The 72,089-nt window shown below is 40.9% G+C and overlaps 2 protein-coding genes across 2 annotated transcripts; one reads left to right on the top strand and one right to left on the bottom strand.

Moving 5' to 3' along the window:
- Positions 1–13,655: 13,655 nt before the first annotated feature.
- On the top strand, positions 13,656–36,404 carry ikzf5 (IKAROS family zinc finger 5). Its single transcript, XM_061928601.2, has 4 exons — positions 13,656–13,942; positions 17,765–17,923; positions 24,016–24,189; positions 34,955–36,404. Exons 2-4 carry the CDS (start codon positions 17,791–17,793, stop codon positions 35,887–35,889), a joined length of 1,242 nt encoding a protein of 413 aa, XP_061784585.2. The 5' UTR covers positions 13,656–13,942; positions 17,765–17,790; the 3' UTR covers positions 35,890–36,404.
- A 7,914-nt stretch (positions 36,405–44,318) lies between these two features.
- LOC133575464 (scavenger receptor cysteine-rich domain-containing protein DMBT1-like) lies at positions 44,319–67,347 on the bottom strand. The gene is made up of 13 exons (XM_072915016.1): positions 67,293–67,347; positions 67,188–67,217; positions 64,777–64,875; positions 63,030–63,068; positions 62,871–62,969; positions 62,756–62,791; positions 62,530–62,674; positions 62,235–62,440; positions 53,713–53,888; positions 53,410–53,640; positions 53,164–53,324; positions 44,525–44,772; positions 44,319–44,460 (listed from the first exon to the last, which is right to left on the bottom strand). The coding sequence occupies exons 1-13, from the start codon at positions 67,345–67,347 to the stop codon at positions 44,414–44,416; spliced, it is 1,572 nt and encodes a 523-aa protein (XP_072771117.1). The 3' UTR covers positions 44,319–44,413.
- Positions 67,348–72,089: the final 4,742 nt, after the last annotated feature.

The following is a 72,089-nucleotide window of genomic DNA, read 5'->3' as shown; positions in this document are numbered from 1 at the left end:
TGCGCGCTTTTCGTTTGTACTTTTTTTTGATATATTAAATAAATCATGTACCTTCATTCCCGTCTCGCCCGAGCCAACTTTCCGTTGCATCCCGGAAAAGCTAACACCCAGGACCAAGTCTTGACAGAAACAAGTTTTGGCAACAAATAAATACAAATAATGAAAAAATTTCATCATTTTGGTGGATTTTTTATGCTAAATTTTCATATTTTTGTACTCTTTTATTGATTTTTTTTTTATGTTCGCTTCTCTTTTTTTATGATTTTTTTTTTTCCTTCCGCTTTCGCTTCTTTTTTTGTTACAGTTATCAAAATAATGGCAGTGTTTTAGCATGAAGGGCGAGTGCCTGTGGGCGGGGCTTACAACAAGTTTACCCGGAAGCAGTTTTACTGAAAAAGTTGTATTGGTATTGAAACAGGTTTCGGCAACAATCATTGGCGTTGTTAGGCATATTTTAGGGGGGCTCAAGCCCCCCTAAAATATTCTTAAGCCCCCCTAAATAATTTGGTGTTTTTTGTTTTTTTTACAAATACATGCCGACATAGTCATTATAAAGTGGCCCGAATATGAGTTTAAATAAATAATCATATAACCTGTTATTATTCACTCAGTTTCCCCTCACTTCGTAGCGTAAGGTAGAGAGCCCCTTTAGTGCGTCGGTATCCAATCCATTCCACTTGTTCATATAGAAAATGCCCACATCACTCAAATTCCAGCCCGCATTTTCTCTGCGACCTTGCTTGCGGTCCTGCAGGTGTACGAAGCACATTATCTTCCTTTACAATGAGTGAAGCTGCACGAAACCTTGTGTGTGCAATTGTAAATAATTTAGTTTTTAAGTTTTGTGTTTCTTGTAGAATTTATATAAAGTAATATACATTAGTCCATTGTTAAAATAATGAAAAAAACATCATTAAATATATTTGTTTTATTGTATTGTTACATTAATAGCTGTTGTATTATTATAGGATGGCTTGTTAAACATTTCATAGGATTTTCAGAGGGAGGAAAAACCAAGACATTTAATATAAAATGTAAAATGAATAAATACATAAAAAGAAAAAGAAAAAAAATGGTTAAAAGCCATCGTCCCGGGGAGCATTTCATTTCGTCCTGTGCATTTTTTTTTAAATAATAATAATAACAATGAATAATTTCTAAGTTTTTGTTAGCCGTTTGTGAAGTTTTGTGCTTGCGCGTAACGTTCGCTCGCATCCTGTGCATCTCCTCGGGGCTAAGCCCCCCTGTCCTTAAAAGCTAGTGACGCCCCTGGCAACAATTAAATACAAATAATGAAAAAATATGATCATTTTGGTGGATTTTTTTTATGCCAAATTTTCATATTTTTGCACTCTTTCATTGATTTTTTTTTTATGTTCGCTTCTCTTTTTTTATGATTTTTTTTTTCCTTCCGCTTTTGCTTCATTTTTTGTTACAGTATCAACATAATGGCAGTGTTTTAGCATGAAGGGCGGGTGCCTGTGGGCGGGGCTTATAACAAGTTTACCCGGAAGCAGTTTCACTGGAATGTAAAAACATATTCTGCACAGAACTTCATGACGTCACGACTATTGTCGGCAAATATAATCGACGGCGAAAAAAAATCGACTAATCGTTGCAGCTCTATTTGAAACCGAAATACCGTGGCATCTACAAAACCGTTGCACCCCTACTGAACACTGGTCATATTTCCTGATTCTAGTCGGGACTCGAGCAGCAGCATTTTGGATGGGGACCGACTTTAAGTGTGTTCCGCTGAATATGAAAAACAAATCCTGTCCTCTGCCGCATGACTCAAGTGGTTCCTATCCCCCGCCTTAAGGAAGAGCCAGCTGCGGTCAAACTAAGGTCGATAAAATGTTCGTTTGTCCATTCAGACGTTTTTTCTTTTACTTGCCAGGGTTTGTTTGTCTGTGTGTTAGCTATGGAGCCAGAACACTGCCAGTAAGATTTGCTATCCAAAAAAAAAATTGACATTATAGAAAAAGTTGTATTGGTATTGAAACAGGTTTTGGCAACAAATAAATACAAATAATGAAAAAATTTCATCATTTTGGTGGATTTTTTCATGCTAAATTTTCATATTTTTGTACTCTTTTATTGATTTTTTTTTTATGTTCGCTTCTCTTTTTTACGATTTTTTTTTATCCTTCCGCTTTCGCTTCTTTTTTTACAGTTATCAAAATAATGGCAGTGTTTTAGCATGAAGGGTGGGTGCCTGTGGGCGGGGCTTATAACAAGTTTACCCGGAAGCAGTTTTACTGGACTGTACAAACATGACGTCACGACTATTGTCGGCAAATATAATCGACGGCGAAAAAAAATCGACTAATCGTTGCAGCCCTATTTGAAACCGAAATACCGTGGCATCTGCAAAACCGTTGCACCCCTACTGAACACTGGTCATATTTCCTGATTCTAGTCAGGACTCGAGCAGCAGCATTTTGGATGGGGACCGACTTTAAGTGTGTTCCGCTGAATATGAAAAACAAATCCTGTCCTCTGCCGCATGACTCAAGTGGTTCCTATCCCCCGCCTTAAGGAAGAGCCAGCTGCGGTCAAACTAAGGTCGATAAAATGTCCGTTTGTCCATTGAGACGTTTTTTTTTCTTGCCAGAGTTTGTTTGTCTGTGTGTTAGCTATGGAGCCATTAGATTTGGTATCGGAAAAAAAAATTGACATTGTAGAAAAAGTTGTATTGGTATTGAAACAGGTTTTGGCAACAAATAAATACAAATAATGAAAAAATTTCATCATTTTGGTGGATTTTTTCATGCTAAATTTTCATATTTTTGTACTCTTTTATTGATTTTTTTTATGTTCGCTTCTCTTTTTTACGATTTTTTTTTTATCCTTCCGCTTTCGCTTCCTTTTTTACAGTTATCAAAATAATGGCAGTTTTTTTGCATGAGGGTGGGTGCCTGTGGGCGGGGCTTATAACAAGTTTACCCGGAAGCAGTTTTACTGGACTGTACAAACATGACGTCACGACTATTGTCGGCAAATATAATCGACGGCGAAAAAATGTCGACTAATCGTTTCATCCCTATTTGAAACCGAAATACCGTGGCATCTACAAAACCGTTGCACCCCTACTGAGCACTGGTCATATTTCCTGATTCTAGTCGGGACTCGAGCAGCAGCATTTTGGATGGGGACCGACTTTAAGTGTGTTCCGCTGAAAATGAAAAAGAAATCTTGTCCTCTGCCGCATGACTCAAGTGGTTCCTATCCCCTGCCTTAAGGAAGAGCCAGTTGCGGTCAAACTAAGGTCGATAAAATGTCTGTTTGTCCATTCAGACGGGTTTTTTTTTTCCTGCCAGGGTTTGTTTGTCTGTGTGTTAGCTATGGAGCCAGAACACTGCCAGTAAGATTTGGTATGGAAAAAAAATTGACATTGTAGAAAAAGTTGTATTGGTATTGAAACAGGGTTTGGCAACAAATAAATACAAATAATGAAAACATTTCATCATTTTGGTGGATTTTTTTATGCTAAATTTTCATATTTTTGTACTCTTTTATTGATTTTTTTTTATGTTCGCTTCTCTTTTTTACGATTTTTTTTTTTATCCTTCCGCTTTCGCTTCTTTTTTTACAGTTATCAAAATAATGGCAGTGTTTTAGCATGAAGGGTGGGTGCCTGTGGGCGGGGCTTATAACAAGTTTACCCGGAAGCAGCTTTACTGGACTGTAAAGACATGACGTCATGACTATTGTCGGCAAATATAATCGACGGCGAAAAAATGTCGACTAATCTTAGCAGCCCTATTTGAAACCGAAATACCGTGGTATCTACAAAACCTACTGAGCACTGGTCATATTTTCTGGTTCTAGTCGGGACTCGAGCAGCAGAATTTTGGATGAGACCGACTTTAAGTGTGTTCCGCTGAATATGAAAAACAAATCCTGTCCTCTGCCGCATGACTCAAGTGGTTCCTATCCCCCGCCTTAAGAAAGAGCCAGCTCGAGTCCCGACTAGAATCAGGAAATATGACCAGTGTTCAGTAGGGGTGCAACGGTTTTGTAGATGCCACGGTATTTCGGTTTCAAATAGGGCTGCAACGATTAGTCGACATTTTTTCGCCGTCGATTATATTTGCCGACAATAGTCGTGACGTCATGAAGTTCTGTGCAGAATATGTTTTTACAGTCCAGTAAAACTGCTTCCGGGTAAACTTGTTATAAGCTCCGCCCACAAGCACCCGCCCTTCATGATAAAACACTGCCATTATTTTGATAACTGTAACAAAAAGAAGCGAACGCGGAAGGAAAAAAAAATGTGTAAAAAAGAGAAGTGAACATAAAAAAAATCAATGAAAGTGTACAGAAATATGAAAATATGGCATAAAAAAAATCCACCAAAATTATCAAATTTGATAATTTTGGTGGATTTTTTTTATGCCATATTTTCATATTTTTGTACTCTTTCATTGATTTTTTTTTTTATGTTCGCTTCTCTTTTTTATTAAAAAATGTGATTATTTTGGGGGATTTTTTTTATGCCATATTTTCATATTTTTGTACTCTTTCATTGATTTTTTTTTTTATGTTCGCTTCTCTTTTTTACAATTTTTTTTTTCCTTCCGCGTTCGCTTCTTTTTTGTTACAGTTATCAAAATAATGGCAGTGTTTTAGCATGAAGGGCAGGTGCTTGTGGGCGGGGCTTATAACAAGTTTACCCGGAAGCAGTTTTACTGGACTGTAAAAACATATTCTGCACAGAACTTCATGACGTCGCTACTATTGTCGGCAAATATAATTGATGGGGACAAATGTTGGCTAATCGTTGCAGCCCTGTTTGAAACCGAAATACCGTGGCATCTACAAAACCGTCGCACCCCTACTGAACACTGGACTAATATGGTCATATTTACTGATTCTAGTCGGGACTCGAGCAGCAGCATTTTGGATGGGGACCGACTTTAAGTGTGTTCCGCCGAATATGAAAAACAAACCCTGTCCTCTGCCGCATGACTCAAGTGGTTCCTATCCCCCGCCTTAAGGAAGAGCCAGCTGCGGTCAAACTAAGGTCGATAAAATGTCCGTCTGTCCATTGAGACGCCACAGCCATCAAATGATAAAAGTATGTCTTTGGTGGGACGGGAGATACAATTCAGCTGCGAGACATTCAGGAAATTAATCAAGGAAATTGGGTTTTTGGTGCGCCTGTATCGCATCTAATCTATCCCTTTTGTCCGGGCGGCGCAGGCTGCGAGCCTCGCCAATCAAGAGGGACACGCCGGCTCCATGAAAAGCCACTTGTGCCCTGCATAATTGTGGCGGGCGCGGGAGGGGCGGGGCCCGAGTTAAATGGGAGGTGGAGGTGGACGCAGAGGGGGCAGCGTTGTTTGCCCATGTAAAGTGTGATCCAGATAATAGCCTTCTCATCAAAGGCGGCAATTACATTGATGACAAAGCGGCGAGGCGCGCCTGCGAGGAAATTAAGTGGTGAGAGGAAAGAAAAGCTTAATATATACCTCCTTTATGCTAACGCTCTCCACCTCAGCTCTTTTCCAGAACGCTCCACGTGGAGTCCCAGGGAGAAACAATCTTGGCCCCTCCAAGAGGCCGCCGTCTGTGGTTACTATGGCTGCACTCCCCTGGGAGTAGAAAGATTCTTCTTTTTTTGAACACAATCGTCCCCAAACAAACGACGCCACGTCTTCTACTCGGAATTAAATTCCAATTTTGATTGAGGCCACTCCCGCGGCGAGACAGGTGTCGCCGGGCCAGCACGCGCCGGCTTTCATTTGGCGTGGCGCCTGGTGGAAAATGTCAAGTTGGAGAGTCATCGGGACGACTTCAAGTTGTGGAATAGCTAGTTTGATTTAGTCGAGTGGAAGTCATTCCCTGTCACAACATTGCCGTGGTCTCTGTGCAAGTGTCAGGATTCATTTTCATTACTACAATACCGTATTTTCCCGACCATAGGGCGCATTTTTCATCGTTTCTCATACACTATATTGCCAAAAGTATTTGGCCACCTGCCTCCACTCACAAGTGCCATCCCATTCCTAACCCATAGGGTAGCATTTAAGTCCCATTTTAAAACTCATTTGTATACTCTAGCCTTTAAATAGACCCCCCTTTTAGACCAGTTGATCTGCCGTTTCTTTTCTGCTCTGGGAACAGACCTGTGTCCGCTCAAGATGATATCCTGCTGGTCCCACTATGGCCTGAACTCTCACTAATTATGTTAGATCCACTATGGACTGGACTCTCACTATTATGTTAGATCCACTATGGACTGGACTCTCACTATTATGTTAGATCCACTATGGACTGGACTCTCACTATTATGTTAGATCCACTATGGACTGGACTCTCACACTATTATGTTAGATCCACTATGGACTGGACTCTCACTATTATGTTAGATCCACTATGGACTGGACTCTCACACTATTATGTTAGATCCACTATGGACTGGACTCTCACTATTATGTTAGATCCACTATGGACTGGACTCTCTCAATATTATGTTAGATCCACTATGGACGGACTCGCACACTATTTCAAACATGCACTGTAATAGTAGTGTTTATTATTATTATTATTGTATTGCTCCTACCCCTAAAAGGTATACTATTATTAATAATGTAAATACATAAATAGCTAAAAAAAATATGGTTAAGAAACATTTTTACAGTGGTAGTAGTCTTTATTATTATTGTATCGCTCTTAGCCATGAAAGGTATACTATTATTAATAATGTAAATATAATAAATTAATTAATAGCTACAAAAAATATGATTAAGAAACATTGTATTAAATCAGCCTTACTGGAAGGAAAATTATAAGTAAGAAATATCTAACTTTTTACTGTAGTAGTAGTGTTTATTATCATTGTATCGCTCCTACCCCTGAAAGGCATACTATTATTAATAATGTAAATATAATAAATAAATAGCTACCAAAAAATATGTTCAGGAAACACTGTATTAAATCACACTTACGAAGAGGAAAATTATAAATAAGAAAGATTAACATTTTTACAGTGGTAGAAGTGTTTATTATTATTCTATTTCCCCACCCTTAAAAGGCATACTATTAATATTAATAATGTAAATATAAGATATATAATGTCCTACAAAAAATGGAATAGTTAAATATCAAAATGATCAGATATAGCTAAAAGATAGAAATACTTTATGATAATCAATTATTAGACATTCAAATCATTAATAATAGAAATTGACATTTTAATTATTTCAATGAAAAATATTTAAATACAAATAATACAGGTAAAAGCCAGTAAATTAGAATATTTTGAAAAACTTGATTTATTTCAGTAATTGCATTCAAAAGGTGTAACTTGTACATTATATTTATTCATTGCACACAGACTGATGCATTCAAATGTTTATTTCATTTAATTTTGATGATTTGAAGTGGCAACAAATGAAAATCCAAAATTCCGTGTGTCACAAAATTAGAATATTACTTAAGGCTAATACAAAAAAGGGATTTTTAGAAATGTTGGCCAACTGAAAAGTATGAAAATGAAAAATATGAGCATGTACAATACTCAATACTTGGTTGGAGCTCCTTTTGCCTCAATTACTGCGTTAATGCGGCGTGGCATGGAGTCGATGAGTTTCTGGCACTGCTCAGGTGTTATGAGAGCCCAGGTTGCTCTGATAGTGGCCTTCAACTCTTCTGCGTTTTTGGGTCTGGCATTCTGCATCTTCCTTTTCACAATACCCCACAGATTTTCTATGGGGCTAAGGTCAGGGGAGTTGGCGGGCCAATTTAGAACAGAAATACCATGGTCCGTAAACCAGGCATGGGTAGATTTTGCGCTGTGTGCAGGCGCCAAGTCCTGTTGGAACTTGAAATCTCCATCTCCATAGAGCAGGTCAGCAGCAGGAAGCATGAAGTGCTCTAAAACTTGCTGGTAGACGGCTGCGTTGACCCTGGATCTCAGGAAACAGAGTGGACCGACACCAGCAGATGACATGGCACCCCAAACCATCACTGATGGTGGAAACTTTACACTAGACTTCAGGCAACGTGGATCCTGTGCCTCTCCTGTCTTCCTCCAGACTCTGGGACCTCGATTTCCAAAGGAAATGCAAAATTTGCATGGTTGGGTGATGGTTTGGGGTGCCATGTCATCTGCTGGTGTCGGTCCACTCTGTTTCCTGAGATGCAGGGTCAACGCAGCCGTCTACCAGCAAGTTTTAGAGCACTTCATGCTTCCTGCTGCTGACCTGCTCTATGGAGATGGAGATTTCAAGTTCCAACAGGACTTGGCGCCTGCACACAGCGCAAAATCTACCCGTGCCTGGTTTACGGACCATGGTATTTCTGTTCTAAATTGGCCCGCCAACTCCCCTGACCTTAGCCCCATAGAAAATCTGTGGGGTATTGTGAAAAGGAAGATGCAGAATGCCAGACCCAAAAAGGCAGAAGAGTTGAAGGCCACTATCAGAGCAACCTGGGCTCTCATAACACCTGAGCAGTGCCAGAAACTCATCGACTCCATGCCACGCCGCATTAACGCAGTAATTGAGGCAAAAGGAGCTCCAACCAAGTATTGAGTATTGTACATGCTCATATTTTTCATTTTCATACTTTTCAGTTGGCCAACATTTCTAAAAATCCCTTTTTTGTATTAGCCTTAAGTAATATTCTAATTTTGTGACACACGGAATTTTGGATTTTCATTTGTTGCCACTTCAAATCATAAAAATTAAATGAAATAAACATTTGAATGCATCAGTCTGTGTGCAATGAATAAATATAATGTACAAGTTACACCTTTTGAATGCAATTACTGAAATAAATCAAGTTTTTCAAAATATTCTAATTTACTGGCTTTTACCTGTATATAGTGGGTATAAATTACAGTAGTAGTTTTCTGTAGTTGTAATCTGTCACTAAAAAATATAAAGAAAAAAAAGAAAGAAAAAAACATTCACACTCAAATATAATATTATTTCAAATGTATGTGTTCTTTTTTTACAATTTTATAAAATGTGCAAATAAAAATATACTCCAGGTGTGTCCAAAGTGTGGCCCGAAGCTATTTAACGGCAAAAAAAACGTTTGAATGGAGTAAAAGAGAAAACAGGTATTGAGAAAAAAAATGGAATGTTGTCGCTTATAACACAAAGCTTACATGCAGGCTGGTTTTTGTTTTCTTTTAAAAAAAAAAGATGTACAAATATTGTACTGCTCTTGCAAAATGCTCCCAGCACTCTTTGATTTTTCAGTGTGGGGCCCTCAGGTTTGGACACCTCACTCCCAATAAACGTGCACACCGCTAAGACTGCTGGTGAGTAAATAAACATTTGAATTACAAATACCACGATGTGTACGTTATGCCCGTCTGCACACATATTCTCTATGTTGAGCCAAATTAGCGCAGGAAGAAGCGCCCGCTCTGTGCCTCGCTGCTGACAAATCATTTTGTCTGCGAGTAAATTATTCAACAGGATCCGGGCCCAGTAGAAACCTGTGCATAATTAAAGTGCGATAAAATAAAATAAGTGTGGACAGGCTGTTAGAAGGAGGTGGAATTGGATGTCTTCTGCTCTAGTAAATGTCCTATGCTTGGGGACTGGGATCACTAGCTAACATAAATATGCATAGTAATGATCTCTGGCCTATTATTGATCATAATTGATCAAGCTTTTTGGGGGGGGTCATGTGGAATTTAAAAGTGGGCCTATCATTGAGGCATGTACACCACCTTGTGTACGCATGTGGTAACTGCATGTAGAGGCACCTACCCTTTCAAAATGTTCAACTAAGAGCCAGATCACTGTTTGATTATTTGTCCCTACACTATTATGTTAGATCCACTATGGACTGGACTCTGTTAGATCCACTATGGACTGGACTCTCACTATTATGTTAGATCCACTATGGACTGGACTCACACTATTATGTTAGATCCACTATGGACTGGACTCTCACACTATTATGTTAGATCCACTATGGACTGGACTCTCACACTATTATGTTAGATCCACTATGGACTGGACTCTCACACTATTATGTTAGATCCACTATGGACTGGACTCTCACTATTATGTTAGATCCACTATGGACTGGACTCTCACACTATTATGTTAGATCCACTATGGACTGGACTCTCACACTATTATGTTAGACCCACTATGGACTGGACTCTCTCACTATTATGTTAGATCCACTATGGACTGGACTCTCACACTATTATGTTAGACCCACTATGGACTGGACTCTCACTATTATGTTAGATCCACTATGGACTGAACTCTCACTATTATGTTAGATCCACTATGGACTGGACTCTCACTATTATGTTAGATCCACTATGGACTGGACTCTCACTATTATATTAGACCCACTATGGACTGGACTCACACTATTATGTTAGATCCACTATGGACTGGACTCTCACTATTATGTTAGACCCACTATGGACTGGACTCTCACTATTATGTTAGATCCACTATGGACTGGACTCTCACTATTATGTTAGATCCACTATGGACTGGACTCTCACTATTATGTTAGATCCACTATGGACTGGACTCTCACACTATTATGTTAGATCCACTATGGACTGGACTCTCACACTATTATGTTAGACCCACTATGGACTGGACTCTCACACTATTATGTTACATCCACTATGGACTGGACTCTCACACTATTATGTTACATCCACTATGGACTGGACTCTCACACTATTATGTTAGATCCACTATGGACTGGACTCACACTATTATGTTAGATCAACTATGGACTGGACTCTCACACTATTATGTTAGATCCACTATGGACTGGACTCTCACTATTATGTTAGATCCACTATGGACTGGACTCTCACACTATTATGTTAGATCCACTATGGACTAGACTCTCTCTATTATGTTAGATCCACTATGGACTGGACTCTCTCACTATTATGTTAGATCCACTATGGACTGGACTGTCCTGAAGAAGAATGGTGTAGTATGTAAGATATTGTGGAGGTGATGCATGATCAAGCGCCTCATGTTACTCTGACAGGTTGACATTACTGATGTGGTTGTAAATGCAGTAAAGGGATACAGTGAGCCTCGCTCAACTTGGCCATTTATTATCTTCTCCTCTGGTGGTTTTCCTTCAACTTTGACATTAATAGAGCAACGTGATCTTTGCCGAGCACTAAATTATTGACCGCGATAAAACATGAATGAGTCGGCGTACTTCATTTTTGCTTAAAAAGTGTCGCGCCTCATTTGCCACTTGCACGTAATTGCACGCCGTGCAACTTGAAGTGTCTAATGTTGTCAGGGAAGTGCATGGATCCGTTTGCTAATTAGTGGTTATAACATAATGTCTGATTGCTGTGTTTAAAGAATATCATTTGAATGGCCACTACACCACGAAGCACGAGGAAAAATACCGCAATCTGTCTGATGAAGCGCGCCCAAGGAAGGCTGATGCGTTGGTGGTAAAACTGCAAACCCAACAAGGACTTTTTGCCAAATTTCACACCCTCAGAGATGCAGCTGTGAGGACAAGTTTCGTCATTTCTCACAAAATCGCCAGAAAAAGTAAGGCGTTTTCTGAACGGAGAGTTTATTAAGGAGTGCTTATTGGACTCTGTTGCGTTGATATGCCTCGGAAAAGAGGGGCGCATTTGAGAACGTGTCACTCTCCCGACGCACTGTAACGAAGCAGGTTGAGACCATCGCTGGAAACTTGGAGCTTCAGCTGAAGAACAGAACGGCCGACTTTGACTGTTTTTCGCTGGCTTTGGATGAGAGCTGCGATGTACGTGACGCCGCCCAGCTGCTCATCTTCTTACGTGGGATAACTGCAGACTTTCAAATCACGCAGGAGCTGGCAGCCATGCAGTCAATTAAAAGGGACAACCACAGGTAGTGACTTGTTCACAGAGGTAAATGCGTGTTTGGACATGTTAGGACTGAAATGGGACAAGCTGGCAGGTGTGAGAACAGATGTTGTCCAAATCTGACGGGGAAAAATGTTTGAGAAATTGTCATTTTTTTTGCATTGTATTATACATCAGGAAGTGTTGTGTAAGACAGTGTTAAAAATAAAACCATCAAAAGCAATCTGCAACACTTGCCAACCCTCCCGGATTTTCCGGGAGACTCCCGAAATTCAGCACCTCTCCCGAAAACCTCCCGGGACAAATTTTCTCCCGAAAATCTCCCGAAATTCAAGCGGACAGTCCGCTTTCCTACAAAATAAACAGCGTACCTGCCCAATCACGTTATAACTGTAGAATGATAGAGGGCGAGTTCTTGGTTTCTTATGTGGGTTTATTGTTAGGCAGTTTCATTAACCTCCTCCGCGGCAACAGCACACAACAACAGCAGTCACGTCTACCGTAAAGCAGTCCGTCTGCCGTAAACAGCAATGTTGTGACACTCTTAAACAGGACAATACTGCCATCTAGTGCATTTGATGAAAGCACTTTTGTGCGTGCCACACATCAATGCATCATCAGCATGGTTAGAAAAATAGTTACAGAGAATAGAACAAGGATGGACAATTCAACAATGAGTAGATGAGTGTTATCTGTGTGTATATGTGTAAATAAATGAACACTGAAATTCAAGTATTTATTTTATATATATATATATGTATATATATATATATATATATATATATATATATATATATATATATATATATATATATATATATATATATATATATATGTATGTATGTTTGTATATATATATATATATATATATATATATATATATATATATATATATATATATATAATAAAATAAATATATATTTATAGCTAGAATTCACTGAAAGTCAAGTATTACTTGTATATATATATATATATATATATATATAATAAAATAAATATATATTTATAGCTAGAATTCACTGAAAGTCAAGTATTACTTGTATATATATATATATATATATATACATATATACATATATATATATATATATATATATATATATATATATATATATATATATATATATATATATATAATAAAATAAATATATATTTATAGCTAGAATTCACTGAAAGTCAAGTATTACTTGTATATATATATATATACATATATACATATATATATATATATATATATATATATATATATATATATATATATATATATATATATATATATATAATATGAAATACTTGACTTAGTGAATTATAGCAGTAAATATACTCCTCCCCTCTTAACCACGCCCCCAACCACGCCCCCCCCTCCCGAAATCGGAGGTCTCAAGGTTGGCAAGTATGCAATCTGCTTTTGTATAAATTTAAGTTAGGTTAAATGAAATTATTATTATTATTATTATTATTATTATTTATGTTATGGTATATCAAAAATATTTTGAGCAAAATGTGATTGAATTCACAATTAATTCACCCCTGACTTTAAACCAGGGGTGAATTAATTGCCCACCCCTGGTTTAAAGTCATAATTAACAATTGCGACAACGACTTTTTACTATAAACTGAGTTTCATTGTTTAATGATTTCTGCTGGTGGTGTGCCTCCGGATTTTTTCAACGCAAAAAATGTGCCTTGGCTCAAAAAAGGTTAAAAAAAAACACTGATTTAAATGACCGATTTGGTAGTAGGAACCTATTTTTGCTGACCCTTGTTTGACGGTTGGACATCTCCTGTCGATGCACACGCCGTGAACTTCCACCCCACCAGCCTGACGAGTTGTTTTGATTTAGCAGCCTGTCTCATCTCGTCTTTTTCCTTGGGAACAACCACCAACGTACACTTGGACATTAAAGGACAAAAAAGAAGAAAGACAATAATGGCGTTGTCGAGTAGAAACCGGACGGAATATGCTTTTATCCCCCAGCTAAGGTTAGCCGTGAAGCTAACGTAGCGATGACAATGGACTTTTTAGCTCTGACTGGCTTCTTTTAAAAGGTTGTTTGCAGCGTGTCTGGACAACAACACGTACAGAGTTTCCTTTTTGAAGATGTAAGTGAAGAATATGCTTCTACCGGCACTGCTTGACGTCTTTCTAGCAACTCTGTTTGCCAATTGTGACTTTGTTTACTTCCAAGTGTTACTTGCTTCAGTGCACTCATCTATCCCTTCAGTATACTCATCTATCCCTTCAGTATACTCATCCATCCCTTCAGTATACTCATCTATCCCTTCAGTATACTCATCCACCCCTTCAGTATACTCATCCATCCCTTCAGTGCACTCATCATAATGTATTTGCAGCAGGATACATCCATCCCTTCGGTATACTCATCCATCCCTTCAGTATACTCATTCATCTCTTCAGTGCACTCATCCATCTCTTCAGTGTACTCATCATAATGTATTTGCAGCTGGATACATCCATCCCTTCAGTGTACTCATCATAATGTATTTACAGCTGGATACATCCATCCCTTCAGTGTACTCATCATAATGTATTTGCAGCAGGATACATCCATCCCTTCAGTATACTCATCCATCCCTTCAGTGTACTCATCATAATGTATTTGCAGCAGGATACATCATCCCTTCGGTATACTCATCCATCCCTTCAGTATACTCATCCATCTCTTCAGTGCACTCATCCATCTCTTCAGTGTACTCATCATAATGTATTTGCAGCTGGATACATCCATCCCTTCAGTGTACTCATCATAATGTATTTACAGCTGGATACATCCATCCCTTCAGTGTACTCATCATAATGTATTTGCAGCAGGATACATCCATCCCTTCAGTATACTCATCCATCCCTTCAGTGTACTCATCATAATGTATTTGCAGCAGGATACATCCATCCCTTCAGTGCACTCATCATAATGTATTTGCAGCAGGATACATCCATCCCTTCAGTATACTCATCCATCCCTTCAGTGTACTCATCATAATGTATTTGCAGCAGGATACATCCATCCCTTCAGTGCACTCATCATAATGTATTTGCAGCAGGATACATCCATCCCTTCGGAATACTCATCCATCCCTTCAGTATACTCATCCATCTCTTCAGTGCACTCATCCATCCCTTCAGTGTACTCATCATAATGTATTTGCAGCTGGATACATCCATCCCTTCAGTGTACTCATCCTAGTGTATTTGCAGCTGGATACATCCATCCCTTCAGTGTACTCATCATAATGTATTTGCAGCTGGATACATCCATCCCTTCAGTGTACTCATCATAATGTATTTGCAGCTGGATACATCCATCCCTTCAGTATACTCATCCATATCTTCAGTGCACTCATCCATCCCTTCAGTGTACTCATCATAATGTATTTGCAGCTGGATACATCCATCCCTTCAGTGTACTCATCATAATGTATTTGCAGCAGGATACATCCATCCCTTCAGTATACTCATCCATCCCTTCAGTGTACTCATCATAATGTATTTGCAGCAGGATACATCCATCCCTTCGGTATGCTCATCCATCCCTTCAGTATACTCATCCATCCCTTCAGTGTACTCATCATAATGTATTTGCAGCAGGATACAACCATCCCTTCAGTGTACTCATCATAATGTATTTGCAGCTGGATACAACCATCCCTTCAGTGTACTCATCATAATGTATTTGCAGCTGGATACATCCATCCCTTCAGTGTACTCATCATAATGTATTTGCAGCTGGATACATCCATCCCTTCAGTGTACTCATCATAATGTATTTGCAGCTGGATACAACCATCCCTTCAGTGTACTCATCATAATGTATTTGCAGCAGGATACATCCATCCCTTCAGTATACTCATCCATCCCTTCAGTATACTCATCCATCCCTTCAGTATACTCATCCATCCCTTCAGAATACTCATCCATCCCTTCAGTGTACTCATCCATCCCTTCAGTGTACTCATCAATCCCTTCAGTGTACTTATCCATCCCTTCAGTGTACTCATCATAATGTATTTGCAGCAGGATGCATCCATTCCTTCAGTGTACTCATCCATCCCTTCAGTGTACTCATCCATCCCTTCAGCATACCTGCCAACTACTCCGGTTTTCCCGTGATTAGTACGGTTTTCATCAACCTATTCCGGGTTACGGTTGCAGTGCTAAAAAATACGGTTTTTCATTAATTAAAAAAAAAATTTTTTTTTAAGTTTTATTCACGAAATCGCGTAACAACAATGACAATCGACACTGCTTCCCGTAACTTCCTATCGAGCCATTCCGAATGCCATGCGCGAGGCTATTTATAGCACCGCTGCCAAGCACGAGGCACCAGTTGCCATTGTTTCCAAACGAGCGAACGAGCGTGGAATCAGCCGGAAGAAAAATCGCATACGAGTCTTAAACCGAAAAGAAAACTGCAGTCATTCCGTGAAGAATATTCAAAAGCCTATCCGGGAATAATTATCCGTTCCAAAAAGGGTGAAAACTACGCGAATTGCACCTTGTGCAGACAAGATTTTTCGATCGGACACGGAGGAATTAGCGATGTAAAAGACCACGTTGGGACAAAAAAACACAAGTCTAATGCCGTTGCTAGCGATACAAGTGGAAAACTTTCAACGTTTTTTCGTCGCCCAAACAGATTCTTTGGATGTGATAAATGCCGAAGTTTTATTTACGGAGGCAATAATTGAGCAAACAAAAAGGTAATGACACCAATGTTATCTATTGGAATTGTTTAGTACTGTTATACTGTTAAAAGTGTTTATACTATTTATGCTTTCAAGTCCAAGTTGAAGAAATCTTGTTAAATGTTGACAGCATAACTACCAAAATACAGAAGTATGTCCTTAATATTTTTGCAGTGCTATTTCTGTTGAAAAGTTCAAATGATTACATTAGAGATGTGATGTGCCACTTTTCAAGTGTCTGATGGCTTCAATTCATTTTCATTAATTTTTCATATTTTGAATTCTTTTGAAAGGCTTACAAAAAAACTACATTTGAATTGTAATTCCATGCTATTGACAGGACTATTAATTTTAATGAAGTTAGCTTACCATGTTTACAGTATGATAGTTATGATAGAAATGTGAATTTTAGGCACAGAATATTTTTTACAATTGAACAAGGCAGTAGATTATACAAGCTTGGACAGAAAGTTAACAATGACACCAATTTTTTTTTAATGGAATTGTTTAGTACTGTTTTACCATTTGTTTACTGTAAAAAGTGTTTATACTTTCAATTAACAAATTGAAGTCTTGTGAAAGGTTGACAGGATAACTGGCATTAACTGTCAAAATAATTTCAAACTATTGAAGTTTAGCTTACAGAATAAACATGTCAATCAATCCATATGATTTTTGCTGTAATATTTTTGTTTTGAAAAGTCACTGTGACTGATAGAAAAGTGATGGTTTTAGCAACATTTTAACCTGTCTGAATGCAATCAATCATTTTGCGTCGGGGGGGCGAAGGAACCCCCCACCAGGACTTTGTCCTGGACCTACCGGGGCCTGCGGCCCTTGGACCCTGGCTACTAGGTTTTTCTGATTTCAAAAGTTGGCAGGTATGCTTCAGTATACTCATCCATCCCTTCAGTATACTCATCCATCCCTTCAGTGTACTCATCCATCCCTTCAGTATACTCATCCATCCCTTTAGTGTACTCATCATAATGTATTTGCAGCAGGATGCATCCATCCCTTCAGTGTACTCATCACAATGTATTTGCAGCAGGATACATCCATCCCTTCAGTATACTCATCCATCCCTTCAGTACACTCATCCATCCCTTCAGTATACTCATCCATCCCTTCAGTATACTCATCCATCCCTTCAGTATACTCATCCATCCCTTCAGTGCACTCATCCATCCCTTCAGTGTACTCATCACAATGTATTTGCAGCAGGATACATCCATCCCTTTCTTCCAATGGGCGAGGAAAAGCCAGACACATTGGACTTCGTGAAGGATTTCCAGGAATATCTAAGCCAGCAGACCCAGCATGTCAACATGATATCAGGCTCGGTCAGCGGGGTCAAAGAGGTGGACGAAGTACCTGCTGGTAATGTTCACATTTCCATCTACTCTCCATGCTATGTACTCCTGGATATACAGCGGTGGTCAAAAGTCTACATACACTTGTAAAGAACATCATGTCATGGCTGTCTTGAGGTTCTAATCATTTCGACAATTTTTATTTTTTTTAACCTTCCTCTTGTGTTAGCTTTCTGTTACCATCTCTTATGTTAACGGGTCGGTTTTGACCCATGTCTTAAATCAGCTATAAAATACACTTAAAAACAATTATCTATCATCCAATTTGTTTCTCATCTCTTGGTTACCTTGTTAGGCTTCCTTATCCATGAAAATTTTGGTTTTAATATTTTTGGTGTGGGCCATTGGGCCCTTTTTTTGTCAGTATACCCCTCCATTTCAATTAAAAAAAATTGTAAAATTACCGTATTTTCCGCACCATAAGGCGCCCTGGGTTAAAAGCCGCGCCTTCAATGAACGGCATATTTCAAAACTTGCGACGTGAGTGCGCAATGTTTATATAGGAACTTCTGATCCTAATTCAGACTCCCAAATTAGAGCTCCCGTTTTCTTATTGATTTTATAATGTATATTGGTATAATGTGTGTGTTCTGAAATAGTGACAGAGAATAGAACAAGGATGGACAATTCAACCCTTAACTCAACAATGAGTAGATGAGTGTTATGTGTGTGTATATATGTGTAAATACCGTATTTTCCGCACCATAAGGCGCCCTGGGTTATAAGCCGCGCCTTCAATGAACGGCATATTTCAAAACTTTGTCCACCTATAAGCCGCGCCGTGTTATAAGCCGCATCTAACTGCGCTAAAGGAATGTCAAAAAAACAGTCAGATAGGTCAGTCAAACTTTAATAATATATTAAAAACCAGCGTTCTAACAACTCTGTTCACTCCCAAAATGTACGCAAATGTGCAATCACAAACATACGTATATCAACATGGACAGAGCTGCGTGAAAAAAGCCACCCGGCCTCTTCGCGTAAACTTAAACTTACCTTAACCACTCGCTCATCTTTTCTTCATCCATCCATCCCTTCGAGTTAGCTTTTATGATGACGCCGGCTGGAAAGGTCTCTTTTGGCAAGGTCTTCCTTTTGAATATCACCATGGGTGGAAGTTTCTGGCCATTAGCATGGCAAGCTAGAACCACAGTGAAGGATGACTTCTCATTCCCTGTGGTGCGAATATTCACCGTACGTGCTCCCGTTGTATCCACAGTGCGGTTCACAGGAATATCAGTTGCTGTGAAATAGTAATCCGTGTGCGGATGGAGAGATTGCGTCTTTTCATGAACCGGATCCCTGACGCTTGGTAGGAGCCATTTTGTGGTCTTTACAGATGTAAACACACAAAGGAAATGAAACGTACGGTGATATCCGCGCGCTTTTTCTTCTTCTACGCGGGCGGGTGGTTGCTTACAGTAGAAGAAGAAGCGCTTCCTGTTCTATGGGGGCGGGTGCTTACCTTGGCGGTTGCTTGCGTAGAAGAAGAAGCGCTTCCTGTTCTACCGGGAAAAAAGATGGCGGCTGTTTACCGTAGTTACGAGACCGAAATTTTATGAAAATGAATCGTAATATTTATCCATATATAAAGCGCACCGGGTTAAAAGCCGCACTGTCAGCTTTTGAGTAAATTTGTGGTTTTTAGGTGCGGCTAATAGTGCGGAAAATACGGTAACCTCAAGAGAATCGTATAAATAAATAAAAGGTTGTGGTGTTACCTGACTATTACTGAGGGGTATTAGAACACATCTCTTAAATAAATTTGTTTTATTTATTTTTTCATTTTAATAATTTTAACTAAAGTAACATCTATGGTGTTACGGGTCAATTTCGTATTTTTTTTCAATGAAAAGCAGAACAAGTCATAACACAAAATATAGATTTGCAAGGTCAAGCAAACAACAGCAAATCAAGTTAAGTTAAAGTTAAAGTAGCAATGATAGTCACACGCACACTAGGTGTGGTGAAATTTGTCCTCTGCATTTGACCCATCCCCTTGATCACCCCCTGGGAGGTGAGGGGAGCAGTGGGCAGCAGCGGTGCCACGCCCGGGAATCATTTTTGGTGATTTAACCCCCAGACCTACTCAGTGGCCTAGTGGTTGAGTTCAAACCCCGGCCGAGTCATACCAAAGACTATAAAAATGGGAGCCATTACCTCCCTGCTTGGCACTCAGCATCAAGGGTTGGAATTGGGGGTTAAATCACCAAAAATGATTCCCGGGCATGGCCACCGCTGCTGCCCACTGCTCCCCTCACCTCCCAGGGGGTGATCAAGGGTGATGGGTCAAATGCAGAGAATAATTTCGCCACACCTAGTGTGTGTGTGTGACAATCATTGCTACTTTAATTCCAAGCCTTGATGCTGAGTGCCAAGCAGGGAGGTAATGGCTCCCATTTTTATAGTCTTTGGTATGACCTCCTCATCAGACTCATCAGATGTGTCTGTGTCTTCTGGATGATCCTCCTCCTCAGAAACCCGTTCATCCGTATCACTATGCTGCTCTGTGTCCTCGCCCTCATTTTCACCAAAAATATTATCCAGAATTTCTCTCACTGTAAATCTTTTTTTAATTTTTGCATGCTGCAAATTGGAGATGTGCACCAACTCTATACTGAATTGACCTCACATGTCTGGACATGCCCGTCTGTGTTTGTTTTTGTACTGGATAACAAGGTAAAATGAGAATCCCCTAAAGCTCACATGATTGGGAGAGGAGCTGGCTGTCAGTGTGTTCAGTTTTGGCTCTAATTATTGCTTTATAATCTTGTTTTTATAACTGGGTCGAAACCGGGCCTAACAACACCAAGGTCATAATTTCAACCAGAACATTTTATAATTTAGTGAAAAAAAACAAAAACTGTTTTATTTTGTTGAAATCGAGGTTCCTGACAAAGTCAAAAAGCCTTGATGCAAAAAAATAAATTCATGTGGTTCTTTTATGCATTTAAAAACTAAAACGGGTCGGTACCGACACTAACACAAGACGAAGGTTAAACAGACAAGAAGCAAGGGATCATGCAGAGACAGAGTTCAATTTAGCCAAACGGGGAGAGACGTTTTGGGCTGTACTCGAGTTACAGAAACAACCTACGCTCTAAAGTCCAGCCCACGTGCTCCTCTATTTATAATAATAATAATAATTAAAGCTGCAAGCAGCGTTGGTCGGGCCCGCGTATTTGGCAGGTGCTAGTCCTAAGTGTACCAATACTTTTGTCCAGTGTAAGTGTCCCAATACTTGTGTCCAGTGGTAGTCCTAAGTGTCCCAATACTTTAGTCTACTTTTAGTGCGAAGTGTCCCAATACTTTTGTCCAGTTTTAGTCCTAAGTGTCCCAATACTTTTGTCCAGTGGTAATCCGAAGTGTCCCAATACTTATGTCAAGTTGTAGTCAAGTGTCCCAATACTTTTGTCAAGTTTTAGTCCAAGTGGCCCAATACTTTTGTCAAGTTGTAGTCCTAAGTGTCCCAATACTTTTGTCCAGTTTTAGTCCCAAGTGGCTCAATACTTATGTCAAGTTGTAGTCCTAAGTGTCCCAATACTTTAGTCAATTTCTGGTCCTAAGTGTCCCAAAAGTTTTGTCCAGTTTTAGTCCTAAGTGTCCCAATACTTTTGTCCAGTGTAAGTGTCCCAATACTTTTGTCAAGGGGTAGTCCTAAGTGTCCCAATACTTTTGTCCAGTTTTAGTCCCAAGTGTCCCAATACTTTGGTCAAGTTGTAGTCGTAAGTGTCCCAATACTTTTGTCCAGTGTAGGTGTCCCAATACTTTTGTCCAGAGGTAGTCATAAGTGTCCCAATACTTTTGTCTACTTTTAGTCCGAATTGTCCCAATACTTTTGTTTAGTGTACCTACCTTGTCTGCATTGTGTGGGCACGCTGGTGCTGCCTGCTTTTAAGCAGCCATCTTAAAAAAACAGCAGCATCAGCGCAGAGGTTCTTTGAAGGGTCATAAAATCAAAACCGGAGCAGGTATCACAACTCTTTCACCAACTTTTAATCAGAAGGGTTCAATCTCTCTCCTGTGTTAGTTTGAAGCCGAAACAACAAACGCGCTCAGAGGAGATAATGTTTGAAGAAAGGTGACGGGTTTTTACAAAAATGTTGTGTTGAAGGGGGAATAGCAAACTTCCTGTTGATTTTTGCTGGGGGTTGTCAATTTATGAAATGTAGGTCTAAGTGAGACCTACGGAGAGGTTTTCGTTTCATGTCTCTCCGACCTTCCCAGTGGGAGTTACAGGCATTTTTGTCATATTTTTCATCCGAGGAGCAGTTTTTTGTGCGTTTTATTAAAAAATTGCTGTAGAGCACAATTTTTAGATTTGGGGTTAGGTTTTTTCATTAGATCGCAATTTCTGCCAGTCCTGATGTGTGCGTTGAGTTCGGTGAGTTTTGAAGCGTGTTAAGGGGGTCAAATTACAGCTCAAAGAGGCAAAAGTGACTGTTTTTAGTACTTTTTTGTCTTGAAGGGGGAATTGCCAACTTCCTGTTGATTTTAGCCCGAGGATATACAATTATGAAATGTAGATCTAAGTCAGACCTACATAAAGGTTTTTGTTTCTCGTCTCTCCGACCTTCCTAGTGGGAGTTACAGGCAGCGTAGTTTTTTCTTCTTCCTAGGGGGCGCTAGAGCGCAATTTTGAGTTTTGGGGATCGTTTTTTTTTTATTAAAAGGCAATTTTCGCAGGTCCTGATGTGTGGGTCAAATATGGTGAGTTTTGAAGCATGTTAAGTGGGTCAAATTAGTGCTCAAAGAGGCGGCGGAAGAAGAAAGAAAGAAAGAATAATAAAACCTTATAATAACAATAGGTCCTTATGTCCCATTGCATAAGGACTCCCTTCGGGAGTCCTTTTGCAATGGGCCATTGCGGGCCCTAATAACTGGGATTTATATAGCGCTTTTCTAAGTACCCAAAGTCGCTTTACATGTAGAACCCATCAATCATTCACACCTGGTGATGGTAAGCTACTTTCATAGCCACAGCTGCCCTGGGGTAGACTGACGGAAGCGTGGCTGCAATTTGCGCCGACGGCCCCTCCGACCACCACCTATCATTCAATTCACCGGTGTGAGTGGCACCGGGGGCAAAGGGTGAAGTGTCCCGCCCAAGGACACAACGGCAGCGATTTTTTGGATGGTAAGAGGCGGGGAGCGAACCTTCAACCCTCAGGTTTCTGGCACGGTTGCTCTACCCACTACGCCATGCCGCCCCCATGTGGGAGGTCCCTGATTACATCACTGAGGCCGCATCTTAAAGGAGTGGCCATACATTTCATGAAAACAACGCACAATATGTGACAAAATGTGCTGGGGCCTTGTGATTGCCTTGTCTCTGCTTCGTCTGCGTGCTGTCGTCTTATCTTCGTCGAGGTCCTTGAAGTCCTTGGCTGTTAGTGGGCTAAGACAAACAAAATATCCGCGGCGAGGCAACCCCTCATGTGCCGTGACTGATAACAAGTTTTGTCCTTGCACAGATAGAAAAGTACAACTTGAGCACAATAGCTAATAACTATAGCAACGGCCTTCAAGCATAAGAGTTGTGTGATAACTTACACATAATTATTCTAACAGCACAGTTGGGTGTTCCAACAGGACAGTGACCCCCAAACACACGTCAAAAGTGGTAAAGGAATGGCTAAATCAGGCTAGAATGAAGGTTTTAGAACGGCCTTCTCAAAGTCCCGACTTAAACGTGTGGACAATGCTGAAGAAACAAGTCCATGTCAGAAAAGCAACACATTTAGGTGAACTGCACCAATTTTGTGGTCAAGTGGTCAAGCAGAAGCTTGTGGATGGCTACCAAAAGCGCCTTATTGCAGGTAAACTTGCCAAGGGACATGTAAGCAAATATTAACATTGCTGTATGTATACTTTTGACCCTCACATTTTCAGTAGACCCATAATAAATTCATAAAAGAAGCAAACTTCATGAATGTTTTTTGTGACCAACAAGTATGTGCTCCAATCACAAAAAAATAAGAGTCGTAGAAATGATTGGCAACTCAAGACAGCCATGACATGATGTTCTTTACAAGTGTACACTTTTGACCACCACTGTACACACTGAAAGTACACAACGTTGGGTCTCTACATTTGCAGACTACAGTCAAAATGGGCTGGATCACCCTGCAGGGGACATGTCCCTGGAGGACAGCTCAGGGGTCTTGGTGGATGGTTTCGAGAGAACGTTTGATGGCAAGCTCAAGTGTCTCTACTGCAACTACGCCACCCGAGGAACGGCACGGCTCGTAGAGCACATTCGCATGCACACAGGCAAGTGCTCACAGGTGTCATTTCATAACTTTGGGCCACCTCGAGCTTTTGTTAAACTGTATTCACTGCTCAACTGTAGCATTTATCAGAATCAGGGTTTTTTGGCAAAGTATACTTGCACATACAAGGAATTTGTCTTCGGCAGTTGTTAGCTCTCTAAACATACAACAAATAGACAAGTATACATTCGCTGGGCAAGCAAGTACTCTAGGTGCATACTTTACAGTAGTGATGGGTTGATGAGGCGTCATGAAGCGTTTCGACACATTGCAAAACTGTATTGATACTGTGTCGATACTGTGTCACTAAATACTGACATCTGCTGGACATTAAAAATCCCTACAGGCAACCTATGGACCGACTCAACTGACACTGATTTGATGCCCTAGTACAGGGGTCACCAACCTTTTTGAAACCAAAAACTACTTCTTGGGTACTGATTAATGCGAAGGGCTACCAGTTTGATACACACTTAAATAAATAAATATATTGTCATTTGTAAGTTACACGTAAGTGTGATTTAAACAAGAATAGCTAAATAAATACATTTATATATATAAATAAAATGGGTATCTCTGTCTGTCATTCCGTCGTACATTTTTTTTTCCTTTTACGGAAGGTTTTTGTAGAGAATAAATGATGAAAAAAACACTTAATTGAACGGTTTAAAAAAGGAGAAAACACGAAGAAAAAAAAGAAAAACATTTTGAAACATAGTTTATCTTCAATTTCGACTCTTTAAAATTCAAAATTCAACCGACAAAAAGAAGAGAAAAACTAGCTAATTTGAATCTTTTTGAAATAATTAAAAAAAGAATTTATGGATCATCATTAGTAATTTTTCCTGATTAAGATACATTTTAGAATTTTGATGACATGTTTTAAATTGGTTAAAATCCAATCTGCACTTTGTTAGAATATTTAACAAATTGGACCAAGCTATATTTCTAACAAAGACAAATCAGTATTTCTTCTAGATTTTCCAGAACAACAATTTTAAAAGAAATTCAAAATACTTTGAAATAAGATTTAAATTTGATTCTACAGATTTTCTAGATTTGCCAGAATAATTTTTTAAAATTTTAATCATAGTAAGTTTGAAGAAATATTTCACAAATATTCTTCGTCGAAAAACCAGAAGCTAAAATATTTATTATTCTTTACAATAAAAAATAAATACATTTACTTGAACATTGATTTAAATTGTCAGGAAAGAAGAGGAAGAAATTTAAAAGGTAAAAAGGTATATTTGTTTAAAAATCCTAAAATCATTTTTAAGGTTGTATTTTTTCTCTAAAATTGTATTTCTAAAAGTAATAAGAAGCAAAGTAAAAAATAAATGAATTTATTTAAACAAGTGAAGACCCATCCATCCATCCATTTTCTACCGCTTATTCCAAGTGAAGACCAAGTCTTTAAAATATTTTCTTGGATTTTCAAATTCTATTTGAGTTTTGTCTCTTTTAGAATTAAAAATGTGGAGCAAAGCGAGACCAGCTTGCTAGTAAATAAATACAATTTAAAAAATAGAGGCAGCTCACTGGTAAGTGCTGCTCTTTGAGCTATTTTTAGAACAGGCGAGCGGGCGACTGATCTGGTCCTTACGGGCTACCTGGTGACCGCGGGCACCGCGTTGGTGACCCCCAGAGGTGGGACCAAGTCATTGTTTTGCAAGTCACAAGTAAGTCTCAAGTCTTTGCCCTCAAGTCCGAGTCAAGTCCCAAGTCAAGACAGGCAAGCCCCGAGTCAAGTCCAAAGTCAAGACTGGAAAGTCTCAAGTCAAGTCCTAAGTCCTGCATTTTGAGTTTCGAGTCCTTTCAAGTCCTTTTAACCACAGACTAATATATTAACACAGATTGTGTATGCTTTTCAAACGCTGTATTTATTTATTAAAACAAGTGCATTTTAAATTGCAGGAAAGAAAATTGTGCTGACATTGCACTTTATAATAGCACTATTAACCAGTCATTTTAAACATTAACTCATTTCTTTACAGAACAAACACATTGAAAAATAAAGTGCAAATGTACTTATTTGTACAAAAGTGTTAACATTGAAAAAACATGACATATACGTGAACATAACAAAAAAGTTGTACTTTTTATATGTCAGGGCCCTATGCTGCATTGCATTTGCAAAAGACCAAATTAGCCAAGAGTCTGTCAGTCATTTGTGCACGATGGGGGCGTAGTATGATGCCACCATGGCTGAAAACTCGCTCCACTGGAGCACTGGAGGCAGGCACTGCCAAGACTCTCATGGCCACTTGGAACAGTGAAGGAAGAGTCTTCATGTTCAATGCCCAGAACAAAAGGGGGGAGAGAGTTGTTTTGGGTTGGTGCACTACTTGTAAGTTTATCTTGTGTTTTTTATGTTGATTTAATTAAAAAAAAGAAAAGAAAAAAAAATTATTTCTTGTGCGGCCCGATACCAATCGATCCACGGACCAGTACCGGGCCGCGGCCCGGTGGTTGGGGACCACTGAGGTAAACAACCAACATGTATGTCAGAAAGCTAGCTAAAACGGTACACATATTCATAATATAGTATACATTTTAACTGACCTTTATTTGACTATTTTTGTCTTTTTTTAGGTGGCTAAAATACGCGGTGCTGCTGACCGCCGTCTAACGTTACGTGTGATATATTGACTAACGTAACCTTGCTTAAAAAAAATCACTGAACAAAAAGTATGAATAAGGTAGTGAACTGCAACAGATTCCCGTGTTTGCAATAACGTTATAACGTTAGCAGTGAGTTTACAGCCTCACTGATTTAACTACACAGCAAATAAAAGTCACGTTACTTAGCCAATAAACGTTATCTTACATTCAAAACTTACCGTTCTTTGTGCAACTTCAAATGCCGGACGAAGTTGGAAGTTGTTGCCTCTCCATCAGTCATTTTGGAACCGCATGTGTTGCATACTGCAAACCGTTTTGTGTTGACAACCTCGTAATTTTTATACCCAAACAAAATTATTTTAGGTATCATTTTTTGTTCACTGGCGTGTGGTTTGGACATGTCTTCTTCGTTGGTTGTCCTGCAATTTGATTGGATGAATGCTGTGTGATGAAAACAAAGTAGATGTAATTTGATTGGCTGTTGTACTGAGAGCACACCAGCTGACACACGCAACGCTGATAGACAAGTACACGATGAAAAATACGGAGCGCTCCCGAATAACTTTTTCATTTTTGGGTTTTGGGGAAAGTAGCAAGTCATGTCAAGTCATGTCAATTCAAAAGGCTCAAGTCCAAGTGAAGTCACAAGTCATTGATGTTAAAGTCTAAGTCGAGTTGCAAGTCTTTTTACATTTTGTCAAGTCGAGTCTAAAGTCATCAAATTCATGACTCGAGTCTGACTCGAGTCCAAGTCATGTGACTCGAGTCCACACCTCTGGTGACCCCTGCCCTAGTATATACAATAATATAAACCAAGTCATTGTATTTCATTTAGGATTATTTCATATCTTCATTTAAATAAAAATATATTTGTATCTTTTTTAGATACAGGCAATAAATAATGTGAACATGTATCATAACATGGAAATCTAAGAGAACGTGTTGTGGATGATTGTGGACTGGGAATTGTTTTAATTTTATTTTTTTACACATTTTTATAATAAAAAAAAAAGAAAAAAGTTTTTCCGACGTATTACATTTTAGACGATTTCTCTTAGTTATTATTTCTCCGGCTGTAGAAAAGACACGCTCACAGGGCACAGAGAAGGCATCAGTGCGACACAGTTGGCGTATCGGTCACGTGACCAAAACAGCTCATGATCGGTCACGTGACTTTCTAAAAGCGGTACGCGCACCGACACAGGGTTTTGCTCTATGAGCTCGACGCATGCGCCGATGCTTCGGTGTTGCCGGACCCATCACTACTTTACAGCAAGACATATACTAGTCACCTTTCAATATTCTATACAAGTAAGACTATACAAGATTTTGTGCAAAGTACAAATATGTTCATAGGAGAGGGTATATCGTGTCAAAAAATGTAGAGAAAGTAGGGGTGTAACGGTACGTGTATTTGTATTGAACTGTTTCGGTACGGGGGTTTCGATTCGGTTCGGAGGTGTACCTAACGAGTTTCCACACGGACATATTAAGTAGCCGCCTCTGCTTTCTTCTGCCTCTGTCTCTGTCAGTTCTCTACAAAGCACCCAGCATTGTCCCACCCACACAACCATCTGATTGGTTATAAACAGAGCGGTAACAGCCAATCAGCAGTGAGCATTCAGAGTGCATGTGAAGTGAAGTGAATTATATTTATACAGCGCTTTTCTCTAGTGACTCAAAGCGCTTTACATAGCGAAACCCAATATCTAAGTTACATTTAAACCAGTGTGGGTGGCACTGGGAGCAGGTGGGTAAAGTGTCTTGTAGAGATGCGCGGATAGGCAATTATTTCATCCGCAACCGCATCACAAAAGTCGTCAACCATCCGCATCCACCCGAATTAACATTTAATCAACACCGCACCCGCTCGTTGTTATATATCTAATATAGACGATGCAAGGCATTAGTGAGGTTATAAAGCTTTTGCCTGTTAAAGAAAGGAGACTGATCCAATGTAGCAGAGACATTCAATGCGTGCCACGCTGTCACGGCCCAGACACACACAAGTGCGCAATCATCTGGGAGCCGCGCTGAGCGCACCTCCAAGCGCCTGGAGGTGCGATGTCCCTCGCACCCGCGGCGGCTCCACCCGGGCTCGCGCCCGAGGCTTCAGCGCGCACCGCGGCGGCCATCCTACTCGTCGCGGCCTAGCCCACGCGGCTCTCGCTGCCGGCGACGGCCGGGTATGGGCCCGACGCTCCAGCGCCATCCATTTTCAGGGCTAGTTGATTCGGCAGGTGGGTTGTTACACACTCCTTAGCGGGTTCCGACTTCCATGGCCACCGTCCTGCTGTCTATATCAACCAACACCTTTTCTGGGGTCTGATGAGCGTCGGCATCGGGCGCCTTAACCTGGCGTTCGGTTCATCCCGCAGCACCAGTTCTGCTTACCAAAAGTGGCCCACTCGGCTCACCAGGGTGAGCCCCACCCCTTTCGTGAGCGCACTGTGCGCGGTAGAGATGCGCGGATAGGCAATTATTTCATCCGCAACCGCATCAGAAAGTCATCAACCATCCGCCATCCACCCGATCTAACATTTGATCAGAACCGCACCCGCCCGCACCCGCCCGTTGTTATATATCTAATATAGACGATGCAAGGCATTAGTGAGGTTATAAAGCTTTTGCCTGTTAAAGAAAGGAGACTGATCCAATGCAGCACAGACATTCGCGTGCCACGCTGTCACGACCCAGACGCACACCAGTGCGCAATCATATGGGAGCCGCGCTGAGCGCACCTCCAAGCGCGTCTCGCTGCCGGCGACGGTCGGGTATGGGCCCGACGCTCCAGCGCCATCCATTTTCAGGGCTAGTTGATTCGGCAGGTGGGTTGTTACACACTCCTTAGCGGGTTCCGACTTCCATGGCCACCGTCCTGCTGTCTATATCAACCAGGGTGAGCCCCACCCCTTTCGTGAGCGCACTGCGCGCGGAGTGACCCCTGTTACGCGCCCCCGGCAACAGGGGTGGCGGGCAGGTAAGCTGCGCGGGCGGAGCGCGCGGAGTGACCCCTGTTACGATCCCCCGGCCACGGGTGTGGCGGGCAGGTAAGCTGCTTACCTGCTGCGCGTGACGCCGGCCGCGGCGAAGGCGGACGAGGCGGGGTGTCGGTGCGGTGGGCGCGGTGGTGACCCTGGACGTGCGTCGGGCCCTTCTCGCGGATCGCCTCAGCTACGGCTCCCGGTGGGGCCCTCTCGGGGGAAGGGGCCTCGGTCCCGGACCCCGGCGAGGCGTCCTTTCTCCGCTCCGTAAAAGTGTCCATCTCTTTTTTTTTTTTTTCTTCTGTTGTGGCATATGCTGCAGGTGCCTGCTCGTTTTTCGTATGTGGGTAACAACATTTAACTATGTATATATATTTCCCAATTGGTTTAACTGCCACCCGCCTGAATCTATTTAAAATCTAATTTTTTTTTATTTCAACCGCCCGACCCGCGGATAAAATCTAATTTTTTTTTTATTTCAACCGCCCGATCCGCGGATAATCCACGGACTCCGCGGTTGTGTCCGCAAACCGCGCATCTCTAGTGTCTTGCCCAAGGACACGACAGCAGTGACTAGGATGGCGGAAGCGGGGATCGAACCTGCAACCCTCAAGTTGCTGGCACGGCCGCTCTACCAACCGAGCTATACCGCCCCAGTATAGTCAGTGCTTAGCGTTTAGCAGGTAAGCATCAGGCAGCGGACTCTCCCCAAATGATAATAAACACCTCCCAGTCAACTACTAGTAACATCACTATGAGCCCGTTGACCTTCTAGAAATATAAAAGGCAGCTCAGCTCGCTTGCAGTCCTGGCTTGAGGTGAAGGCTAATTCGCTTTTAGCGTAATGTTAGCTCATTTTGCGGTGTGTGTGTGTGTGTGTGTGTGTGTGTTACGGACAGCAAAGCCCTGTCTGTCTGTTATTTCACTTTACCTTTTTCTGTGTTGATTGAGCTGTGTTGAGGCAGCAAAAAATGGCATTATGTTAAATGAAGAGTTTCTGTCTCTTGATAGTTGATATACCGTATTTTCCGCACCATAAGGCGCCCTGGGTTATAAGCCGCGCCTTCAATGAACGGCATATTTCAAAACTTTGTCCACCTATAAGCCGCCCCGTGTTATAAGCCGCATCTAACTGCGCTAAAGGAATGTCAAAAAAACAGTCAGATAGGTCAGTCAAACTTTAATAATATATTAAAAACCAGCGTGATGTGGGCGCGCATGGAGTCGTATATCAACATGGACGGAGCTGCGTGAAAAAAGCCACCCGGCCTCTTCGCGTAAACTTCCCTTAACCACTCGCTCATCTTTTCTTCATCCATCCCTTCGAGTTAGCTTTTATGATGACGCCGGCTGGAAAGGTCTCTTTTGGCAAGGTCTTCCTTTTGAATATCACCATGGGTGGAAGTTTCTGGCCATTAGCATGGCAAGCTAGAACCACAGTGAAGGATGACTTCTCATTCCCTGTGGTGCGAATATTCACCGTACGTGCTCCCGTTGTATCCACAGTGCGGTTCACAGGAATATCAAAAGTCAGTGGAACCTCGTCCATGTTGATAATGTTCTCTGGCCGGATCTTTTTTTCAGCTATCTTGTTTTTACAATATGCACGGAAAGTAGCCAGCTTTTCTTGAAAGTCTTTAGGCAGTTGCTGTGAAATAGTAGTCCGTGTGCGGATGGAGAGATTGCGTCTTTTCATGAACCGGAAACCTGTCGCTTAGTAGGAGCCATTTTGTGGTTTTTACAGATGTAAACACACAAAGGAAATGAAACGTAATATCCGCGCGCTTCTTCTTCTTCTACCGGGGCGGGTGGTTGCTTACAGTAGAAGAAGAAGCGCTTCCTGTTCTATGGGGGCGGGTGCTTACCTTGGCGGTTGCTTGCGTAGAAGAAGAAGCACTTCCTCTTCTACGGGGAAAAAAGATGGCGGCTGTTTACCGTAGTTGCGAGACCGAAACTTTATGAAAATGAATCTCAATATTAATCCATATATAAAGCGCACCGGGTTATAAGCCGCACTGTCAGCTTTTGAGTAAATTTGTGGTTTTTAGGTGCGGCTAATAGTGCGGAAAATACGGTATATATATATATATATATATATATATATATACATACCTGCCAACTACTCCGGTTTTCCCGTAATTAGTACGGTTTTCATCAACCTATTCCGGGTTACGGTTGCAGTGATAAAAAATACGGTTTTTCATCAATTAATTTTTTTTTTTTTTTAAGTTTTATTCACGAAATCGCGTAACAACAATGACAATCGACACTGCTTCCCGTAACTTCCTATCGAGCCATTCCGAATGCCATGCGCGAGGCTATTTATAGCACCGCTGCCAAGCACGAGGCACCTGTTGCCCATTGTTTCCAAACGAGCGAACGATCATGGAATCAGCCGGAGAAAAATGGCAAACGAGTCTTAAACCGAAAAGAAAACTGCAGTCATTCCGTGAAGAATATTCAAAAGCCTATCCGGGAATAATTATCCGTTCCAAAAAGGGTGAAAACTACGCGAATTGCACCTTGTGCAGACAAGATTTTCCGATCGGACACGGAGGAATTAGCGATGTAAAAGACCACGTTGGGACAAAAAAACACAAGTCTAATGCCGTTGCTAAATTTGGATTTTAGCCACAAAAAGGTAATGACACCAATGTTATCTATTGGAATTGTTTAGTACTGTTATACTGTTAAAAGTGTTTATACTATTCATGCTTTCAAGTCCAAGTTGAAGAAATCTTGTTAAATGTTGACAGCATAACTACCAAAATACAGAAGTATGTCCTTAATATTTTTGCAGTGCTATTTCTTTTTTTTTTTTCTTTTTTTTTTGTGTCCTGTCCAGCTTCTCAGGCAAATCATATAGTAGATGTAGATGCCCATGTCGGCTGTTCAGATTTACTTTACAAAAGAGAAGTGTAGGATACTTCTCTTGTTGCCTTATTTGTATTTAACTTTATTAAATGTATTTATATTATCATTTAGTGCAGCCGGGCCGGAGCAGGAGGGGATAGAAAGAGAAAAAAAAAGAAGACAGAGGGGGAAATTGTGGGGACAAGAGGGGGATTAGACAGAGAGACAAAAACAACAACAGCAAACAACAACAACAACAACAATAGAGCAACATCAGCAAATATGACATGTACAAATATGATGGTAAAAGTAATAGCAAATAAGCAGTTAGCGAAAAATAAAAAATAATACAGAAATGACAATGAGCATTATTACACTACAAATGGATCAATACAAATACCAATAGAAATAGCGCTATTGATACTGAACAATACCAATAATTTACCTTTATTATCAACAATACAGTTGTTTAAATGCAACAATACATATACGTAATGATAACTTGAGATACGAAAGAATGCAGAAAAATGGAGGGGGAGAAAGAGAAGCAACCTACATTAACCTTGTAGATTGTTATAGTCACAATAGGTTAAGCTTTGTCAGTGTGCCATGTGTTACACCCAGTTGCAGTGCTATTTCTGTTGAAAAGTTCAAATGATTACATTAGAGATGTGATGTGCCACTTTTCAAGTGTCTGATGGCTTCAATTAATTTTCATTAATTTTTCATATTTTGAATTCTTTTGAAAGGCTTACAAAAAAACTACATTTGAATTGTAATTCCATGCTATTGACAGGACTATTAATTGTAATGAAGTTAGCTTACCATGTTTACAGTATGATAATTGTGATAGAAATGTGAATTTTAGGCACAGAATATTTTTTACAATTGAACAAGGCAGTAGATTATACAAGCTTGGACAGAAAGTTAATAATGACACCAATTTTTTTTTAAATGGAATTGTTTAGTACTGTTTTACCATTTGTTTACTGTAAAAAGTGTTTATACTTTCAATGAACAAATTGAAGTCTTGTGAAAGGTTGACAGGATAACTGGCATTAACTGTCAAAATAATTTCAAACTATTGAAGTTAGCTTACAGAATAAACATGTCAATCAACCCATATGATTTTTGCTGTAATATTTTTGTTTTGAAAAGTCACTGTGACTGATAGAAAAGTGATGGTTTTAGCAACATTTTAACCTGTCTTATTATTATTATTTTATTAGCCTTTATTTAACCAGGTAAAATCCCATTGAGATCAAAGATCTCTTTTCCAAGGGAGACCTGGCCAAGAGGGCAGCAGCAAGGTTACATTAAAAACAGTAAACAAATACATAAAACATCACATTTACAACATTAAAACTTGCTCACATGACACATGTGCATACAGACAAGGTAGACTGCAGTCCTTTCACAGAAGCTTTAAACTCATTCAACGTAACTAGGGTTTGAAGTTTAATGTTCGATTGTAGGTTATTCCAAGCCTTCGGTGCTGAAAACCTAAATGCTTTCTTGCCCAGTTCAGTTCTTACTTTGGGGACGACAAATTGCAGAACATTCATTGAACGAAGATTGTGACTTCCTTGTTTCTTTGTTAAAAGACAAGACAGATAAGATGGAGTGATACCCAGAATGGTTTTGTAGATGAAAACATACCAATGATTGAGGCGTCGAGCACATAAAGATGTCCAGTTAACCATTGAGTATAACACACAATGGTGAGTAAGGGGAGCGCAGTTGGTAATGAATCTCAGTGCCCCGTGGTACACACTATCCAGCTTGTGGAGACAAGCAGCAGTAGCATTCATGTACAACACATCTCCATAGTCAATAACAGGTCAAAAGGTTGTTTCCACCAATTTCTGTTTCACAGTAAAAGAAAAGCAAAACTTGTTTCTATAATAAAATCCCAGTAAAAGTTTCAGTTTTTTTACAACATACTGAATGTGCTCCTTAAAACTCAAGTGGTCATCAATTAAAAATCCTAAATATTTAAAAGCAGATACTAACATAATTTGTTGCCCATTTCTTGTTAAAATGTTCTCACACAGTGATGATCTTACAGTTTTTGATGTGGTAAAGAGCATACACTTTGTTTTCTCTGCATTTAAAACCAGTTTCTTCAGTTGTCTGAATGCAATCAATCATTTTGCGTCGGGGGGCGAAGTGAACCCCCCACCAGGACTTTGTCCTGGACCTACCGGGGCCTGCGGCCCCTGGACCCTGGCTACTAGGTTTTTCTGATTTCAAAAGTTGGCAGGTATGTGTATATATGCTAAAACTGTTTCTCATTTAAAATAGGAGAGAAGCCCCATCGCTGCCACATCTGCCCATTCGCCTCGGCCTACGAGCGCCACCTGGAGGCCCACATGAGGTCCCACACGGGCGAGAAGCCGTACAAGTGTGAGCTGTGCTCCTTCCGCTGCAGCGACCGCAGCAACCTGTCACACCATCGTCGCCGGCGCCACAAACTTGTCCCGAAAAAGGACGCTCGCACCCTCTCCCATAAGAAGATGATGAGCGTCCTGCAGAAGAAGGCCAGCTCCCTGACCTACGGCCGCCGCCTCCTCCTCACCTCCTGCCCTTCCTCGGTGGTGACCCCCAGGGCGGACGACGACTGTGACCACGAGCTGCCTCACTTACATCAGGAGACTTATGACGATCTGGGTCACGCGGGTGAGGAGAGCCTCTCTAGGGATCCAAACCATCATCATCCAGACCTCATCATGGATAACCCCCTGAACCAGCTGTCTGTTCTGGCTGGCCAGTGTGCCAGCCTCCCTTCAGCATCTCCAGGAGCAGACTCCGTCGTCGACGAGAAGCCCCTCATTATCCACCAGCCCCTTTCTCCCGCCGCGCCCGGAGCCGTCACAGCCAGTGCGGCACAAGCCTCCTCATCGTCTCCGGAGCCCCGCGCTCACCCACACAGCCCCGCGGGAGGACCCTGCAGCCCCGCAGGAGGACCCTGCAGCGAGCACAGCGGACGGACCAGCACCCCCACCGTCTCCAACAGCCAACCCAGCACCCCAGCCCCGGCCCAGTCCGCCCCCATGCAGGACTCCCACACCGTCCATCACTGCCAACACTGTGACATCTTCTTCCCAGACAACATCCTCTACACCATCCACATGGGCTGCCACGGTTACGAGAACCCATTCCAGTGCAACATCTGCGGCCACAAGTGCAGGAGCAAGTATGACTTTGCCTGCCATTTTGCTCGCGGGCAGCACATGTGACGTGCAGAGCAGCTTTCTTTATTAGTCCTTTTCCACGGCCTTGATGTAGCTGCGCTTTCCTGGAAAACATGACTGATCAGATGAGTCAGTGCATGTTTTTAACTCACCTTGGTCACAGGTGAAGAATTCTGCAAAGAAGTCTTTTGGCCACATGAAAAAAAAAATGGTTTAAATAGAAGTTGAAATAATACAATACAGTAAGTTTACAACAAAAAAGGCACACTATTACAAAAATATCTCCTCTTGGAAGAAAAAAATCATGTAAAATTAGACCTTATTCTAGTTAAAAGCATACTTGCCAACCCTCCCGAATTTTCCGGGAGACTCCCGAAATTCAGTGCCTCTCCCGAAAACCTCCCGGGACAAATATTCTCCCGAAAATCTCCCGATTTTCAGCCGGAACTGGAGGCCACGCCCCCTCCAGCTCCATGCGGACCTGAGTGAGGACGGCCTTTTTTCATGACAGGGTGACAAGAACTAAATCATCCAGACTAGAGACAAATTGTATTATTATGTTTATCTTACCTAAAAACAAATATATTTATTAATTAAAAAAACAACAAAAAAATACAAATACATTTTTACTATATTTTGCTAAAAACATCAAAATTAATTGTATTTTTATTTGTATTTTTTTCTGACTCCTTATTACATCCAGCCATAGAATTATACATTAAAATAAACATATTTGAAATAATTAATTTTAAATGATCGTAATTCATTTAAAATGACCATATTTAATTATTAAAATAATTGCTTGTTTATCAACAACTTTAGCATTTTATTCATTACATTTTGAAGCTCTCAGAAGCCAAGTTATGTTATATTCCTTAAGATTTATTTATGCAAGTTTGAAGTATCGATTATCTAAACACAGTTTTGTTTGCATATTTTCAGGATGTAGATATATATATATTAGAGATGCGCGGATAGGCAATTATTTCATCCGCAACCGCATCAGAAAGTCGTCAACCATCCGCCATCCACCCGATCTAACATTTAATCAGAACCGCACCCGCCCGCACCCGCCCGTTGTTATATATCTAATATAGACGATGCAAGGCATTAGTGAGGTTATAAAGCTTTTGCCTGTTAAAGAAAGGAGACTGATCCAATGCAGCACAGACATTCGCGTGCCACGCTGTCACGACCCAGACGCACACCAGTGCGCAATCATATGGGAGCCGCGCTGAGCGCACCTCCAAGCGCGTCTCGCTGCCGGCGACGGCCGGGTATATGGGCCCGACGCTCCAGCGCCATCCATTTTCAGGGCTAGTTGATTCGGCAGGTGGGTTGTTACACACTCCTTAGCGGGTTCCAACTTCCATGGCCACCGTCCTAGCTGCTGTCTATATCAACCAGGGTGAGCCCCACCCCTTTCGTGAGCGCACTGCGCGCGGAGTGACCCCTGTTACGCACCCCCGGCAACAGGGGTGGCGGGCAGGTAAGCTGCGCGGGCGGAGCGCGCGGAGTGACCCCTGTAAGCTGCTTACCTGCTGCGCGTGACGCCGGCCGCGGCGAAGGCGGACGAGGCGGGGTGTCGGTGCGGTGGGCGCGGTGGTGACCCTGGACGTGCGTCGGGCCCTTCTCGCGGATCGCCTCAGCTACGGCTCCCGGTGGGGCCCTCTCGGGGGAAGGGGCCTCGGTCCCGGACCCCGGCGAGGCGTCCCTTCTCCGCTCCGTAAAAGTGTCCATCTCTTTTCTTTTTTTTTCTTCTGTTGTGGCATATGCTGCAGGTGCCTGCTCGTTTTTCGTATGTGGGTAACAACATTTAACTATGTATATATATTTCCCAATTGGTTTAACTGCCACCCGCCTGAATCTATTTAAAATCTAATTTTTTTTTATTTCAACCGCCCGACCCGACCCGCGGATAAAATCTAATTTTTTTTAATTTCATCCGCCCGATCCGCGGATAATCCGCGGACTCCGCGGTTGTGCCCGCAAACCGCGCATCTCTAATATATATATATATATATATATATATATATATATGTATGAAATACTTGACTTGGTGAATTCTAGCTGTCAATATACTCCTCCGCTCTTAACCACGCCCCCAACCACGCCCCGCCCCACCCCTGACCACGCCCCCCGCCCCCCACCTCCCGAAATCGGAGGTCTCAAGGTTGGCAAGTATGGTTAAAAGTAATTTCACATTTTTGTGTTATCTTCTAAGTTTATGTGGGGGAAAAAAGTCACTATAAATCAGATCGTAATATTCTAACAGAAAAATGTGAATACTCTTAATATATTTTTTTGGTAATTTTTTGGTTGAAAAACGTTGCAACGCTACAACAAAAACTTCATTATATAGTAAGGGTGTAACGGTACACAAAAATTTCGGTTCGGTACGTACCTCGGTTTAGAGGTCACGGTTCGGTTCATTTTCGATACAGTAAGAAAACAACAAAATGAAAATTTTTGGGTTATTTATTTACCAAATTTGTAAACAATGGCATAACATACATATACACACAGGGTCCATTGCCAGGGTTCATGTGGTCAACATATATCAAATAAAAATCAATCAATCAATGTTTATTTATATAGCCCTAAATCACAAGTGTCTCAAAGGGCTGCACAAGCCACAACGACATCCTCGGTACGGAGCCCACATAAGGGCAAGGAAAAACTCACCCCAGTGGGACGTCGATGTGAATGACTACGCAGATTTCTTGCCGGGACATATGGTACAATACAATCGACAAGATAGGACGGAGCTAGACCGTGTAGTATTTTATACCTAAGTAGTAAAACCTTAAAGTCACATCTTAAGTGCACAGGAAGCCAGTGCAGGTGAGCCAGTATAGGCGTAATATGATCAAACTTTCTTGTTCTTGTCAAAAGTCTAGCAGCCGCATTTTGTACCAACTGTAATCTTTTAATGCTAGACATAGGGAGACCCCAAAATAAAACGTTACAGTAATCGAGACGAGACGTAACGAACGCATGAATAATGATCTCAGCGTCGCTAGTGGATAAAATAGAACGAATTTTAGCGATATTACGGAGATGAAAGAAGGCCGTTTTAGTAACACTCTTAATGTGTGACTCAAAGGAGAGAGTTGGGTGGAAGATAATACCCAGATTCTTTACTGAGTCGCCTTGTGTAATTGTTTGGTTGTCAAATGTTAAGGTGGTATTATCAAATAAATGTCGGTGTTTAGCAGGACCGATAATCAGCATTTCCGTTTTCTTAGTGTTGAGTTGCAAGAAGTTAACGGACATCCATTGTTTAATTTCATTAAGACACGCCTCCAGTGTCCAGACACACCGTATTTGCGTATGATGTCGCCTAGCGGCAGCATGTAAATACTAAAGAGTGCAGTGCCAAGAACCGAACCCTGGGGGACTCCGCACGTTACCTTAACATAGTCCGAGGTCACATTGTTATGGGAGACGTACTGCATCCTGTCAGTAAGATAAGAGTTAAACCACGACAAAGCTAAGTCTGACATACCAATACGTGTTTTGATACGCTCTAATAAAATATTATGATGGACGGTATCGAAAGCAGCGCTAAGATCAAGAAGCAGCAACATAGATGACGCATCAGAATCCATCGTTAGCAGTAGATCATTAGTCATTTTTGCGAGGGCTGTCTCCGTAGAGTGATTTGCCCTGAAACCGGATTGAAAAGGTTCACAGAGATTGTTAGACACTAAGTGTTCATTTAGCTGCTGTGCGACGATTTTTTCCGAGGATTTTCGAGATAAAGGGAAGGTGGGACACCGGCCGGTAGTTTACCATGAGGTCAGGATCGAGGTTAGGTCTTTTGAGCAGAGGATGAATAACCGCTTTTTTGAATGCTAGTGGAACAGTGCCAGAGGAAAGTGATAAGTTTATAATATTTAGCACTGATGGACCTAATAATACAAAAAGCTCCTTGATAAGTTTCCCAGGAAATGGGTCAAGTAAACATGTTGTTTGTTTTGTCCCCTTAACACATCTTAACAATTCCTCTAATGTTATTTCATCAAAGAGAGAGAAACTATTTTGGAGGGCGGTATCCGTTGTAGATACAATTGTATCTGTGTTAATAGAACCCAGTTGTAGCTGGGATGCATTGTCTTTAATCTCCTTTCTAAAAAGTAAATAAGATAAGGCTCAGAATGGTTTCTTAACAAAACCTTTCTACATATAAAGTGCTTTTTTTGATTGATTGATTGATTGAGACTTTTATTAGTAGATTGCACAGTACAGTACATATTCCGTACAATTGACCACTAAATGGTAACACCCCAATATGTTTTATATGGGTCCACGTTAATCAACATTAAACTGCCTCAAGTTGTTGCTCAGATTAAATACAATAACAAAACTTGTCTTCTACATATAAAAAGTGCAACATTAAACAGTTTCAAGTCAACTCAGCCTCAGATTAACTTTTCTTTCCCCCCCCTAGCTTGGCTAACTTGGCAGTAAGAGGACATATGGGCTCATTGTTCTTCCACCATAGAAGTGGGTCAACATCTAGTTTTAATACAATATGGTCTTAAATCTGCTGCTATAAAAACATTTGTTATTGCTTTAGCCCTGCCTGACTCGCCGAGGAGAGGCTGCTTGAATGCGGTGGTGACGCTTCAAATGGGTTAGCATGTTTGACATGTTGTCAGAAGCAGCTGCTGAACAATGTCTGCAAACCTCCATTCTCCATTGTTGTATCACGGAGCCAAAGTGTTCCCAAACGTGTGTTGTGTCTAGGTGTGCATTGTTTACACAACGTACGTTACGCTACTTAATATGTCCGTGTGGAAACTCGTTCGGTACACCTCCGAACCGAACCGAAACCCCCGTACCGAAACGGTTCGATACGAATACACGTACCGTTACACCCCTAATATACAGTGTTAAGATAAAGGTGAATTAAAAAAAGTAATATTCAGGTACAAAAACCTCCATTTTTCAGTAACACATGATCATTCGTAGCATAAAACGCTCAGTCTGATGACTGTTAGTGTTAATCACTACAAACAATACGTTCGGCATTTTAGGCCAATCAACATCAGGAATTCCCTTTAGAATTCAAACTAATAAATGTGTCTTTTGACATTATTTGATGATTTTATTTTTCAGTGTGGCTCTCATACTTCTTTGCATAATTCAAACAATGTAACCAAAAAGGTTGTTTTAAAAAAAAAAAAAAAAAAAATCTCGCGGAGTTACAGTGGGGCAAAAACGTATTTAGTCAGCCACCAATTGTGCAAGTTCTCCCACTTAAAATGATGGCAGAGGTCTGTAATTTTCATCATAGGTACACTTCAGCTGTGAGAGACAGAATGTGAAAAAAAATCCAGGAATTCACATTGTAGGAATTTTAAAGAATTTATTTGTAAATTATGGTGGAAAATAAGTATTTGGTCAATAACAAAAATTCAACTCAATACTTTGTAATATAACCTTTGTTGGCAATAACAGAGGTCAAACGATTACTATAGTTCTTTACAAGGTTTGCACACACAGTAGCTGGTATTTTGGCCCATTCCTCCATGCAGATCTTCTCGAGAGCAGTGATGTTTTGGGGCTGTCGCCGAGCAACACGGACTTTCAACTCCCTCCACAGATTTTCTATGGGGTTGAGGTCTGGAGACTGGTTAGGCAACTCCAGGACTTTCAAATGCTTCTTACGGAGCCACTCCTTCGTTGCCCGGGCGGTGTGTTTGGGATCATTGTCATGCTGGAAGACCCAGCCACGTTTCATCTTCAAAGCTCTCACTGATGGAAGGAGGTTTTGGCTCAAAATCTCACGATACATGGCCCCGTTCATTCTTTCCTTAACACGGATCAGTCGGCCTGTCCCCTTAGCAGAAAAACAGCCCCAAAGCATGATGTTTCCACCCCCATGCTTCACAGTAGGTATGGTGTTCTTGGGATGCAACTCAGTATTCTTCTTCCTCCAAACACGACGAGTTGAGTTTATACCAAAAAGTTCTATTTTGGTTTTATCTGACCACATGACATTCTCCCAATCCTCTGCTGTATCATCCATGTGGTCTCTGGCAAACTTCAGACGGGCTGGCTTAAGCAGGGGGACACGTCTGGCACTGCAGGATTTGATTCCCTGTCGGCGTAGTGTGTTACTGATGGTAACCTTTGTTACTTTGGTCCTAGCTCTCTGCAGGTCATTCACCAGGTCCTCCCGTGTGGTTCTGGGATTTTTGCTCACCGTTCTCATGATCATTTTGACCCCACGGGATGAGATCTTGCGTGGAGCCCCAGATCGAGGGAGATTATCAGTGGTTTTGTATGTCTTCCATTTTCTGATAATTGCTCCCATAGTTGATTTTTTTCACACCAAGCTGCTTGCCTATTGTAGATTCACTCTTCACAGTCTGGCGCAGGTCTACAATTCTTTTCCTGGTGTCCTTCGACAGCTCTTTGGTCTTGGTCATAGTGGAGTTTGGAGTCTGACTGTTTGAGGCTGTGGACAGGTGTCTTTTATACAGATAACCAGTTCAAACAGGTTTATTAATTAATACGGGTAACGAGTAGAGGACAGAAGAGCTTCTTAAAGAAGAAGTTACAGGTCTGTGAGAGCCAGAGATCTTCCTTGTTTGAAGTGACCAAATACCGTATTTTCCGCACCATAAGGCGCCCTGGGTTAAAAGCCGCGCCTTCAATGAACGGCATATTTCAAAACTTTGTCCACCTATAAGCCGCCCGGTGTTGTAAGCCGCATCTAACTGCGCTAAAGGAATGTCAAAAAAACAGTCAGATAGGTCAGTCAAACTTTAATAATATATTAAAAACCAGCGTTCTAACAACTCTGTTCACTCCCAAAATGTACGCAAATGTGCAATCACAAACATACGTATATCAACATGGACAGAGCTCTTCGCGTAAACTTAAACTTACCTTAACCACTAGCTCATCTTTTCTTCATCCATCCCTTCGAGTTAGCTTTTATGATGACGCCGGCTGGAAAGGTCTCTTTTGGCAAGGTCTTCCTTTTGAATATCACCATGGGTGGAAGTTTCTGGCCATTAGCATGGCAAGCTAGAACCACAGTGAAGGATGACTTCTCATTCCCTGTGGTGCGAATATTCACCGTACGTGCTCCCGTTGTATCCACATTGCGGTTCACAGGAATATCAGTTGCTGTGAAATAGTACCGGTAATCCGTGTGCGGATGGAGAGATTGCGTCTTTTCATGAACCGGATCCCGGTCGCTTAGTAGGAGCCATTTTGTGGTCTTTACAGATGTAAACACACAAAGGAAATGAAACGTACGGTGATATCCGCGCGCTTTTTCTTCTTCTACGCGGGCGGGTGGTTGCTTACAGTAGAAGAAGAAGCGCTTCCTGTTCTATGGGGGCGGGTGCTTACCTTGGCGGTTGCTTGCGTAGAAGAAGAAGCGCTTCCTGTTCTACCGGGAAAAAAGATGGCGGCTGTTTACCGAAGTTGCGAGATCGAAACTTTATGAAAATGAATCGTAATATTAATCCATATATAAAGCGCACCGGGTTAAAAGCCGCACTGTCAGCTTTTGAGTAAATTTGTGGTTTTTAGGTGCGGCTAATAGTGCGGAAAATACGGTACTTATTTTCCACCATAATTTACAAATAAATTCTTTAAAATTCCTACAATGTGAATTTTTTTCACATTCTGTCTCTCACAGTTGAAGTGTACCTATGATGAAAATTGCAGACCTCTGTCATCATTTTAAGTGGGAGAACTTGCACAATCGGTGGCTGACTCAATACTTTTTTGCCCTCACTGTACATCTCGGAAGTGTCCACGCTATCACATTGTTAAAAAGTCACGTGGTGTCACAAGTATTTCTTGGCAGTGCCTAACATTTTTAGTGTGAGTGAATCATTTAAACCGTAGCAAAGAAACCATCTTTTGATTAAACTATGGGCTAACCGTAATCCTTTCCCCACAATTGCTGCTATTGACAGTAAAACCTGGCCAAACGTATTTCATGTATGTCGGCGTCACTAGACTTGAACAAAGTTGTCTTGTTCTGTGTCTTGAACTTCCTGCCGAGGCCCAGGAAACGCAACAATGTGCAAATTGTTTTAACACAATGATCGTTTTGGTATTGTATCGCGTTACGTTACAAAACCGTATCGCCATTACCCCGCCACTTATTTATTATCCTTCACTTTTGTTTGACCTCTTCTTTTCTGAATAGGTTCTTTATATTGTACTCTCAGTGGTTGGATCGATGTTTGTCGTCGGAATCGTGTTGCAGTAAGTCTGCTCCATTGGCAGGATTGTCCCACGTGTCGGATACTGTCGTCTGTTGCTAAGCAACGTGTGTATTTCAATGCCTTATGCTGTCACTTTAATGTCAAAGCCCTTGCATCCTTTGGGGTGCGAAACACTGTCTTGAATTCATTTAGCTAATTTATAAGAAGTAAAGTGTTTTCTAACTGAGGTGATTGCTTCATGTGTTTGTAAAAGAAATACCGGCGTTGTCTTTGATGCAGCTTTTAATCAGGTATTGTGACGTATACAAAGGGTGAGTATGTTTATTAAACAATGTTTATAACTAGAATGAGTTGAAGTGATCAAATTAAACTCGATCCTCTTTTGCAGCCTCCTCTTCCTTTTTGCCGGGCTCTACGAGGACAAGAAGGGACACACGTTACATCCACTAAACCCGGAGTCGACACCAGTCACCTACTGTCTACGAGCTGGATGGGACCCAGGACCAGAGTCCGGCTCTCGTGTTCGGCGCCGACGTCCCTGGCCTTGCGTTTGAGGCAGCCCCGGCGGCAGCGAGAGTTCCAGTCGTTGCTTTGACAAATCAGGACCTTGCACTGGAGGTAGACCTTCTCGACGCTTCGCAGGAACTGGAAGGCCTTGAATGAGAAGCGAGCGTAGCGGGTGGAGCCACTGGAGTAGGACTGATAGGTGTTGTCGACAGGACACCTGCGCAGAGGCACAGAATGACCACAGGTGAGTCGCTTAACCCTCTTTGTTGTCTTCACTTATCTACAAAGTCTGTTTTTGAAGGGTGTAAAAACATTTCAATCAATCAATCAATCAATGTTTACCGTATTTTCCGCACTATAAGGCGCACGGGATTATTAGCCGCACCTTCAATGAATGGCATATTTCATAACTTTGTCCACCAATAAGCCGCCCCGGACTATAAGCCGCGCCTACGCTGCGCTAAAGGGAATGTCAAAAAAACAGTCAGATAGGTCAGTCAAACTTTAATAATATATTAAAAACCAGCGTTCTAACAACTCTGTTCACTCCCAAAATGTACGCAAATGTGCAATCACAAACATAGTAAAATTCAAAATAGTGCAGAGCAATAGCAACATAATGTTGCTCGAACGTTAATGTCACAACACACAAAATAAACATAGCGCTCACTTTCTGAAGTTATTCTTCATTCGTAAATCCTTCGTCTTCGGTGTCCGAAGTGAAAAGTTGGGCAAATTTACGATCCACTGGCAGATGTTGGCGTCGTCTGGCGCTGCCTCCTCGTCTTAGTGAAGGTGTGTTCGCCTTCTGTCATCCATTGTTCCCACGCAGTTAGCAGTCTAGCTTCGAATGCCCTGTTGACACCAATATCTAGCGGCTGGAGGTCTTTTGTCAATCCACCCGGAATGACGGCGAGTATTGAATTAAGCGCGTAAGCGTGTCTCTCAATGTGCTGTTATGAGCTAGCAAATATAACAACTACACTACCCAGCATGCAACGATAGTTACGAGCATGCGCGGTAGCCCTGAGAAGCGTTGTTGTATGCTGGCAGTTAGAATGTGGTTATGAGCACGCTGTGAGTAAACGTTGAGAACTCAGTTAACACGCCTCGTCTGCATTATTTATAATTAGACAGACAACACACTTAATAGGAGCCATTTTGGGGTCTTTACATAAACACACAAATGGAAATGAAACGTCACATATCCCAGCATGCACCGCGCGCTTCTTCTACGGGGAAAAAAGATGGCGGCTGTTTACCGTAGTTGCGAGACCTAAACTTTATGAAAATGAATCTTAATATTTATCCATATATAAAGCGCACCGGGTTATAAGGCGCACTGTCAGCTTTTGAGAAAATTTGTGGTTTTTAGGTGCGCCTTATAGTGCGGAAAATACGGTATATATATAGCCCTAAATCACAAGTGTCTCAAAGGGCTGCACAAGCCACAACGACATCCTCGGTACAGAGCCCACATAAGGGCAAGGAAAAACTCACCCCAGTGGGACGTCGATGTGAATGACTAGGAGAAACCTTGGAGAGGACCGCATATGTGGGTAACCCCCCCCCCCCTCTAGGGAGACCGAACGCAATGGATGTCGAGTGGGTCTAACATAATATTGTGAGAGTCCAGTCCATAGTGGATCCAGCATAACAGTAAGAGTCCAGTCCACAGTGGGGTCAGCAGGAAACCATCCCGAGCGGAGACGGGTCAGCAACGCAGAGATGTTCCCAACCGATATACAGGCGAGCGGTCCACCCCGGGTCCCGACCCCGGACAGCCAGCACCCCATCCATGGCCACCGGATCTGTGTGTCTCCCCTTCCACAAGGGATAGGGGGGAGCCTACACGATCTACAAGTAACTGTCAATTCAGAGCTTGTGAAAGTAGATTCCTGGTTCAAATGCAATAAGCTCTCACTTAATGTAAATAAAACAAATTTTATTCTATTTCGTTCTAATAAAAACCGGACAAATACTGAGCACTGCCATATCAACATCAATGGGCAGGAAATACAGAGAGTGTACTCCACAAAATTCCTGGGGGTCATCATTGACGAATACCTCAATTTCAAATGTCACATTAGCCATCTGTTAAACAAATTATCCAAATATGTTGGCCTGTTCTTTCACCTTCGTCATTATCTTCCTCTTTATGCTCTACTCACACTATATAAAACTCTCTTTGAACCACATCTAAACTACTGTAATGTCATCTGGTGTAACACCTTCCCTACCTACCTCCACAAATTAGAATCTATGCAAAAGAAAATGATACGGGCCCTGTCATGGTCCAAGTTTAATGCCCCCACTCCACATCTATTCCATAATTATCATCTCTTAAGACTGACAGAGTTCAATATTCATCAAAATGCTTGTTTAACCTCTCAAGTCATTTACAGGATGAATTTAAGGCTCTGTAGCTTGGTTCCTATCTACCATCCCCAGCATGCCCACAACACTCCTAACTTAGATTTGATATCAGGGAAACATCGTTTACTGGATTGTACCGCTCGAAGTGTTGTATGCAGGGGACCAAAGATTTGGAACCGGCTTAATGAGAGCCTCAAGATGCTGTATCCATTCTCCAACTTCAAAAATAAACTAAAAACTTATCTATTAACCACCTATATTTAATGCCTCATGTAGGGTAGACTACTGTTGGGTTTTGCATGGTTGAATGAATGTATGTATGTATGTATGTGTATGCTTGCTTTAGTACTATTATCTTGTGTTAATCATATGGCGTTGTTTTTTGTTTTGTTTTTTGTTGTTGTACTTGCTACCATGTTTCATCATTCCATGTATATTCCATCATTTCATGTATATTCTATCCTCTGGACCCCCTGTCAAAAGCTTCTTCTAGCTTATTTGGGGGACCCTTTCACGTACCAACATCTTTAAATGATGATATTTTACTACTATTGTATTTGTTATATGGTATTGTGAATAAAAAAAAACTTGAGGAGAAAAGAAAAGAAACGGCAGATCAACTGGTCTAAAAAAAGGGGGGCTATTCAAAGGCTAGAGTATACAAATGAGTTTTGAGATGGGACTTAAATGTTTCTACTGAGGTAGCATCTCTAATTGTTACCGGGAGGGCATTCCATAGTACTGGAGCCCGAATAGAAAACGCTCTATAGCCCGCAGACTTTTTTTGGGCTCTGGGAATCACTAATAAGCCGGAGTTCTTTGAACGCAGATTTCTTGCCGGGACATATGGTACAATGCAATCGGCAAGATAGGCTGGAGCTAGACCGTGTAGTATTTTATACGTAAGTAGTAAAACCTTAAAGTCACATCTTAAGTGCACAGGAAGCCAGTGCAGGTGAGCCAGTATAGGCGTAATATGATCAAACTTTCTTGTTCTTGTCAAAAGTCTAGCAGCCGCATTTTGTACCAATTGTAGTCTTTTAATGCTAGACATAGGGAGACCCCAAAATAATAGGTTACAGTAGTCGAGACGAGACGTAACGAACGCATGAATAATGATCTCAGCGTCGCTAGTGGATAAAATAGAACGGATTTTAGCGATATTACGGAGATGAAAGAAGGCCGTTTTAGTAACACTCTTAATGTGTGACTCAAAGGAGAGAGTTGGGTGGAAGATAATAGCCAGATTCTTTACTGATTCGCCTTGTGTAAATGTTTGGTTGTCAAATGTTAAGGTGGTATTATTAAATAAATGTCGGTGTTTAGCAGGACCGATAATCAGCATTTCCGTTTTCTTGCCGTTGAGTTGCAAGAAGTTAGCGGACATCCATTGTTTAATTTCATTAAGACACGCCTCCAGCTGACTACAATCCGGCGTGTTGGTCAGCTTTAGGGGCATGTAGAGTTGGCTGTCATCAGCATAACAATGAAAGCTAACACCGTATTTGCGTATGATGTCGCCTAGCGGCAACATGTAAATACTACAGAGTGCAGGGCCAAGAACCGAACCCTGGGGGTTATAATTTGGATTTTTTTTCTCATTCAATGCATTTTCTTTATTTCCATGACTATTTACATTGTAGATTGTCACATCAAAACTATGAATGAACACACGTGGAGTTATGTACTTAACACAAAAAGGTGAAACAACTGTTTCATATTCTATATTCTTCAAAAAAGCCACCTCCGATTACTTTTTCTCACACTCTTGGCATTCTCTCCATGAGCTTTAAGTGGACCCCGACCTAAACAAGTTGAAAAACGTATTCAGGTGTTACCATTTAGTAGTGATGGGTTGATGAGGCGTCGTGAAGCGTTTCGACACATTGCAAAACTGTATTGATACTGTGTCGATACTGTGTCACTAAATACTGACATCTGCTGGACATTAAAAATCCCTACAGGCAACCTATGGACCGACTCAACTGACGCTGATTTGATGCCCTAGTACAGGGGTCACCAACCTTTTTGAAACCAAAAACTACTTCTTGGGTACTGATTAATGCAAAGGGCTACCAGTTTGATACACACTTAGATAAATAAATATATTGTCATTTGTAAGTTACACGTAAGTGTGATTTAAACAAGAATAGCTAAATAAATACATTTATATATATAAAAAAATGGGTATTTCTGTCTGTCATTCCGTCGTACATTTTTTTTTCCTTTTACGGAAGGTTTTTTGTAGAGAATAAATGATGAAAAAAAACACTTAATTGAACGGTTTAAAAGAGGAGAAAACACGAAAACATTTAAAATAAAATTTTGAAACATAGTTTATCTTCAATTTCGACTCTTTAAAATTCAAAATTCAACCGACAAAAAGAAGAGAAAAACTAGCTTATTTGAATCTTTTTGAAAAAATTAAAAAAATAATTTTTGGAACATCATTAGTAATTTTTCCTGATTAAGATACATTTTAGAATTTTGATGACATGTTTTGAATTGGTTAAAATCCAATCTGCACTTTGTTAGAATATTTAACAAATTGGACCAAGTTATATTTCTAACAAAGACAAATCAGTATTTCTTCTAGATTTTCCAGAACAAAATTTTTAAAAGAAATTCAAAATACTTTGAAATAAGATTTAAATTTGATTCTACAGATTTTCTAGATTTGTCTAGATTATGAATTTTAATCATAGTAAGTTTGAAGAAATATTTCACAAATATTCTTCGTCGAAAAAACAGAAACTAAAATTATTATTCTTTACAATAAAAAAAAAACATTTTTTTACTTGAACATTGATTTAAATTGTTAGGAAAGAAGAGGAAGAAATTTAAAAGGTAAAAAGGTATATTTGTTTAAAAATCCTAAAATCATTTTTAAGGTTGTGTTTTTTCTCTAAAATTGTATTTCTAAAAGTAATAAGAAGCAAAGTAAAAAATAAATGAATTTATTTAAACAAGTGAAGACCCATCCATCCATCCATTTTCTACCGCTTATTCCAAGTGAAGACAAAGTCTTTAAAATATTTTCTTGGATTTTCAAATTCTATTTGAGTTTTGTCTCTTTTAGAATTAAAAATGTCGAGCAAAGCGAGACCAGCTTGATAGTAAATAAATAAAATGTAAAAAATAGAGGCAGCTCACTGGTAAGTGCTGCTCTTTGAGCTATTTTTAGAACAGGCCAGCAGGCGACGGATCTGGTCCTTACGGGCTACCTGGTGACCGCGGGCACCGCGTTGGTGACCCCTGCCCTAGTATATACAATAATATAAACCAAGTCATTGTATTTCATTTAGGATTATTTCATATCTTCATTTAAATAAAAATATTTGTTTATCTTTTTTAGATACAGTCAATAAATGTGAACATGCATCATAACATGGAAATCTAAGAGAACGTGTTGTGGATGATTGTGGACTGGGAATTTATTTTATTTTATTTTTTTACACATTTTTATAAAAAAAAAAAAAAGAAAGGTTTTTCCGACGTATTACATTTTAGACGATTTCTCTTCTTAGTTATTATTTCTCCGGCTGTAGAAAAGACCCGCTCACAGGGCACAGAGGAGGCGTCAGTGCGACACAGTTCGCGTATCGGTCACGTGACCAAAACAGCTCATGATCGGTCACGTGACTTTCTAAAAGCGGTACGCGCACCGACACAGGGTTTTGCTCTATGAGCTCGACGCATGCGCCGATGCATCGGTGTTGCCGGACCCATCACTACCATTTAGTGGTCAATTGTACGGAATATGTACTGAACTGTGCAATCTACTAATAAAAGTCTCAATCAATCAATCAATCAATCAGCTTCAAGAGCTAGTCACCTGAAATGGTTCTCACTTCACAGGTGTGCTTGAAGCTCATGGAGAGAATGCCAAGAGTGTGCAAAGCAGTAATTGTCAGGACTTGATCTTGGGTGTTTGCTTTTCCGGGATGCAACGGAAAGTTGGCACGGGCGAGACGGGAATGAAGGTACATGATTTATTTATTAACTATAAATACAAAAAAAAAAGGATCAAACAAAAAGCGCGCACAGTGGCGGAGAATAAACTATGAACAATTCAACAAAACTTGCAAATTATGGCTTGAATAAAGAAAACTTACTTGGCATGGACAAAAAAGGAGCAGCGTGAACATGGACATGAAAAAATGGACAGAGCATAAATGTGGTGAGGTCGTCAGGACGAACAACAGAAAATGAATGAACTTAAATACTATGGACATGATTAGTGAAAGCAGGTGCGTGACTCAAAACGTGAAACAGGTGCGTGACGTGACAGGTGAAAACTAATGGTTGCTATGGTGACAAACAAGAGTGCACAATGAGTCCAAACGTGGAACAGGTGAAACTAATGGGGTAATCATGGAAACAAGACAAGGGAGTGAAAAGACAGAAACTAAAGAGTCCTATAACTAAACAAAACATGACTTAAAACAAAACATGATTACACAGACATGACAGTAATCAGAGCAAAGGGTAGCTATTTTGAAGAAACTAGAATATAAAACATGTTTTGAGTTATTTCACCTTTTTTTGTTAAGTACATAACTCCACATGTGTTCTTTCCTAGTTTTGATGTGACAATCTACAATGTAAATAGTCATGAAAATAAAGAAAACGAGAAGGATGTTTCCAAACTTTTGGCCTGTACTCTATATTAAATATTATTAGTTATAATATACCTAAAACTTTAATTCCTAGACAAAAATGTCAAACTTTTTTTTTTAAATTTTGAAGGCCTTTTGATCAGATAATGTCACAGGTTATATACTTGATATTTATTTTGAAAACTGTAACATCATTGAATCAAAAAATTAAAATATCACATTTGTGGTATTTTTGTTTAACGTTGAAGCTGATTCAGAGATTTGAGAAAGAAAAAAAAAGTAAAACGAATATGAAAATTCTAAATGTTTTTACGCCCTGTCCTGTTTTGGCTTTGGGTTGTTGTCAAATAACTGCCAGTGTACCTGTGAAAAAAGTTAATGTCATAAAACTGTCCAAATTCAACAAGAAAAAATGTGTAATGGAGTAAGACAACAAAAATGATGGCCAAAATACAGCAAACATGTACTGAAAGGACAAAAAAGTCATATTATTACGGGGGGAAAGGCGTATTATTAAAGCCGTAATGGGAAAAAATTCACCCATGTAATGTCATTTTATGTGGAGAAATAAGTCGTATTGTTCAACAATAATAATAATTTTAAAAAAAAGTAATAATAGTTTGTGGAAAAAAGTGTAAAAATGGATCACAACTGGACTGTTCAGGTTGTCTTGGAAGACATCATCAGTTCATACTCTGACTAGATAGGACAGCTTTTGTAGGGCTGCAGATATTGATTATTTTAGTAATTAAATGATTTGTTTGTTCCATTAATCAAATAATTGGATAAAATTCACAAAAGGTGCCTTATGAGGAAAAAAAACGTACCTGTTTTTGTGTGTTTTGGATCTGCATAAGTCCTGAAAATTTGAAATGAAACCATTGAGGGATGGCAGAGATATTTATAAAACGATCTTGCCTTCCTTCTTACGTTTTTCCCATTTGTTACGTTAGCGGACTATCCATATATGGTAGAAATGTACCCTAAGTGCTTTGCGCAAGTCCGCCATTGTCGTCCAATACAGCAAAAAAAGAGTGCATGAAAAATACAACACACACTAAACTGATTTGGTGGGAGCTTGTTTCTTTGTGATGAGATGGTCCCTGGAAGGTTGAAGTCGGGGACTTCCTATTAGGAGTTTTATTATACATCTATGAACAAGCTTGATGGTGTGTTTAGCCGGACAGGCAAAGTTTAAACCCGGGAAAATGCAGTCGTTTATAAATTATTTAAGATTTCTGTGAGGCCCGGTAGCAAATGCGTCACAGACCGGTCCCCGTCCCCGGACCGATGGTTGGGGACCACTGGTTTAGAACACAAGGAAGTGTTTTAAATGTAGAAAAAAATCTCATGAAACCTTTCAAAATACAGTACTTGGTAACTAGTGTGTGTGATTGCCAGTAAGATTCGTTTTGGGTCAAGTCGATTTGTACCACTTGTTGGTCTGCATATGTAAATCTCGACACTGTGAACATAAGACCACTGTGAATGGGTCTACCGTCTCGTATTTGGGGCAATTTGTGGAGTCCGAGTACACAGTTGGAGCTTCAAAGGGTGTTCTGGTGCATTTTTCCAAGATTTAGCCCTTGTGCTAGTGGTCGTTCTCAGCTTACCCATTACGGAGCAGGCTGTAGGTTGTACTGTGGAAGTCATAAGGTGATGGTGAGGCCACACAGGTGTCCAGGAAAATGACCAGGGAGCTGTCTCCGCCCCCTAGGTCCACCTGGACGTACAGATCTTGGTTGAGAGACACTTTGTATGGGAATTCTGTCACCTGGTTGAGGAGAGAGTCAAAGGAAGACTATTAAAGTCCTTGGTGGTGTTATACTGATCTCTGTGAAAGTGTGAAGGTGTTCTACCTTATAGTAGAAGTTGCTGTGTGTGTAGAAATCCACGGAAGTGTTGAACTTTCCCGTCCCTGTGATAGTGGTGTTGTCGTGATTCTGTGCCAGGTACATAAACTGCGCCACCGAGTCTTGATCCATCCGACAGACCACGTTGATTTTTAAGTTGGCCATGCGAGTGATGTCACCGAAGCTGGACGTGTAGGCGCGGACGGCGTTGGTGTACACCACTCTGCCGTTGTCAAACTGAAATGTTACAACTCCTTTGTGTCAGCACGGTACACTACGGTACGTCGCTGGCGTAATACCGTCCTGTACCTTTCGACTGGTACCACAACTGTTGACGCCGAAACTGAAGACCACCTCGTTTGCATAAACAATGGGTCTGCAGTTCTGGTTGTTGAGGTAGAGACTGTGGCCGTCGTAGCCCAACGAGTTGAGGTATTTCCTCCCGATCACGATGGTCATGTCATTCGAAGAACAGTTTACTTTACCTGGGAAGAGGCAGAGGTAAGCTTTTTGTGGCCCCACGTCAGTTTTTAATATTACTTGTTGGAACAAAAATAGTATTGATGTTCTAATACAGTCGCTTTGAAGTTTACCGCTTGTAAAGGTGACTATGCAGGTGTTATTTCATGTTTCAAAGGCTTTCTCAATGTTAAAAACCATATCGAGAAAGTTCAAACCAGTTTTTTTATGCGCCCGCTATAAAAACATTACCGTATTTTTCAGAGTATAAATCGCACCGGCCGAAAATGCATAATAAAGAAGGAAAAAAACATAAAAGTTATTTGATAAAAGCCAACACCAAGAATAGACATTTGAAAGGCAATTTAAAATAAATAAAGAATAGTGAACAACAGGCTGAATAAGTGTACGTTATATGAGGCATAAATAACCAACTGGTATGTTAACGTAACATATTATGGTAAGAGTCATTCAAATAACTACAGGTAAAAGCCAGTAAATTAGAATATTTTGAAAAACTTGATTTATTTCAGTAATTGCATTCAAAAGGTGTAACTTGTACATTATATTTATTCATTGCACACAGACTGATGCATTCAAATGTTTATTTCATTTAATTTTGATGATTTGAAGTGGCAACAAATGAAAATCCAAAATTCCGTGTGTCACAAAATTAGAATATTACTTAAGGCTAATACAAAAAAGGGATTTTTAGAAATGTTGGCCAACTGAAAAGTATGAAAATGAAAAATATGAGCATGTACAATACTCAATACTTGGTTGGAGCTCCTTTTGCCTCAATTACTGCGTTAATGCGGCGTGGCATGGAGTCGATGAGTTTCTGGCACTGCTCAGGTGTTATGAGAGCCCAGGTTGCTCTGATAGTGGCCTTCAACTCTTCTGCGTTTTCGGGTCTGGCATTCTGCATCTTCCTTTTCACAATACCCCACAGATTTTCTATGGGGCTAAGGTCAGGGGAGTTGGCGGGCCAATTTAGAACAGAAATACCATGGTCCGTAAACCAGGCACGGGTAGATTTTGCGCTGTGTGCAGGCGCCAAGTCCTGTTGGAACTTGATATCTCCATCTCCATAGAGCAGGTCAGCAGCAGGAAGCATGAAGTGCTCTAAAACGCGCTGGTAGACGGCTGCGTTGACCCTGGATCTCAGGAAACAGAGTGGACCGACACCAGCAGATGACATGGCACCCCAAACCATCACCCAACCATGCAAATTTTGCATTTCCTTTGGAAATCGAGGTCCCAGAGTCTGGAGGAAGACAGGAGAGGCACAGGATCCACGTTGCCTGAAGTCTAGTGTAAAGTTTCCACCATCAGTGATGGTTTGGGATGCCATGTCATCTGCTGGTGTCGGTCCACTCTGTTTCCTGAGATCCAGGGTCAACGCAGCCGTCTACCAGCAAGTTTTAGAGCACTTCATGCTTCCTGCTGCTGACCTGCTCTATGGAGATGGAGATTTCAAGTTCCAACAGGACTTGGCGCCTGCACACAGCGCAAAATCTACCTGTGCCTGGTTTACGGACCATGGTATTTCTGTTCTAAATTGGCCCGCCAACTCCCCTGACCTTAGCCCCATAGAAAATCTGTGGGGTATTGTGAAAAGGAAGATGCAGAATGCCAGACCCAAAAACGCAGAAGAGTTGAAGGCCACTATCAGAGCAACCTGGGCTCTCATAACACCTGAGCAGTGCCAGAAACTCATCGACTCCATGCCACGCCGCATTAACGCAGTAATTGAGGCAAAAGGAGCTCCAACCAAGTATTGAGTATTGTACATGCTCATATTTTTCATTTTCATACTTTTCAGTTGGCCAACATTTCTAAAAATCCCTTTTTTGTATTAGCCTTAAGTAATATTCTAATTTTGTGACACACGGAATTTTGGATTTTCATTTGTTGCCACTTCAAATCATCAAAATTAAATGAAATAAACATTTGAATGCATCAGTCTGTGTGCAATGAATAAATATAATGTACAAGTTACACCTTTTCAATGCAATTACTGAAATAAATCAAGTTTTTCAAAATATTCTAATTTACTGGCTTTTACCTGTATAACATATAGAACATGCTATACGTTTACCAAACAATCTGTCACTCCTAATCGCTAAATCCCATGAAATCTTATACGTCTAGTCTCTTACGTGAATGAGATAAATAATAATATTTGATATTTTACGGTAATGTGTTAGTAATTTCACACATAAGTGGCTCCTGAGTATAAGTCGCACCCCCGGCCAAACTATGAAAAAAAACTGCGACTTATAGTCCGAAAAATACGGTACATTTATATTTAATAATTCCTACTTTGCAGAAATTAAGCCCGAGAAATAATGTATTATTAATATTTTACAAGTCATGTAAATATGGTTATTTACTATTATGAATAATCACGTATGAACAATAAACAAAAAGACTAAATTGACAACTATCCAATATGTTTATCTGTAATATAAACACATAACTATTAATGTTAAGTTTTTATGACAAGTAAGAAAATAAGTTGATCGCTCCGAGGGGAAAGAAAAGTTTTGATTATCTCCTACTGCAGTGAAGCCAACTTAAAACTGCTATGCCTCTTTGGTATTCATTGAAAAAGTAAACAAAACACAATAAATGGGCAAAAAATTATTTAGATAATATGTATTGAATATGTTGCTTTTTTGAGTCTGTCTGCAAGATTCTGGAGGCATTCCCAGCTTGAACATGAAACCCATACTTGCCAACCTTGAGACCTCCGATTTCGGGAGGTGGGGCGTGGGGGCGTGGTCGGAGGTGGGGCAGGGCGTGGTTAAGAGGGGAGGAGTATATTGACAGCTAGAATTCACCAAGTCAAGTATTTCATATATCTATATATATATATATCCTGAAAATATGCTAACAAAACTGTTTAGATAATTGATACTTCAAACTTGCATAAATAAATATTAAGGAATATAACATAACTTGGCTTCTGAGAGCTTCAAAATGTAATGAATAAAATGCTAAAGTTGTTGATAAACAAGCAATTATTTTAATAATTAAATATGATCATTTTAAATGAATTATTATGATAATTTAAAATTAGTTATTTCAAATATGTTTATTTGAATGTATAATTATATGGCTGGATGTAATAAGGAGTCAGAAAAAACACAAATAAAAATACAATTAATTTTGATGTTTTTAGCAAAATATAGTAAAAATGTATTTCGTTTTTTTTTTTTTTTTTAATTAATAAATGTATTTATTTTTAGGTAACATAAACATAATAATACAATTTCTATCTATTCTGGATGATTTAGTTCTTGTCACCCTGTTGTCTTCCCGTCGTGAAAAAAGGCTGTCCTCACTCAGGTCCGCATGGAGCTGGAGGGGGCGTGGCCTCCAGCTCCGGCTGAAAATCGGGAGATTTTCGGGAGAATATTTGTCCCGGGAGGTTTTCGGGAGAGGCGCTGAATTTCGGGAGTCTCCAGGAAAATTCGGGAAGGTTGGCAAGTATGATGAAACCACATCCCCGCCCCCTAATTTTTGTATTTTTTTTTTCTTGTTTTTGAACACTGACTTTTTGCAGTGTGCTGCCACCTACTGATATGGAAGAGTATTACATGGCTACTCTGCCGAGCTCTCGACAGCACTGACACTCAACAACGGCACATTATTTATTCATTATAATTACTTTACAAAAAAAAAATTTACCCAATAGAGATGCGCGGATAGGCAATTATTTCATCCGCAACCGCATCACAAAAGTCGTCAACCATCCGCCATCCACCCGATCTAACATTTAATCAGAACTGCACCCGCCCGTTGTTATATATCTAATATAGACGATGCAAGGCATTAGTGAGGTTATAAAGCTTTTGCCTGTTAAAGAAAGGAGACACCAGTGCGCAATCATCTGGGAGCCGCGCTGAGCGTACCTCCAAGCGCGTGGAGGTGCGATGTCCCTCGCACCCGCGGCGGCTCCACCCGGGCTCGCGCCCGAGGCTTCAGCGCGCATCCTACTCGTCACGGCCTAGCCCTCGCGGCTCTCGCTGCCGGCGACGGCCGGGTATGGGCCCGACGCTCCAGCGCCGTCCATTTTCAGGGCTAGTTGATTCGGCAGGTGGGTTGTTACACACTCCTTAGCGGGTTCCGACTTCCATGGCCACCGTCCTGCTGTCTATATCAACCAACACCTTTTCTGGGGTCTGATGAGCGTCGGCATCGGGCGCCTTAACCCGGCGTTCGGTTCATCCCGCAGCGCCAGTTCTGCTTACTAAAAGTGGCCCACTACGCTCACCAGGGTGAGCCCCACCCCTTTCGTGAGCGCACTGCGCGCGGAGTGACCCCTGTTACGCGCCCCCGGCAACGGGGGTGGCGGGCAGGTAAGCTGCGCGGGCGGAGCGCGTGGAGTGACCCCTGTTACGAGCCCCCGGCCACGGGGGTGGCGGGCAAGTAAGCTGCTTACCTGCTGCGCGTGGCGAAGGCGGACGAGGCGGGGTGTCGGTGCGGTCGGCGCGGTGGTGACCCTGGACGTGCGTCGGGCCCTTCTCGCGGATCACCTCAGCTACGGCTCCCGGTGGGGCCCTCTCGGGGGAAGGGGCCTCGGTCCCGGACCCCGGCGAGCCGTCCCTTCTCCGCTCCGTAAAAGTGTCCATCTCTTGTTTTTTTCTTCTTCTGTTGTGGCATATGCAGCAGGTGCCTGCTCGTTTTTCGTATGTGGGTAACAACATTTAACTATGTATATATATTTCCGAATTGGTTTAACTGCCACCCGCCTGAATCTATTTAAAATCTAATTTTTTTTTATTTCAACCGCCCGACCCGACCCGCGGATAAAATCTATTTTTTTATTTATTTCAACCGCCCGATCCGCGGATAATCCGCGGACTCCGCGGTTGTGCCCGCAAACCGCGCATCTCTAGTACCCAAATACATACCTGCCAACTACTCCGGTTTTCCCGTAATTCGTACGGTTTTCATCAACCTATTCCGGGTTACGGTTGCAGTGATAAAAAATACGGTTTTTCATTAATTAAAAAAAAAAAAAGGGTGAAAACTACGCGAATTGCACCTTGTGCAGACAAGATTTTTCGATCGGACACGGAGGAATTAGCGATGTAAAAGACCACGTTGGGACAAAAAAACACAAGTCTAATGCCGTTGCTCGCGATACAAGTGGAAAACTTTCAACGTTTTTCGTCGCCCAAACAGATTCTTTGGATGTGATAAATGCCGAAGTTTTATTTACGGAGGCAATAATTGAGCATGGATTTCCAATCGCACTGGCTGATCACGTGGGACAGTTAAATGTTTGTAATGCAACCTTTAAAAATCATTACGCGGTGATCGCGGTCCCAAAAATAAACTTTTCTTGCATGATAATGTCCAGAAAAATTCGCTTTATATTACTATAGAGTCCTTTTAACGAATGAGTTTGATGGTTTATCACAAACCTTAAATGAAAGAAGTCCTTTGTTCTCCTGCACCATGCATGCGCTTTGGCCTTGCTTCGTGTTTGGTGCGCAATCCTGTCGGCTGTATTTCACAGCACGACATACTGTTAAAAGTGTTTATACTATTTATGCTTTCAGGTCCAAGTTGAAGAAATCTTGTTAAATGTTGACAGCATAACTACCAAAATACAGAAGTATGTCCTTAATATTTTTGCAGTGCTATTTCTGTTGAAAAGTTCAAATGATTACATTAGAGATGTGATGTGCCACTTTTCAAGTGTCTGATGGCTTCAATTAATTTTCATTCATTTTTCATATTTTGAATTCTTTTGAAAGGCTTACAAAAAAACCTACATTTGAATTGTAATTCCATGCTATTGACAGGACTATTAATTTTAATGAAGTTAGCTTACCATGTTTACAGTATGATAATTGTGATAGAAATGTGAATTTTAGGCACAGAATATTTTTTACAATTGAACAAGGCAGTAGATTATACAAGCTTGGACAGAAAGTTAATAATGACACCAATTTTTTTTTTTTATGGAATTGTTTAGTACTGTTTTACCATTTGTTTACTGTAAAAAGTGTTTATACTTTCAATGAACAAATTGAAGTCTTGTGAAAGGTTGACAGGATAACTGGCATTAACTGTCAAAATAATTTCAAACTATTGAAGTTAGCTTACAGAATAAACATGTCAATCAACCCATATGATTTTTGCTGTAATATTTTTGTTTTGAAAAGTCACTGTGACTGATAGAAAAGTGATGGTTTTAGCAACATTTTAACCTGGCTGAATGCAATCAATCATTTTGCGTCGGGGGGCGAAGCCTGAACCCCCCACCAGGACTTTGTCCTGGACCTACCGGGGCCTGCGGCCCCTGGACCCTGGCTACTAGGTTTTTCTGATTTCAAAAGTTGGCAGGTATGTATGTATATATATTTCCGAATTGGTTTAACTGCCACCCGCCTGAATCTATTTAAAATCTAATTTTTTTTTATTTCAACCGTCCGACCCGACCCGCGGATAAAATCTTTCTTTTTTTTTATTTCAACCGCCCGATCCGCGGATAATCCGTGGACTCCGCGGTTGTGTCCGCAAACCGCGCTTCTCTAGTACCCAAATAGGTGAAATTACATAATCTCCCACGGCACACCAGACTGTATCTCACGGCACACTAGTGGTTGAAAAACCCTGCTCTATAGTACAGGTAAAAGCCAGTAAATTAGAATATTTTGAAAAACTTGATTTATTTCAGTAATTGCATTCAAAAGGTGTAACTTGTACATTATATTTATTCATTGCACACAGACTGATGCATTCAAATGTTTATTTCATTTAATTTTGATGATTTGAAGTGGCAACAAATGAAAATCCAAAATTCCGTGTGTCACAAAATTAGAATATTACTTAAGGCTAATACAAAAAAGGGATTTTTAGAAATGTTGGCCAACTGAAAAGTATGGAAATGAAAAATATGAGCATGTACAATACTCAATACTTGGTTGGAGCTCCTTTTGCCTCAATTACTGCGTTAATGCGGCGTGGCATGGAGTCGAAGAGTTTCTGGCACTGCTCAGGTGTTATGAGAGCCCAGGTTGCTCTGATAGTGGCCTTCAACTCTTCTGCGTTTTTGGGTCTGGCATTCTGCATCTTCCTTTTCACAATACCCCACAGATTTTCTATGGGGCTAAGGTCAGGGGAGTTGGCGGGCCAATATAGAACAGAAATACCATAGTCCGTAAACCAGGCACGGGTAGATTTTGCGCTGTGTGCAGGCGCCAAGTCCTGTTGGAACTTGAAATCTCCATCTCCATAGAGCAGGTCAGCAGCAGGAAGCATGAAGTGCTCTAAAACTTGCTGGTAGACGGCTGCTTTGACCCTGGATCTCAGGAAACAGAGTGGACCGACACCAGCAGATGACATGGCACCCCAAACCATCACTGATGGTGGAAACTTTACACTAGACTTCAGGCAACGTGGATCCTGTGCCTCTCCTGTCTTCCTCCAGACTCTGGGACCTCGATTTCCAAAGGAAATGCAAAATTTGCTTTCGTCAGAAAACATGACTTTGGACCACTCAGCAGCAGTCCAGCTGGTGTCGGTCCAGTCTGTTTCCTGAGATCCAGGGTCAACGCAGCCGTCTACCAGCAAGTTTTAGAGCACTTCATGCTTCCTGCTGCTGACCTGCTCTATGGAGATGGAGATTTCAAGTTCCAACAGGACTTGGCGCCTGCACACAGCGCAAAATCTACCCGTGCCTGGTTTACGGACCATGGTATTTCTGTTCTAAATTGGCCCGCCAACTCCCCTGACCTTAGCCCCATAGAAAATCTGTGGGGTATTGTGAAAAGGAAGATGCAGAATGCCAGACCCAAAAACGCAGAAGAGTTGAAGGCCACTATCAGAGCAACCTGGGCTCTCATAACACCTGAGCAGTGCCAGAAACTCATCGACTCCATGCCACGCCGCATTAACGCAGTAATTGAGGCAAAAGGAGCTCCAACCAAGTATTGAGTATTGTACATGCTCATATTTTTCATTTTCATACTTTTCAGTTGGCCAACATTTCTAAAAATCCCTTTTTTGTATTAGCCTTAAGTAATATTCTAATTTTGTGACACACGGAATTTTGGATTTTCATTTGTTGCCACTTCAAATCATCAAAATTAAATGAAATAAACATTTGAATGCATCAGTCTGTGTGCAATGAATAAATATAATGTACAAGTTACACCTTTTGAATGCAATTACTGAAATAAATCAAGTTTTTCAAAATATTCTAATTTACTGGCTTTTACCTGTATATCCAGTTTTAATAGACTTTGAACAGCATTAGAAAGAGCTGGACTCATCCCAAGCAAGCACTTGCAGCCCACGTTGCACTGCTGACCAACACAACTTTTGAGCCAACTGTCGCAGCGTTTTACCCGAGTTCTGCGGCAGAGCGCTGTTGAACTCCGCCCTGAATCCTCTCCCGCTTCCCGAGCCGTCGCTCCGAAATACCACAGTCATGTGGCTAGAGGTGGAGTAGAAGACGTTGGAGGCGTTCCCGCACGCTTTTCCCAGATACGGGGAGTTGACGGACGGACCGTCGTAGACTGAAATGTAGTCGCAGCGACAGCAGCTCTCCAGTCTGTCCACAAATGATCCAGGTGTTAAAGTAGCTCTCTGTCTATCCATTCAAACCTTCATTAATTAGTTGGAATGCAAAAATGTACGTACTGCAGGTACGGGAACTCCAGCAGGACTCTCTGGCTCGGCGAGGATCTGATATTCCACACGCAGTAGGCATTGTTCTGGTAGTACCCAGGGTGATTGGGACTGGAGAAGATACCAGATCCAAACATGGACCCTCCACACGGCTGGTCTGAAAGTCAACATCAGTATTTACATCCGAGTCATTTCAGGTTGGAATGGAGGTTAGCTTGTTCCGTGCAGAAGCCCGTACCCGTTGTCGGCACCTCAGTAGTGGTAGAGCACTGTGCTGTTTTTAAAAAAAACAAAACACAAAATATCAGACAAATATCACTTTTTATGGCTAATAATAGCGACGTCACACTCACAGTAGTAGTCACGGCAACAGTTGCCATAGTACTGGCATGAGCTGGAGCAGGAGCAGCTTCCCATGTGTCCGCCGCAGTTGTAGCGACACGAGGGCTGAGCTGGAAGAATGTCAGCTAATTGGTGACTATTCACTGTAAGAATGGTAGATGTTGCCTTACCTGTGGTCCGTGGAGGCTCAGTCGTGCTTCGGCAGTAATCTGAACAAAAGAATGACAATGTTGCACAGCATCCTCACTGCTTGTCCTCATGGTTGACGATAGTCCATGTAAATGATATCGATTTGGCATCGTGATATCGTGATAATGCACGTTGATGATGCATTCTAGCTGCGTGCCGTAAGTTTGACAGTGACAAGCGGACGACCATGTCCTTAACGCAGCGTAGCATCCTTACTATTATGTTAGATCCACTATGGACTGGCCTCTCACACTATTATGTTAGACCCACTATGGACTGGACTCTCACACTATTATGTTAGATCCACTATGGACTGGACTCTCACACTATTATGTTAGATCCACTATGGACTGGACTCTCACACTATTATGTTAGATCCACTATGGACTGAACTCTCACACTATTATGTTAGATCCACTATGGACTGGACTCTCACACTATTATGTTAGATCCACTATGGACTGGACTCTCACACTATTATGTTAGATCCACTATGGACTGGACTCTCACTATTATGTTAGATCCACTATGGACTGGACTCTCACACTATTATGTTAGATCCACTATGGACTGGACTCTCACACTATTATGTTAGATCCACTATGGACTGGACTCTCACACTATTATGTTAGATCCACTGTCGACTGGACTCTCACACTATTATGTTAGATCCACTATGGACTGGACTCTAACACTATTATGTTAGATCCACTATGGACTGGACTCTCACAATATTATGTTAGATCCACTATGGACTGGACTCTTACACTATTATGTTAGATCCACTATGGACTGGACTCTCACACTATTATGTTAGATCCACTATGGACTGGACTCTCACTATTATGTTAGATCCACTATGGACTGGACTCTCACACTACTATTATGTTAGATCCACAATGGACTGGACTCTCACACTATTATGTTAAATCCACTATGGACTAGACTCTCACAATATTATGCTAGATCCACTATGGACTGGACTCTCACTATTATGTTAGATCCACAATGGACTGGACTCTCACACTATTATGTTAAATCCACTATGGACTAGACTCTCACAATATTATGCTAGATCCACTATGGACTGGACTCTCACTATTATGTTAGATCCACAATGGACTGGACTCTCACACTATTATGTTAAATCCACTATGGACTAGACTCTCACAATATTATGCTAGATCCACTCGACGTCCATTGCACCGGTCCCCACATCTGCGGTCCTTTTCAAGGTTTCTCATTGTTCCATTGGGTTGTTTTTCCTTGCCCTGATGTGGGATCTGAGCCCAGGATGTCGTTGTGGCTTGTGCAGCCCTTTGAGACACTCGTGATTTAGGGCTATATAAGTAAACATTGATTGATTGATTGATTGATTGCTAGCAGTTAACGTCGTTCCCCAGTGCAAAGCCACGTCCGTCTGTGGAACACCCTTCCTGACCACCTCAGGGCCCCACAGACGGTGGATGCTTTTAAAAAAAAAAAGGGCTAAAAATCAACCAACATTAAAAATATAATAATATATGTTACTGCATATGTTAGCAGCCAAATTAGGAGCCTTAGTAACCTGTTTTTGAAATGTTTCTATTATGTATATGCTAAGAAATATTTGGCGATGTACAGTATATTGTAATCGCAGGAGGCTGCAATATATATCGCGATACAGATATTAGGCCGTATCGCCCATCCCTACCTGTCCTAAAATGTGTTGTTGTGCTTTATACTTACTGTAGTAGTCACGGCAACAGTTGCCATAGTACTGGCATGAGCTGGAGCAGGAGCAGCTTCCCATGTGTCCGCCGCAGTTGTAGCGACACGAGGGCTGAGCTGAGTGGCACAAGTGGAGGAAACATGCTCTAATATATTCATTTTGTTCTCAGAGTTCTACACACAATACCCCATAATGATTTTTTTTTTATTCAGCAAATTGATTACAAATAAAAAAACTAAGAAATCACATGTACAGTGGTGGTCAAAAGTGTACATACACTTGTAAAGAACATCATGTCATGGCTGTCTTGAGTTGCCAATCATTTCTACAACTCTTATTTTTTTGTGATGTAGTGATTGGAGCACATACTTGTTGCTCACAAAAAACATTCATGAAGTTTGCTTCTTTTATGAATTTATTATGGCTCTACTGAAAATGTGAGGGTCAAAAGTATACATACAGCAATGTTAATATTTGCTTACATGTCCCTTGGCAAGTTTACCTTCAATAAGGCGCTTTTGGTAGCCATCCACAAGCTTCTGCTTGACCACTTGACCACTAAATTGCTGCAGTTCAGCTAAATGTGTTGCTTTTCTGACATGGACTTGTTTCTTCAGCATTGTCCACACGTTTAAGTCAGGACTTTGGGAAGGCCATTCTAAAACCTTCATTCTAGCCTGATTTAGCCATTCCTTTACCACGTTTGACGTGTGTTTGGGGTCATTGTCCTGTTGGAACACCCAACTGCGCCCAAGACTCAACCTCCGGGCTGATGATTTTAGCTTGTCCTGAAGAATTTGGAGGGAATCCTCCTTTTCTATTGTCCCATTTAAAGCAGCAGTTCCATTGGCAGCAAAACAGGCCAGGAGCATAATACTACCACCACCATGCTTGACGGTAGGAATTGTGTTCCTGGGGTTAAAGGCCTCACCTTTTCTCCTCCAAACATATTGCTGGGTATTGTGGCCAAACAGCTCCATTTTTGTCCTCAAAACATCCATTGAAACAGCGCACAAAAATCGTTTTTCAATAAACATCTTAGTATCAAACTTAACCACTTTCCACCTTAATGTTGAGTTACATAAACAAGTTAAACAGTTTACTTACAGACTTATCTTTTCCAATGCGTGTAAGCAGGCCCGGCCCTAACCAATCTGGCGCCCTAGGCAAGATTTTAGGTGGCGCCCCCCCACATCGGCAGTGAAGTGTATATACTCACAAGAAACCGAATAGCTTTGTCTTTGACCTTTTTTTTTTTACTTACAACTATACCTAATATATAAAGGGGTGGAAAAGTGACTATTACCTGCAGGGCAAACATTAGCTAACCAGAAGGCAATAACAATGTAAACAAAAAACAGCTGCTTAAAAGATCTAATACAAATGTCCCTGAAAAATGTAAGGTGGGAGTACTGTAATTACCTAACGTTACATTATTATTTTCCATAACAATTTAGCCCCCTCCACAATATTAACCCGACGTTAAAACAGAACTAGCTATTTATTGATTAGCAATTGCCGAATCATGTGACATTAGCTTAATGCTAAAAAGCCAGGTTACTATCACATTCTGTAACAGACAAATAATTTCATGTAGGCTAACGTTACCTACCTGCTACCTCTGTCTTTTCTCGTTTCTCCTCCTCTTCTTTTCTCTTTTTTCTTCCCTGGGCACCTGACAGTTTTGGCCGTTTTGACATCTTGTGTTGATTTTTTGATGTGGTGACGTCCAAAAAGAGTCATGATACGGGAAGGGAGGGGGCGCACCGTGCGAGGGGGGAGGGGGGGGGGGGGGGGGGCGTAATGTTGTAACAAATAATATTTCTATTAAATAGGCTTTACTTTGCATTTTAATTAATGTGGGATTATTTTTTGTATTTAGAAATAATAGTACCAACTTTTTTTTTTTTTTTTTTCTCCAACATTTGTGGCACTGGCGTGGCGCCCCCTGATGGACGGCGCCCTTAGCATTTGCCTATACGGCCTATGCCACGGGCCGGCCCTGCTTGTAAGAGCTAACACAACTTGTCTACTTCTCAATTGTCTCAATCCGGAAGTGCCCAAACTAATGACGCGTAGTATTTTCATGTCGCCACAAGGTGTCAGTAAGAGTCTACAATCAAATGGGCATAACATTGCAGGTCCCACAGGGCATTTCCTGTACGTGGGAAGGGATTTGTTCCCAGGGATTCGATTAAAGAACCAACTCTTTTTCTTTACTATAATGGCCTCGATAACGGGAACCGGTTCTCAAAAAGGGATTCGAGTCCATGGAATCGGTTCTTTTCTTATTGAACAACCGGGAGAACCTAGTCATAATGCCTGACATTTGCCGTGCACCCCTAATTCAAATGCATCATTATGGCCGCAAAATTGAAATGGCATTAATGCCCACGAGTGTATGTCAACATTAACACCTAACACCTACCTGAAGTTCTCCATAATGCAGCATCATCACCTGATGGATCACAAGACAAAAATGAATACTTTTCCTAATCAATGTTACGACTATTGACAATGTTGCGGCCCGTACCTTGCGCACCGTGCCAGACGACGGCGAGGACACAAAGAACCAAGAGTGTCCACATTGTTGCGACTTGGGCTCACCGAGTTCCAACCTGCTCCCCTGGGCCGAAGTGGATGGTTTTTATAATCCCAGTTGGCCATAAATCTGCCCAAAGCGTCACACGTGGATGAGAAAACACACACCTGCTGTGCGGTCATAAAAGAGGAAGATGGCTCTCAGGTGTTTCGGGCACACGCAATATCAAATACAGGTAAAAGCCAGTAAATTAGAATATTTTGAAAAACTTGATTTATTTCAGTAATTGCATTCAAAAGGTGTAACTTGTACATTATATTTATTCATTGCACACAGACTGATGCATTCAAATGTTTATTTCATTTAATTTTGATGATTTGAAGTGGCAACAAATGAAAATCCAAAATTCCGTGTGTCACAAAATTAGAATATTACTTAAGGCGAATACCAAAAAGGGATTTTTAGAAATGTCGGCCAACTGAAAAGTATGAAAATGAAAAATATGAGCATGTACAATACTCAATACTTGGTTGGAGCTCCTTTTGCCTCAATTACTGCGTTAATGCGGCGTGGCATGGAGTCGATGAGTTTCTGGCACTGCTCAGGTGTTATGAGAGCCCAGGTTGCTCTGATAGTGGCCTTCAACTCTTCTGCGTTTTTGGGTCTGGCATTCTGCATCTTCCTTTTCACAATACCCCACAGATTTTCTATGGGGCTAAGGTCAGGGGAGTTGGCGGGCCAATTTAGAACAGAAATACCATGGTCCGTAAACCAGGCACGGGTAGATTTTGCGCTGTGTGCAGGCGCCAAGTCCTGTTGGAACTTGAAATCTCCATCTCTATAGAGCAGGTCAGCAGCAGGAAGCATGAAGTGCTCTAAAACTTGCTGGTAGACGGCTGCGTTGACCCTGGATCTCAGGAAACAGAGTGGACCGACACCAGCAGATGACATGGCACCCCAAACCATCACTGATGGTGGAAACCTTACACTAGACTTCAGGCAACGTGGATCCTGTGCCTCTCCTGTCTTCCTCCAGACTCTGGGACCTCGATTTCCAAAGGAAATGCAAAATTTGCATGGTTGGGTGATGGTTTGGGGTGCCATGTCATCTGCTGGTGTCGGTCCACTCTGTTTCCTGAGATCCAGGGTCAACGCAGCCGTCTACCAGCAAGTTTTAGAGCACTTCATGCTTCCTGCTGCTGACCTGCTCTATGGAGATGGAGATTTCAAGTTCCAACAGGACTTGGCGCCTGCACACAGCGCAAAATCTACCCGTGCCTGGTTTACGGACCATGGTATTTCTGTTCTAAATTGGCCCGCCAACTCCCCTGACCTTAGCCCCATAGAAAATCTGTGGGGTATTGTGAAAAGGAAGATGCAGAATGCCAGACCCAAAAACGCAGAAGAGTTGAAGGCCACTATCAGAGCAACCTGGGCTCTCATAACACCTGAGCAGTGCCAGAAACTCATCGACTCCATGCCACGCCGCATTAACGCAGTAATTGAGGCAAAAGGAGCTCCAACCAAGTATTGAGTATTGTACATGCTCATATTTTTCATTTTCATACTTTTCAGTTGGCCAACATTTCTAAAAATCCCTTTTTTGTATTAGCCTTAAGTAATATTCTAATTTTGTGACACACGGAATTTTGGATTTTCATTTGTTGCCACTTCAAATCATCAAAATTAAATGAAATAAACATTTGAATGCATCAGTCTGTGTGCAATGAATAAATATAATGTACAAGTTACACCTTTTGAATGCAATTACTGAAATAAATCAAGTTTTTCAAAATATTCTAATTTACTGGCTTTTACCTGTATGCTGATTACAATTACGTCGTGTTATTAGTGCTTTTCTGAATATTTATTTTACTCCACCCGATAATAATTTATCAGCTACTACGGCAACACTAGCTAACATTGTAAGCACATTTTTCATACATTTTTTATTTATCCAAAAAAACATTTTTCATTACCTTTTTCTAATTGTTTAGGTTTAAGATGAAGTTATTTAATCAGTGGCTAGAGGTGGAGTAGACAAGTAATAATATTTGACTGTAATTATTTATGAATTTGTTTTATTTGATTTCATTAATTACCTAGTTAATTGTATTAATATTATTATTATTAATAAATGGTAATGTTCAATTGGTAATATACAGGTAAAAGCCAGTAAATTAGAATATTTTGAAAAACTTGATTTATTTCAGTAATTGCATTCAAAAGGTGTAACTTGTACATTATATTTATTCATTGCACACAGACTGATGCATTCAAATGTTTATTTCATTTAATTTTGATGATTTGAAGTGGCAACAAATGAAAATCCAAAATTCCGTGTGTCACAAAATTAGAATATTACTTAAGGCTAATGCAAAAAAGGGATTTTTAGAAATGTTGGCCAACTGAAAAGTATGAAAATGAAAAATAAGAGCATGTACAATACTCAATACTTGGTTGGAGCTCCTTTTGCCTCAATTACTGCGTTAATGCGGCGTGGCATGGAGTCGATGAGTTTCTGGCACTGCTCAGGTGTTATGAGAGCCCAGGTTGCTCTGATAGTGGCCTTCAACTCTTCTGCGTTTTTGGGTCTGGCATTCTGCATCTTCCTTTTCACAATACCCCACAGATTTTCTATGGGGCTAAGGTCAGGGGAGTTGGCGGGCCAATTTAGAACAGAAATACCATGGTCCGTAAACCAGGCACGGGTAGATTTTGCGCTGTGTGCAGGCGCCAAGTCCTGTTGGAACTTGAAATCTCCATCTCCATAGAGCAGGTCAGCAGCAGGAAGCATGAAGTGCTCTAAAACTTGCTGGTAGACGGCTGCGTTGACCCTGGATCTCAGGAAACAGAGTGGACCGACACCAGCAGATGACATGGCACCCCAACGGTACCGCTTGTCTCTTAATTGTATTTAATTTAAATTATTTTATCCATCCACCCATCCATTTTCTACCGCTTATCCCTTTTGGGGTCGCGGGGGGTGCTGGAGCCTATCTCAGCTACAATCGGGCGGAAGGCGGGGTACACCCTGGACAAGTCGCCACCTCATCGCAGGGCCAACACAGATAGACAGACAACATTCACACTCACATTCACACCCTAGGGCCAATTTAGTGTTGCCAATCAACCTATCCCCAGGTGCATGTCTTTGGAGGTGGGAGGAAGCCGAAACATGCAAACTCCATACAGAAAGATCAGGATCGAACCCAGGACCTTCGTATTGTGAGGCACATGCACTAACCCCTGTCCCGCCGTGCTTTAATTTAATTTAAATTCAATACATGTTTTGAATTAGGTTAGTTGTTTTATTTGTACGCATTATTACTAAATATTTTTATATTCAACAACTTATCACTTGTTTATGACTGCCAATCGCTTTTGGTCATGGCCGCAATAAATAAATTCCTGCAATGAAGGGATTGTTCATTATAAATGGAATATTTTCATTGCTTAGAGCAGGGGTGGGCAATTAATTTTTTACCGGGGGCCGCATGAGCAACCCGAGCACTGCTGGAGGGCCACACCGACATTATTTCAATTAAATTTTGCTCAAATTATTTTTGATATACCGTAAGATACAAATAGACGGAGTAGACATAGAAAGGGTAAAAGAAACTAGATTTTTGGGAGTATTAATAGATGATCAAATGAACTGGAAATCTCATATACAAAACATACAACATAAGGTGGCAAAAAACATTTCAATAATGAATAAAGCAAAATATGTCCTGGGCCAAAAAATCACTACATATTCTCTACTGCTCGCTAGTGTTACCATATCTGAGTTATTGTGCAGAAATATGGGGAAATAACTACAAATGTGCGCTACATTCGCTAACCGTGTTACAAAAAAGATCAGTTAGAATAATACATAATGTTGGATATAGAGAACATTTATTTATTAAGTCAGAAATATTAAAGTTTGGTGATTTGGTAAAATTGCAAACAGCTAAAATGATGTACAAAGCAAACTATAACCTGCTACCAAAGAATGTACAACAATTCTTCTCAACTAAAGAAGAGAAAGAGGAAAAAATAATTGAAAACATTTATATGCACGTACAACACTTAGAACTTTTAGCATATCAGTATGTGGAATTAAATGATGGAATGGATTAAGTAAAGAAGTTAAAAATTGTACTGATATGATCCAGTTTAAGAGGTTGTTCAAAATAATAGTGCTTACAGAGTACAAAAAAGAAGGATTATGAGAAATACTTTCAACCTTATTGAAAATAAGATATTCTTCATCTCAGTATGTTAATAATGACTGAATTAATTCATTAATTACATATTACAAAACTGTTGTATACTAATTCATAGATGTTATTTTATTATATAAAAAGGTCAGTAAATGATTCTATATATTTGTAAACGCTTTGAAGTGGGAAAGGGGTAGGATTAAATAAGCTTTGCTTCTTCCTACTCCTTTTCGGGCCTGATGTAAAATGAAATGATACAAAATTGTGTGATGTATTATGATGTAAGTGTGTTCATGTTCCAAATAAACTAAAGAAAGAAAGATAAATAATAATAATTTCATTTAACCTACCGTATTTTCCGCACCATAAGGCGCCCTGGGTTATAAGCCGCGCCTTCAATGAACGGCATATTTCAAAACTTTGTCCACCTATAAGCCGCCCCGTGTTGTAAGCCGCATCTAACTGCGCTAAAGGAATGTCAAAAAAACAGTCAGATAGGTCAGTCAAACTTTAATAATATATTAAAAACCAGCGTGATGTGGGCGCGCATGGAGTCGTATATCAACATGGACGGAGCTGC

This window comes from Nerophis lumbriciformis, linkage group LG02 (genome assembly GCF_033978685.3).
Source record: "Nerophis lumbriciformis linkage group LG02, RoL_Nlum_v2.1, whole genome shotgun sequence".
NCBI classification, from domain to species: domain Eukaryota; kingdom Metazoa; phylum Chordata; class Actinopteri; order Syngnathiformes; family Syngnathidae; genus Nerophis; species Nerophis lumbriciformis.
This window is presented reverse-complemented; position numbering and strand designations above follow the sequence as displayed.

Excerpts from the sequence above, each read along its gene's own strand:
- LOC133575464 (XM_072915016.1), bottom strand. The coding sequence starts at position 67,347 with ATGTGGACACTCTTGGTTCTTTGTGTCCTCGCCGTCGTCTGGCACGGT. Across the intron at positions 64,876-67,187 it reads TGCATTATGGAGAACTTCAG|CTCAGCCCTCGTGTCGCTAC; the intron begins GTAGGTGTTAGG and ends TGTGCCACTCAG. Across the intron at positions 62,970-63,029 it reads TGAGCCTCCACGGACCACAG|CTCAGCCCTCGTGTCGCTAC; the intron begins GTAAGGCAACAT and ends ACATTCTTCCAG.
- ikzf5 (XM_061928601.2), top strand. The coding sequence starts at position 17,791 with ATGGGCGAGGAAAAGCCAGACACATTGGACTTCGTGAAGGATTTCCAG. Across the intron at positions 17,924-24,015 it reads GGTGGACGAAGTACCTGCTG|ACTACAGTCAAAATGGGCTG; the intron begins GTAATGTTCACA and ends CTACATTTGCAG. Across the intron at positions 24,190-34,954 it reads GCACATTCGCATGCACACAG|GAGAGAAGCCCCATCGCTGC; the intron begins GCAAGTGCTCAC and ends CATTTAAAATAG.